Source organism: Strongylocentrotus purpuratus, unplaced genomic scaffold (assembly GCF_000002235.5).
Source record: "Strongylocentrotus purpuratus isolate Spur 01 unplaced genomic scaffold, Spur_5.0 spur5_scaffold_9, whole genome shotgun sequence".
In the NCBI taxonomy this organism is placed as follows: domain Eukaryota; kingdom Metazoa; phylum Echinodermata; class Echinoidea; order Camarodonta; family Strongylocentrotidae; genus Strongylocentrotus; species Strongylocentrotus purpuratus.
In genome coordinates, this window is record NW_022145615.1 from 13,945,651 (window position 1) to 14,006,598 (window position 60,948).

At 38.3% G+C, this 60,948-nt stretch overlaps 2 protein-coding genes across 2 annotated transcripts in view; one reads left to right on the forward strand and one right to left on the reverse strand.

The window, feature by feature from the left end:
• The window catches only part of LOC115920634 (RNA-binding protein 8A-like), a 6,626-nt gene extending 1,757 nt beyond the window's left edge, over positions 1-4,869 (forward strand). The window contains exons 2-6 of the mRNA XM_030976899.1: positions 1-8; positions 249-323; positions 1,286-1,422; positions 2,501-2,646; positions 3,122-4,869. The exon at positions 1-8 is cut by the window's left edge and continues 52 nt beyond it. Coding sequence (XP_030832759.1) covers positions 1-8; positions 249-323; positions 1,286-1,422; positions 2,501-2,646; positions 3,122-3,140 — 385 coding nt within the window. The 3' untranslated portion in view covers positions 3,141-4,869. The remainder of the gene's footprint in view (positions 9-248; positions 324-1,285; positions 1,423-2,500; positions 2,647-3,121) is intronic.
• Positions 4,870-29,414: 24,545 nt separating this feature from the next.
• Positions 29,415-52,280, reverse strand: LOC100891679 (DNA polymerase subunit gamma-1-like). Its single transcript, XM_030977190.1, has 22 exons — positions 51,601-52,280; positions 51,121-51,249; positions 50,660-50,855; positions 49,924-50,085; positions 49,121-49,264; positions 48,231-48,310; positions 47,042-47,224; positions 45,797-46,039; positions 44,611-44,832; positions 44,131-44,245; positions 42,446-42,535; positions 41,912-42,069; positions 40,953-41,124; positions 40,449-40,584; positions 39,967-40,073; positions 39,236-39,375; positions 38,428-38,550; positions 37,897-37,959; positions 37,086-37,200; positions 36,010-36,261; positions 34,649-34,766; positions 29,415-34,188 (listed from the first exon to the last, which is right to left on the reverse strand). Exons 1-22 carry the CDS (start codon positions 52,218-52,220, stop codon positions 34,055-34,057), a joined length of 3,702 nt encoding a protein of 1,233 aa, XP_030833050.1. The 5' UTR covers positions 52,221-52,280; the 3' UTR covers positions 29,415-34,054.
• Positions 52,281-60,948: the final 8,668 nt, after the last annotated feature.

Consider the following 60,948-nt stretch of genomic DNA (forward strand, 5'->3'; position numbering starts at 1 on the left):
CGGTGCTGGTGAGTACAATTAACAATCTGTTGGAAATATAGCATCATTTTCTTCAATGCACATTTTTAAATATTGATAATCTAGATTTAAATATTATTTTCTCTGTATAAAAGTGTTATTGTCAAAATATGAAATGTATACCCTTAAGTACAGCTATGTTCTTTGTTAGTTTTAGAATAAAGTAAATTTCATTGAGTTATGTGAAAATATTGTTGAATTTCACATTATTTTTGTGAACGTATCTACAGAAGGAGGAATCCGTACAGCTGATGAGGAGTTCCAGGGTCTAGAGATTGATACCAGTGAATCAGGACCTCAGAGATGTAAGACAAAATTAAAGCTTCAAAATATTGTGACACATGCACAAACAACTCTCTTGTTTATTACAAAATATTTATTAGATAATATTATTAGTATCTGTCTTTCTCTTTAGGAGCGCTACTTAAAATGTTGAATGGACAGCATATTATTTGAGTTGTACGTTTTGTTACAAAATGACATTTTAGTAATTTTATGTGTGGTACTATATCACTATACAAGTCACATTGACATTAACAATTCAGTCAATTCAAATTGCCTATTGCTCATTACAACTTACAAAAATTCATAACTATCTTATTTTTTGTTCAACTTGTTCAACTCTGATTGTTCTGATTTATTTTACATTAGTTTGCTTTTAGGATTAGATTCCCTTTGTGGCCCTTCTAAAAGGTCCCTTTTCCCCTTAATCCCACCCTCTTCCAACACCACTTCCAGTTAATATTCTGTGAGGTGTATTTTGAGGATCATCTACCAAGTACCAATTATCTTGTGTTCATCAGAAAAGCTTTATTAGGGAAGATTGCATTAGATTGATGTTATACTGGCCAAGTTGTCAAGGTTGCTGGTTCCAAACAATTTTGTGCTAAAAAAAAATTGTGGTGATCACCAAAAAGTTAAACACTGAATTTGCCCTGCTCCAGCCCGCTGCATGAATGATTTTGCAGTGAACCTCATGCCCAGGCTCTGTTGTTGGAACCAATTACCTGGGGCCTGTTACTCAAAACCGTCATAAGTCTAAGTTTGTGGACATCCCATAGAAACGTGTGTTAATTCTATAAAAACATAGGATGTCCACAAAGTTAGACTTTTGACAGTTTCGAGTAACAGGCCCTTGAATGATTAGCTAAAATGACATTATTCCTTTGGTATTATATGTTCAAGTTGAGCCTTTTAGAATCCAAAAAATTATGAAGTGTTTTATGTTTGTTTGTATAAATTTGTTATTGTTTATCATTTGTTGTAGCTGTAGAGGGCTGGATTTTATTTGTGACCGGGGTACATGAGGAGGCTACAGAGGAGGATGTAAGAGATAAGTTTGCTGACTATGGAGAGATAAAGAACACACATGTCAACCTAGACAGGAGAACAGGTTACCTCAAGGTTAGTAAGTTATATTCAGTATTGAAACAAGTCACTAATGATGCTCCCCAGGAAGTGGAAAAATGTGCATACATTGTGTTGCGGGTAAGCCTGAATCCAATGACCGGGGTAATAATATGTGCTGCACCTAGAAACAAGGTATTAAACGCATTATAAATGTGAGCTATTAGTATTTCTAATACTGATGGCCTTAGACCAAAAATAAGGTTCAATAGACATGTTTTTAAAGATTAATGAAGAAATGATGGCTGAACACAAGTTTAAGGTAAAACTTCTCACTAAGACTTTGCCAATAACTTTGATGATTATTGTAAGTGTTTGTCCTTTTTTATTTGGAAGATATTGGAGGTTTGGATTTAGGTTATTTTTTTTGTTTTATTGTAGTTTTGTAGCAATTAGTTTCCTCTATGTTTCTTCAGAGAATTGGAAGAAACATGCTCAAACGTTTTTGCTTTCTCTCTTAGAGATGTTCTAGTGAAAAGTACATTTTGCAAATGATATATCTATTTTAACTGAATTTTCTAATATCTGAAGATATTTGGAGTGTTGAGAAAAATATAGGGTTAGACAAGATGTGGAATCATTTACTACCATCAATTTCATCATTGCATGGCTGTTTCATAAAGAATCTAAAACTATATGTTTTGATTATCTAAACTATATCAGTACAATGAGAATGAGAATGAGAAATTATGTATATTCAAAGTGATTTAGAGAGTATCAGTACAGCATTGTAGAGGTGTCTTGATCTAGTGGATATGTTGCTGGACTGTGAATCACGTGGTTCGCTGTTCGAATCCAGCTGCAGCACTATTAAATGTCCTATGGCAAGATATTAATCTACATTTGCCACTCTCCTCTCAGGTTTGTAAATGGGTACCTGGTAGGCAGAAATTCATTAAATGCTTGAGCGCCTTATCATGGTAACTCAGCTAAAGCCTGGGTAATAATATGATTCCAGGGCTCTTAGGGAGAACAGTATTAATTTGATATTGATGAGGATACCCTGGGTAAGCAAAACATACCGTACTATGTATTATTGTTGTTATTATCATTATTATAAATCGCTTTGTTTTAGGGTTATGTTCTGGTGGAGTTTGAAACCTTCAAGGAAGCACAGAAAGCCATGGATGCATTGAATGGTGAAGATATCTTGGGACAGACAATCAACGTTGACTGGGCCTTTGTCAGAGGACCACACGAAACCGGATCATCAAAGAAAAGGTATGTCCCTTGACGCATCGTGGTTCTTCTTATCTGTGGCTATGTACAGGTCTCAAGAAAATTGCTACATTTTCTTTAAAAGGGGTTGATAGTTGTAGAGTATAATATGCAACATGAAAAGATTGTAAATTGATTCCTAGTTTGACGAAATCAAAATTCCTGGAAGAGACACAAAAATATTGAAGGCATCTATCTCTCAATACATGTGGAACAATATAAGAACATGTTCAAGAATTTGTTTTCTACCAGAACAAAGATTATAAGCAGTCTCTTACATTATTTCTTCATTATCTCTAGAGTCGATAAAATAGGGTATGAAAAATGGCTGTTAGATTATTTTAACTAGTAGTGATTGTTTAATTGTCCAGATATTGTATTGTTTCTCTTAGACTGAACAATAAACCATTGATAACTATTTTGTTCACTTCTCTAATATAATCAAATGTTTCTGTTATTTCCGTCTCTTTGTAAACAGAAGTGGGAGAAGGCGCTAACATCTGTAATGAAGCATAGGAGGAGCTCTTGGAAATTCTTGTGAACCCCTTAACTTGTTTACCTGATGTAAAGAAACAAGTCATTACATCAGCGTTTTTGTAAATGGTTGTGAGCAATCAAAATTTAGTCAAATTCTTTGACAGTTCTAAACATGGTTCTTCTAATAGATTAGAGCAAGTCCAAGATATTCTGGTCATCTACTCCACATGAATCAAGAAAATGAACACAAACTCACATTGCAAGCGTTGTTTTGTTATTTGGCCTGATTCAAGCCCCACTAGGGCTGCTGTAGTAAACAAAAATTGAAGATCTTTGTTAAACATGAGGGACCAATTACTATAGACTTGTTCAAAAGAGTTTAATTACATAATGATCACAAAACACTCACCAACTTATTTATAAAACTGTGTTTCAGTTAACATTGGCACAAGTTCAAAGGACATTTGAATATTTAAAATCAGTCATCCTTAACTTCACTTTCAAGCTTTTAAAAGGAGAGGGAAACCATATGATCCGAGATTCGTTCAGTGGTAATCTTCAATCTTGAGAGATTTAATGAGCATGTATGAGTGAAGTTACGATTAACTGCTACAAATCTCATTCATGCCACAGTCCCAGGTAAAAATGTACAAATATGTCCTATAATGATGTAGACAAACAAGATATATATTCAAAAGCTGTCATATTTTGACCAGATCTGTAGTTTTGAAAATTTTGAATTCCTAAATAACATCTGTTATTTGGAATACATGTCATGTTACCTGTATATAGCTGTATGCTTAGTTAAGTATGTCACAATAATTAGGTTTGCCTTGTGTACATAATTGTTAAGTTTTTTTAAATTCCACTATAGGTTGTATTTTGTTGACTCTCTCATTTTTCATGTTATGTTTTATTCAGGTTAATTATGTTGTTCATGTACTGTAAGTATCAACATTACTAGAAATATGGGTCTGAACAGTTAATGCCTGTGCACAACTTTGAAATCATGACCACCTTGTTTATAACAACAATTTTCCAAATTTGCCTCAGATAAGTTAACTTCAGCACCCACAAAAAACTATTGTCCTGAAAATTTTCATCAATACATATTTTTGAAGCAACATGTACAAACTTTTGTATCTTTTTTATGAGATACAAATTTTGTAATGAAGGGATGATGACCGTTGGGGGACAGTGGCCTTATAACTGGGAGTATCCCATGTTTGAACAAAAAAGGGCCCTTTGGTATTAAGACGTTCTTCCTCTTCTTTACCTGGGATAGGACCTAGCAGTCAATGTCGGTCCACCGGTTGCCTATTTGAAGCAGTAACGTTTGTTTTCTTAGCTGTCATGTGCAATAAGAATCAGCATCAAGGGCACTAAGTTAACTATTCTGGCCATATATGACTTTCCTGGCCATATATGACTTTCCTGTTTGAAAATTGTACAAGTCAATTTGTGAAACATATTCAAACATTTTAATATATTTAGACATTTTTTCCAAACTCTACTGTTGATAGTTGGGATGGATATTGGCCCAAACTCAGTTGAATTCATTTCATTCCTGTTCAGTATTTCAAGGGACTTTAACTGAAGGGTAACATTGATGAAGACAAAAAGTGAAATGCAAACAAAGTGCACATTTCGGTTTGCAATGTTTATGAAGTAAGGTGTTCAAACTATTTTATGTATTACATTCAAAGTAAGAAATAAAAGCAACAAACAATTCCTTTTTTTTGGAAAGTAGAAGTGTTGAACATGTTTTTTTATGCCCTTTTGAGTTTTTACATTCATTATTTCATTTCAGTGTGTGTTACTGAGAGAGAGATTGTTAGTGAAGTTAGTGTACATGATATGTGACATATGCAAGATGCTGGTCTAAATTCTTACAGAATTTCATGTGTATGGGTGATAATTTACAGGAAACAAAAAGTAGGCAAAGAACAGGAATACATGTATTGTCATTGAAGGGTCCAATTTTCAGACTATATTTTCTTGAAACTCAAAATACCTCTTGCATCAAATAACTTATTGATTTTGATACAAAATAGTTGGACCCCTCCCTTCTCCCCAATAAATTTTTCAAAATTACAATAATTCTGACCTGAAGATGATAGGAGCTCTGTAAGGTGAAATATATACTATGCAGAGTCTAGAAAAAGAGAACATTGAAAAAGAGGAATGAGTGAGAGAGAGAGAGAGAGAGAGGAGAAGAAAAAAAGGGGAGAGAAAGAGAGGAGGATACCATTTGGTTTGTGGATGTTTTAGTAACGAGAGAGAAGGGGATGAAGAGTGAAATTCAAAGAGATGTGAAAGCAAGTTAATAATGTTCAATTTGTGTATTCTTGTTGACTGTAATACAAAAATTAAATTTTGTAATGGAATATATCACCATTAATCTTGTTGATCAACATCCATGTAATTTATTTAGGGCATCTGGCCGAGGAATAAATGAATGCAAGATTTCTCCCTTTGTATTTACTACTACAGTGCACCAAGGCATATTGTTCATTGATGGAACTATGATGATGATAAAAGTATTCAAATTGATGAAAATCAGAAGGAAAAAAAAATCTACTTCCAAAATGTATACCATTTACTTCTTCAAATCTCTTTCTGTTCGTCTCATTCACTATACTCTCACTCAACCTGCACCTAACCCATTGTCTTTCTCTCTCTCTCTCTTTCTCCCCACCTTCTTCAGCCCAAGCCCCCTCCCACCTCTGTATTCGCCCATTTTCTATTACAGTTATTTTTCTCAGTCTTCTTGTTTCTTTTCTAAATGTTTTGCTTTAAGGCTTTAAGCAGCAAACTGTCCTTTTCTTCACTCTATTTCAAATATATATTCTTCCTTCCTATTTCTCCCTCACTCTCCTCTTTTCTTTCAAACTTTCAAACAAATAAAATCAAAATTCTCTGACTGTTTTTGTCCAAAGCACATTTTATTCTGTATTTATAACTGGTACAAAATTTAAACTTTCTTAGTTAAGTTTCTTTTATGAAATAAAAATAGAGACTCATCTTAAAACATAATGACAAATAAACCGATATATACAAAATAATCTGTTAAACAATTTTTGACATAGAAGAAGTGTCAAAACATAATGACAAATAATCTGATAAACAATTTTTGACATAGATGAAGTGTCAACCATATGCAGAAATTAACATAAAAGTTGCTTCGATAAACTAAAGTAAGGACTCATCTTAAAATATTATGACATATATATATATAAAATAGTCTAGCATACAAGTTGTGTTTCAGTTCAGTTGCTTTAAAGAAATAAAAATATAGACTCATCTTAACATACTATGACATATACTTTGATATATAAAAAATAATCTTATAAACAATCCATGACATAGATAAAGTGTCAACCATATGCAGAAATTAGCTTTGATTTGCTTTGATAAAATAAAAATAGGGACTCATCTTAAAACATAATGACATATACTTAAAATAATCTAACATACAAGTTGTGACATAAATGAAGTGTCAGCCATATGAAGACATCAGAACAAAATAACTGAACAATTTTTTTGTTGAATAACATGTCCTATGTAATATCTTCCTCATGGCTTTCTATACAACACATACACGAGCTTGACTCTTTAAAGGTCTCATGATACATGAAATAGGGTGATTTGAATGAAACTCTCTAATGCTCCTGTGTGAAAAGTATGCATTTCCTTGTACTGGTATAATTGACCTCAGGACCATCCAATATCATATAATCAATTTGCTCTAAATATGTGTATCATCACCTTTTCTGTTGCTAGATTCTAGGGCAGTTATTCCCCATTTTTTAGTTAACTATTTGTTCTCATCGAAGGGCACTCTCTAATGTTCCTGTGTGAAAAGTATGCATTTCCTTCTATAATTGATGTAGCAGGGCAAAAGAGCGTAACTCGAAATTTTGGCATTTTTGATAAGAACATTTCCTGAGTAAGTTCAATATGCTCTTTCCAAAAGCAAAACAGGGACCAGACACATGTCGTCTTCTATGCAGATAACTGTTCAAGCCAAAATAAAAACTGGCTCTTGTTCTCAGCATTTTCATGAGTCATTAATGATTCAACAACAGCCACTGAAGTCATCACAATGAACTATCTGGAACCCGGCTACACCTTTATGGCTGCAGATTCCACCCATGCTGCAATACAGAATAAACTCAACAGGCAAGCGGCTGTGTATGACTTTGAGGACCTCACACGTCTAGTTGCAACTTCACGTCGGAACATCAAATGTACCACTCTCAGTCACACCGACGTGCGTGTGTATGAGAATAATGCGAAGAAGGTTGCTACAACATTGAGACAACTCAAAGTCGTAGAGTTCAGGAGGGGCTCTACAAGTATGTTCACAAAGCGCTCTTTCTCGGATAACTTCCGGGAAGAGAAGTTCTTGAAAAAGAAGGAGGAAGCTGTCATCATAGCCTTAACCGCTGAAGGCAAGAGCACAACGGACACCATCATCAAAATGGAACAGCAAAGGGGTGTATCATCTCTGAAGAAGAAGGAGATTCTCAAGTTGATGTCTGTAGCGCCTGTGCACAAGAAGGTGTTTGAACGATAATTCTGAAGACTTGGAAACACATACCGAGTATTAACCTGCACGTCATTGGCCAACACCGTAATATTTGCTAAAACAAGTCGTACTATTTATCTCCCGCTCTCCTCTTGTAGCTACGTGTCTTTCTTTAATGCAATAACCTTACTTGCCTCAGCCGACGGAGCTACGAGGGTGGGTCCATATTTCTAACATGATTAACATATAGCGCCAATTTTCTTGATGTGATTCATTGGCAAAGAAGAGCAATTATTAATATTATTCCTAAAAAAGCCAGGATCTTCTATTTCTAAAAAAATTGGAGACCGATTTCTATTTTAAATACAGATTTTTTAATAAAAGACAAAGGAGACGCTCCTGTTGAAGCATGTGATGCAGTCATTAAGCTTTTTAAACCTCGGCTGCATTCTCTAAAACTTAAGAAAAATTCACATTTCCTTTACGGATTTGCTGAGTTCGAAAAGGAAATAATTTATTGCCCAATAAAAATATATTTTAAATACAGATTATAAATGATTTACTAAGAGTCTTGCAACAAGATTAAGAAAAGTGTTAGATGAGAATATTAGCTCTGATCTAGCGACCTGTGTCGGAATTTGTCGACGGCCTTTATTATGGAGGCACAAAGATGTTTCGTGGAGAGGTAGAAATCAACGGAAGTTTGTTCGGCCGTCGGTGTAAATACCATAGAGAAGACAAAAGAGGAGGTTCGAAAGTTTGGATCCTAGGAATGGAGGAGAGGGCCACAAAGCGCATCATCCTCTACCCAGTAGATAAGAGAGATGAGGCTACCCTCATTCCTCTCATCAAGAGGCACGTAGAGAAAGGCACCATGATATACACAGACGGATGGATAGCCTATTCAACATTGAATAAGAGGGGTTATCCACATTTCTCTGTGGAGCACAGAGACACACAGAAAGCTAGCGGTGGGGAAGGAGAAGATGATAGTGCACACAAATGCAATAGAGGGTAGCGGGAAAAAGTTCTGAAAGAGATGAACCTGAAATTTCATAATTTGAAGAAAGATCAGTGTGGGATTTGCGAGTCGTACGACCATGGAACACCAAAGCAAAGGGAAGACCTAGAAGATCGATATCAAGCTCATATCAAAGATAAAGTAATATGAGAAATTAAAACTTATGCAAAGGAGGGTGCCGGTCGAGAAAAGACTTTCAATGCAGCTGTGTTTGATCTACAGCAAGTGATCTACTGCCAAAATCTTCACGCTCTGAGCTGTTTTACAAACGAAGGCTTGCTAATTATAATTTCACAATGTATGAAGATGAGATCTGCTCCTTGTCACATGAAGGGCAGACAAAGAGAGGGTCCTGTGAAATTGCATTGTGCCTTCACCACAACTTGAACAAGCTGGTTGAAAGTGCCATTACGGAAGCAAAGTTGTTTGCCATGCCGTTGGCTGTCCCGGACAAAACAAAAACTCTATCCTTCCAGCTATGATGCGAGCTTTTATCGAGAAGGCAAGATCTGTCCAAACTATCAGGCTGCACTTCTTTGAAGTTGGACATGGCCAGTCAGAGGGTGATGCCATGCATAGCGTTATTGAAAGAACTATGCGGCAAGTTGGGGAGATCATATTGCCAGCCCAGTTGACAAGTATCTGTCGGATGGCTAGAATTCACCCTCGCCCATACAAGGTAAATCCTGTTAAGACAAGGGATGTTAACGACTGGAAGTCATACAGTCAGGAGAAAAGAATTCTTCGGACTCAATCAACCGAAGGATATCAGACTATTGATTGGACTCTGCGGCAAGCTGGAGAGATCATATTGCGGGGATACCGATTGCCCACACCTGCTAACGAAAGGAGACAAAGTCAATGATTTTTCACCCAAAATGCGCCTCGAAATGTCTTCAGGAAATAAAAGCGAATTCCAACTCTAAAGAACAATTACGTGTACATCGTGAGATGTTGCTCTGCTATTTTCCTTGTTAGAACCTACTTTTATTGTGTACGAGACATGTTATACTGTGACTGTAATACTCCACTGGATGTCTGGGGAAATATTCAATTGATTCTTCTGACTTTTATACTGCGAATTCGTTGTTTCTTGCCTTGATCTACCAGCTTTTTTAAAACTGCTTATGGAGTTATACCTTTTCTTCCATCCACAGGTCTGTACGTTCGCAATTTATAGCGACGATAAGTATTTACCACAGTAACCCTCTTCATTCTGCGTATAAGCTGCCTGTTGTTTCGAAGTAACTCACTTTGATGTGCGCGATATATTGGTCTTCATCCGTGAATGGGTTTTTCAATCTTCCCTCCATCGATGCACCATTCAATCTGGACTGGATTACAAACGCACTTTGGTGGATTGGGCCAATTTCCTTTGCGACCTGTGTCGGAATTTGTAGACGGCCTTTATTATGGAGGCACAAAAATGTTTCGTGGAGAGGTGGAAATCAACGGAAGTTTGTTCGGCTGTCGGTGTAAATATCATTGAGGGGACCCAAGAGGGGGTTCAAAAGTGTGGATCTTAGGAATGGTGGAGAGGGCCACAAAACGCATCATCCTCTACCCAGTCGACAAGAGAGATGAGGCTTCCCTCATTCCTCTCATCGAGAGGCACGCGAAGAAAGATACGATATACACCGACGGGTGGAGAGCCTATTCCACTTTGAATGAGAGGGGTTATCCACATTTCTCTGTGGAGCACAGACAGAGACACACAGAGAGCTAGCGACGGGGGAGGAGAAGATAGTGCACACAAACACAATACAGGGTAAATCTTAAAGAAACAAATGGAAACCATGGAACTCAAAAGCAAAGGGAAGACCTAGAAGATCGATATCAAGCTCATATTAAAGAGAAGAAAGCAGTACGAGAGATGAAATCTAATGTAAAGGAGCGTGCCGGTCGAGAGAAGACTCTTAATGCAGCCGTGTTTGATCTACATCAGGTTAGCTACCAAAATCTTCACGTTCTGGGCTGCTTTTAATACAAACGACAGCTTGCTATTCATAATTTCACAATGTATGATTCAGGCACCAAAGATGGGATCTGCTACTTGTTACATGAAGGGCAAACAAAGCGAGAGTCCTGTGAAATTGCATCGCGCCTTCACCAGTACCTGAGCAAGCTGGATAAAAGGGGCATTACGGAAGAAAACTTGTTTCCCATACCGATGGCTGTCCCGGACAAAACGAAAACTCTTTCCTTCCAGCTATGACGCAAGCATTCATAGAGAAGGCGAGATCTGTCCAAGCTATCACGCTACACTTCTTTGAAGTCGGACACGGGCAGTCAGAAGGTGATGCGATGCATAGCCTCATTGAAAGAACTATGCGGCAAGTTGGGGAAATCATATTGCCAGCCCAGTTGACAAGTATCTGTCGGATGGCTAGAATTCACCCTCGCCCATACAAGGTGAAACCTGTTAAGACAGGGGACCGAGAGTCATACAGTCAGAAGAGAGGAATTCTTCAGATTCAAATGTGCTATAAATTTCTAATTTTATTTTTCAAGTAATTCTCTCTCTTGAAAAGAAGAAAAGAAAATGTCCACGTTTTAAATACAATCTCAATCAGGGTACTATTGGATAATTCGTTTTTCTGATTCTGTCACGACACAGAAAAGTCCAAAATTCCTTTGTCATTTCTTAATTAAAAACAAAAAATTAAAATCACGAAGCAAAAAACGTGTTGCGGTTTCGTTTCTGGTGTTAAAAAAAACAAATCAGAAATCAGAGAACACAGAATAGAAAAAAACTCTTTCTGATTTATAATTTGTGTTTTTTACCACCAGAAACAAAATCACAGATCGCAAACGCGGTCTCGGCTCTCTGATTTCTAATTTCGTTTTCATTTCACGAATATTAAAGAGCGCCCTCTACGTTTTAAGAAACGGCGGGTACGTACGTACACGTATTTTCTCGCGAAGAAGGTATACTTTTACATGCACATACGTACAGTACGTAGATATGATAGATATTTTTTAGTCGAAGATATATTATTGGTCGCAGCTAGCTAGCTTGTTATAGTTGACCATAATGGCACTTGAACTACATCTGCAAGATATTCAGAGGTGGGTCAGTGAAGGGCTGAGCTACAAGGATATCAGCAACAAATTGAGGATAGAGAAAGGTGTAATCAGGGGCTCATCGGTAGCAAACGTTAAAAAGGTATGCTTGCAGGCTGAAATAAACCCTGGGCAGGAGCGCCAAAGTGGAGCTGAGGTCACACGTGCAGTTGCAGAGGCCGTGAACGAGGTAAATAAATATTAAAAAAGAGATTTTTTATTTCGAAAATGGAATACTGTTGTAAACTTATACGCTGTATGGGCATGATGGCAATCCCGGGCATTCACGTCGAATAGGGGACCGGCAAAAATAACACGAGAAGGGATAGGGTTACGGCCACGGCCGCCGACTAGGGTTAGGGTAGGGTAGGGTGGAGTGTAACGAAATCAGGGGGCAAGAGAATTGTCGCGAAGATCAGTTTGTACAACGTGCGCATAAAATTAAAAAACCACATGCTGGCATGCCGACGTAGAGGGCGCTCTTTAATATTCGTGAGATGAAAACAAAATCAGAAATCAGAGAGCCGAGATCGCAATGCGATTTGTGATTCTTGAACAAGAAACAAAATCACGAAGCAAAAAACGTGTTGCGATTTCCTTTTCTGTGGTGCGAATCAGTATTCAGAAATCAGAAAGAGTTTTTCTAGTTTTAGTTTTCTGATTTCTGATTCGTGTTTTTCACCACCAGAAACGAAATAGCAACACGTTTTTTGCTTCTTGATTTAAATTTTTTGTTTTTAAATAAGAAATGACAAAGGAATTTTGGACTTTTCTGTGTCGTGACAGAATCAGAAAAACGAATTATCCAATAGTACCCTGATTAATCTCCCGTTTGAAGATTTGCTTGTTCAGGAAATCTGATTCTTCTTTCTTGTTTCTATTCGAGTAAATTATTTAGGTATGCTGACTACAGACAGCTGACAGTACAAATCTTTTGCGACGTTGGGGGAGAAGAACTGTGCCAAGTGGAGGCCCTCTTCGTTCTGCAGGATGGAGGGGAAAGCCTGCATACTAGAGTTGCAGGTTTTAGAGAGATGTTGTTCAGGATCTGTGGAGTAGCTACTCAAGCAGAGCCACCAAAGCCCCCATTGAAAGTCAGTGCTCAGTGGAGGCGGATGTGTGCAGCTTCCGTTGGGAAATCAACAGAAAGAAACGTTACCACAGCATTCTCTAAATCACAGGGGTTGATAGTGAGGAGAGCATGCAGGGTTGGGCATTATTAGACGCTACAAAGACAGTAGTCAACAATTTGTACTTCAGGTGTATTGAAATTCCTGCTTTTTGTTATCCTTATAGGAATGGACTTCAAGAAATCTTTGCCATGATCATTCCTGAAATTGGTGAAGGCAGCAAAAGTCTAGAGCGTAAGCCACACCAGGCATAGCCTATTTGATATGCGTTGGACTTTAAGGCGTACTAATCGCGTTATGGATAACAATTACAGGATAACAATTTCTGCTTTGGTATTTGGTCAAAGGGGATACAAATTTCCAGTTTGGGGAATTTGGTCAAAGGGGATAACAATTTCTGGTTTGGCATTCGGTCAAAGGGGAAAATCCTGCTGTATGCGCTGGTATACGCATTTAGGGGTATTTTTCTAGCCCTCAGGGCCAGACTGGGGGTAAAAAAAAGGGGGTAAAAATTGGCCATTGGCGAGACTACGAACACCTCATACCAATTACCATGCCTTCAACTAGAAATCAAGAGATTTATCTTTTATGGAAAGACATACAGGAAATTATTTGGGATGCTAGGCGGCCAGTGCTAATTCAAAGACATTTTTATAGTAAAAAACCTGAAGCATTGGTCACTGCATTTGAGTGTTTATGAATGGATTGAATCCACTCCTATTTATGGAATTGACGAATTTGTAGGGACAGAGCTAGTGTTCGGCACTTTGAAGCCCTCTTCAGACTTTTTGAAGGTTGGAGAAATTACAGACTTTATGCTTGGAACAATTCTACAGGACGGTGAGAACATTTAGATGGGCGACCTCGGTATTACTAATAGTAAGGTAAGTGCATTAAACTTAACACCCCCGTAATATAATAGATATGTCTAGATCTAGCTGTAGGCTCAATCTTTAAATGACCAATGAAATTTGCGTAATTTCATATATGCAAATTAAATGTCAATGATGAAAAATTTCCTCCAATCAGCTTTTGACAGCCAACAGGTAGGTCAGCTAATATTACAACACATGGCCTTGAAGTGAATTATTCGTGATCCGGCACCCCACAGTCACTAGACCTCACATTCTCTACCCAACATGTCGTGGAGTAGGAAGCTGCACGATCCGGCTACGGGGGATTTTTCGCATTGGCGAATTCCTTTTGAATTCTTTCGACTACTAGATAGAGAGGACGCAAAGCTGTACAAGTGGCTCGCACATAACCGCCTCATCGCTTCGGCAATGAACTGCGAAGTATGCACACGACCTTGCAAAAGTGTTGCAAACAGTTCCAAGAAAGGTGGCAGGATATGGAGATGCAAGGGGTCCGTCACTTGGAGGCATGAAAAGACGTACTCGGTTCACAAACATTCCATTTTCGAAGGGACACACTTTGATGTACGCGAGATATTAGTCTTTATCCGTGAATGGGTTTTGCAATCTTCCCTCCAACGATGCGCCATTCAATCTGGACTCGACTACAAGCGCACTTCAGTGGATTGGGCCAATTTCCTTCGCGACCTGTGTCGGAATTTGTTGACGGCCTTTATTATTGAGGCACAGAGATGTTAATACCATAGAGGAGACCCAAGAGGAGGTTCGAAAGTGTGGATCCAAGGAATGGTGGAGAGGGCCACAAAACGCATCATCCTCTACCCAGTAGATAAGAGAGATGAGGCTACCCTCATTCCTCTTATCAAGAGGCACGTAGAGAAAGGCACCACGATATACACCGACGGATGGAGTGCCTATTCCTCATTGAATGAGCGGGGTTATCGACATTTCTCTGTGGAGCACAGACAGAGACACAGAGAGCTAGTGACAGGGGGAGGAGAACATAGTGCACACAAATGCAAAAGAGGGTAGCTGGAAGAAAAACTGAAAGAAATGAACCCCAGATTCCATAATTTGAAGAAAGATCAGTGTGGGATTTGCGAGTCGTACGACAATGGAACACCAAAGCAAAGAGAAGACCTAGAAGAACAATATCAAGCTCATATTAAAAAGAAAGCAATTAGAGAAATTACATCTAATGTAAAGGAGCGTGCCAGTCGAGAGAAGACTTTCAATGCAGCGTGTTTGATCTACAGCAGGTGATGTACCTGCCAAAACCTTCACGTTCTGAGCTGTTTTACAAACAACGACTTGCTAATTATAATTTCACAATGTATGATTCAGGTACCAAAGATGGGATCTGCTACTTGTTACATGAGGGGCAGACAAAGCGAGATTCCTCTGAAATTGCATCGCGCCTTCACCAGTACCTGAGCAAGCTGGATGAAAGAGGCATTACGGAAGAAAACTTGTTTCCCATACCGATGGCTGTCCCGGACAAAACAAAAACTCTATCCTTCCAGCTATGATGCAAGCATTCATAGAGAAGGCAAGATCTGTCCAAGCTATCACGCTACACTTCTTTGAAGTCGGACATGGCCAGTCAGAAGGTGATGCGATGCATAGCGTCATTGAAAGAACTCTGCGGCAAGTTGGGGAAATCATATTGCCAGCCCAGTATCTGTCGGATGGCTAGAATTCACCCTCGCCTATACAAGGTGAAACCTGTTAAGAAAGGGGATGTTAACGACTGGAAGTCATACAGTCAGGAGAGAAGAATTCTTCGGATTCAAATGTGCTATAAATTTCTAATTATATTTTTCAAGTTATTCTCTCTCTTGAAAAGAAGCAAAGAAAAGGTCCACGTTTTAAATACAATCTCCCATGTGAAGATTTGCTTGTTCAAGAAATCTGATTCTTCTTTCCTGTTTCTATTTGAATAAATTATTTAGGTATGCTGACTACAGACAGCTGGCAGTACAAATCTTTTGCGACGTTGGGGGAGAAGAACTGTGCCAAGTGGAGGCCCTCTTCGTTCTGCAGGATGGAGGGGAAAGCCTGCATACTAGAGTTGCAGGTTTTAGAGAGATGTTGTTCAGGATCTGTTGAGTAGCTACTCAAGCAGAGCCACCAAAGCCCCCATTGAAAGTCAGTGCTCAGTGGAGGCGGATGTGTGCAGCTTCCGTTGGGAAATCAAAAGAAAGAAATGTTACCACAGCATTCTCTAAATCACAGGGGTTGATAGTGAGGAGAGCATGCAGGGGTGGGCATTATTAGACGCTACAAAGACAGTAGTCAACAATTTGTACTTCAGGTGTATTGAAATTCCTGCTTTTTGTTATCCTTATAGGAATGGACTTCAAGAAATCTTTGCCATGATCATTCCTGAAATTGGTGAAGGCAGCAAAAGTCTAGAGCGTAAGCCACACCAGGCATAGCCTATTAGATATGCGTTGGACTTTATGGCAAGCGTACTAATCGCGTTATGGATAACAATTACAGGATAACAATTTCTGCTTTGGTATTCGGTCAAAGGGGATACAAATTTCCAGTTTGGGGAATTTGGTCAAAGGGGATAACAATTTCTGGTTTGGCATTTGGTCAAAGGGGAAAATCCTGCTGTATGCGCTGGTATACGCGTTTAGGGGTATTTTTCTAGCCCTCAGGGCCAGACGGGGGTAAAAAAAGGGGGTAAAAATTTGCCATTGGCGAGACTACGAACACCTCATACCAATTACCATGCCTTCAACTAGAAATCAAGAGATTTATCTTTTATGGAAAGACATACAGGACATTATTTGGGATGCTAGGCGGCCAGTGCTTATTCAAAGACATTTTTATAGTAAAAACCTGAAGCATTGGTCACTGCATTTGAGTGTTTATGAATGGATTGAATCCACTCCTATTTATGGAATTGACGAATTTGTAGGGACAGAGCTAGTGTTCGGCACTTTGAAGCCCTCTTTAGACTTTTTGAAGGTTGGAGAAATTACGGACTTTATGCTTGGAACAATTCTACAGGACGGTGAGAACATTTAGATGGGCGACCTCGGTATTACTAATAGTAAGGTAAGTGCATTAAACTTAACACCCCCGTAATATAATAGATATGTCTAGATCTAGCTGTAGGCTCAATCTTTAAATGACCAATGAGCCATGCGTAATTTCATATATGCAAATTAAATGTCAATGATGAAAACTTTCCTCCAATCAACTTTTGACAGCCAACAGGTAGGTCAGCTAATTTTACAACACATGGCCTTGAAGTGAATTATTCGTGATTCGGCACCCCACAGTCACTAGACCTCACATTCTCTACCCAACATGTCGTGGAGTAGGAAGCTGCACGATCCGACTACGGGGGATTTTTCGCATTGGCAAATTCCTTTTGAATTCTTTCGACTACTAGATAGAGAGGACGCAAAGCTGTACAAGTGGCTCGTACATAACCGCCTCATCGCTTCGGCAATGAACTGCGAAGTATGCACACGACCTTGCAAAAGTGTTGCAAACAGTTCCAAGAAAGGTGGCAGGATATGGAGATGCAAGGGGTCCGTCACTTGGAGGCATGAAAAGACGTACTCGGTTCACAAACATTCCATTTTCGAAGGGACACACTTTGATGTACGCGAGATATCAGTCTTTATCCATGAATGGGTTTTGCAATCTTCCCTCCAACGATGCGCCATTCAATCTGGACTCGACTACAAGCGCACTTCAGTGGATTGGGCCAATTTCCTTCGCGACCTGTGTCGGAATTTGTTGACGGCCTTTATTATTGAGGCACAGAGATGTTAATACCATAGAGGAGACCCAAGAGGAGGTTCGAAAGTGTGGATCCAAGGAATGGTGGAGAGGGCCACAAAACGCATCATCCTCTACCCAGTAGATAAGAAAGATGAGGCTACCCTCATTCCTCTTATCAAGAGGCACCTAGAGAAAGGCACCACGATATACACCAGACGGGTGGAGTGCCTATTCCTCATTGAATGAGCGGGGTTATCGACATTTCTCTGTGGAGCACAGACAGAGACACAGAGAGCTAGTGACAGGGGGAGGAGAAGATAGTGCACACAAATGCAAAAGAGGGTAGCTGGAAGAAAAACTGAAAGAAATGAACCCCAGATTCCATAATTTGAAGAAAGATCAGCGTGGGATTTGCGAGTCGTACTACCATGGAACTCCAAAGCAAAGGGAAGACCTAGAAGACCGATATCAAGCTCATATCAAAGAGGAGAAAGCAGTACGAGAGATGAAATCTAATGCAAAGGAGCATGTCGGTCCAGAGAAGGCTTTCAATGCAGCCATGTTTGATCTACAGCAGGTGATCTACCTGCCAAAATCTTCACGTTCTGAGCTGCTTTTAATACAAACGACAGCTTGGTCATTATAATTTCACAATGTATGATTCAGGCAGCAAAGATGGGATCTGCCACTTGTCACATGAAGGGCAGACAAAGCGGGGTCCTGTGAAATTGCATCGTGCCTTCACCACTGGAATTCCTTACCGTATAATTTAAAAAGTAGTTCAACCCTAACAAAGTTTAAATATTCATGTAAACAGTTCTTGTTTAAACACATGATGTGCACTAAGTAGATTTTTCTGTACAATGTTCTGCCTGCGGTGTGTGTTGGTGTGTCTGTGTGCATGTGAATGAATGAGGGTGGGTGTATGTTTGTTTTGATAAGTTTTACAATATTTGTTATAATAATTTGCTTGTATGTTTATTTTTGTACAGGGCCCCATTCTCACAAACTTTGCTTTCTTGGGGTCCTTCCAATTTTGCTGTTAATTTGTTATGTATTTTACTTTGAATTTTAATGGAAAATAAATGAAATGAAATGAAACTACCTAAGAAACCTGAAAAACCTGGATGAAAGAGGCATTACGGAAGAAAACTTGTTTGCTGTTGGCTGTCCCGGACAAAACAAAAAAACTATCCTTCCAGCTATGATGCAAGGTTTCATGAGAAGGCAAGATCTGTCCAAACTATAAGTTGGACATGGCCAATAAGAGGGTGATGCCATGCATAGCGTTATTGAAAGAACTATGCGGCAAGTTGGGGAGATCATATTGCCAGCCCAGTTGACAAGTATCTGTCGGATGGCTAGAATTCACCCCCGCCCATGCAAGGTGAAACCTGTTATTAAGACAGGGGATGCAATCGACTGGAAGTCCTACAGTTAGAAGAGAGGAATTCTTCGGATTCGATCATCTGAAGGAAATCAGACTATTGATTGGACCAAGTTCAGAGCAGTACAGATCATTAAGAGTGAACCAGATTGTATCCGCTTCAGGAACTCACACTTAGATGATGACCTTGCATGACTGCATCAGGTTAGCAGATATGCGAAGAAGTGCTGATGGCAATGAAATCAACATGGAACCCCAATCTCTCTACAAGGCAGGATTCCAGAAACTGTCGCAGGGGAAGTATGATGATCTACATGCCCTCTGCTCAGGAATCACACCAGTTATCTCGCATCCAGACTATCAAGCCTTCTTTTGACCTTTACCATATAATTATGTCTGTGAGTGCGAGTTTAAAGGGAAAAGGGTCAAACTGGGATGCCGATGAGCTCGGATGTTTGCTGCTACTATGGGCAGACCCGATATTCAGGAGGCTCTGAAATCGAAAGTTCGGAATAAACTGATATTCGCCAGAGTTGGCAAGGCCGGGCTACCTCCGCGGGATGGGAATGCATGCCGCAGGAGCTCGGATGTTTGCTGCTACTATGGGCAGACCCGATATTCAGGAGGCTCTGAAATCGAAAGTTCGGAATAAACTGATATTCGCCAGAGTTGGCAAGGCCGGGCTACCTCCGCGGGATGGGAATGCATGCCGCGACAAGATCAATCGGGTGGGAAAGCAGTATAGGGACATTGGGGATCAGACAAGGAAATCTGGCCAAGGGACAGAGGACGACATTCCTTTTTGGTTCGACATCGTCGAGACAATCATGGGCGACAAGCCAGCAACGTTCAATGAGCATGAAGGAGTAACCAGACCATCTTTGGTTTTGTCGGACATCAACAACCACGACGAGGACCCAATTATTCATCATTTTAGGCACCATCATTTTATTTTATTTTACATACTCCACATGCCAAAAGAATATTTGTAGTGTACTGTCATTTATTGTGTCAAAAGAGAAGGTATTTAATATGTGCATGAACACTTTTTATATCTTCAACAGATTCAATGAAGTTGACATCTATCGACTGAAGCATGCTTTGGGGGTGCCACACACATAGAGAACAGGGTCAAAGTGGATGGCCTTGAATCGCTCTGTTTGACACTACAACGCTATGCATACCCATGCAGGTATGGAGACCTGGTCGAGGACTATGGGAAGCCAGTGCCTCAGCTTTGTCTCATGTTTAAATGGATGACAAACTTTCTTTGTGCAAGACATAATTTTCTTTTTACATCACTGGACCAGAACTGGTGGTCTCCGCATCACCTTCAGATCTATGCAGAGGCAATCCATGGGAAGGGTGCTGCTCTCAGCAATTGTTGGAGTTTCATTGATGGTACGGTTTGTCCCATTTGCAAACCCGGTGAACACCAGAGGGTCATGTATAATGGACACAAGCGAATCCATGCCCTTAAGTACCAATCATTGACAACTCCAAATGGTTTGATTGCGTCTTTGTATGGACCTCTTGGAGGTCGTAGGCATGACGCTTTTCTTTTGCGGGACTCGGGGCTCCTGACAGAACTAGAAGTCAGGTCTGGTGATGAACAAGGGAATATTCTTTGCATTTATGGGGATCCAGCCTACCCATTACGTCCACAACTGCAAGCACCTTTCTCAACAGCTCATATTAACAGGGACCAGTAAGCCTTCAATGCGGCAATGTCTAAGGTCCGCGCATCAGTGTTGAATGGTCATTTGGGGACATTATCAATAACTTTAAGTTAACTGACTTCAAAAAGACACAGAACATGCTAACGAGTGCATGTGGTAAGATGTATATTGTTTCTGTACTTCTCACAAATGCCCACACATGTTTATATAAGAACAATACGTCCCGCTATTTTGCCCTTGATCCTCTTCATTGCAAGAATATTTTCAGTAGTTTAAATTTGTAAAGAGTATGTCACTGCCACTTAACATGTACATTGTAATTTTTATTATTTTTTATTGACAATACATGTAGTTTGCATCAGTAATTTAGCACAAGCAAATGACCTACATGTAATGTGATTGGGGTTATTTATGTATTGCTGTATAGACTAAAGAGCCATTTTTCTAAAATATGAAGATTTAATTGATGTTCATCTCCAAAACTTATTGTTTCACTGAATGAACATAAACTTTACTTTTTCATGTATGTTCAACAGTTCAAGTATCATGAATAATATATGTTCACTTCATAGAAATGTAAGATACCATTCTTATTGTTTTCTTTGAATCTTCGAAGACACCATTATTAATGTTAGCATGAAGTGTGCATCATATTAACACGTTCTGGTACGGTTGTCCATTAGGAAACCCTCATGTATTTCTATTTCGATAGTGGGCGTGTGTAACACGTTGGATTAATGGTATAAAACATCATAGAAAAGTAATGTCAAGGTTATTTAGATAATACAGTCAAAAATGCTGTGTGGAATTATTAGTAAATGCCAAAAATGTCAGTAGCAGGATATATAGCATATATTTCAAGCAAGATTGTTCTCTTGATTCATGAGTACTTTTCTGAAGTCAAGATGAATCTAGTTCTTTTTATGAACGTGAAAATAATCAGTTCTAGTTTTACTTGTTTAAATATTACAATCAGAGGTTGAGTTTTGGTATTGAATATGTGATACAATATTACAAACATGAGTTAAGTTCAATTAGCAAAGGTGAATTTGATACCATGCTTGTATAGACTAATAGAAGGTCTAGTGACTTAGTTTTGTCCCTTTGGTTGTCAAGTATTCAACAAATGTGGTAAACTGATGCTTAGGAAAGAATTTTATAACTTAGTATTCATGAGATGGAGGCCATAGAGAAACGGCAGAGAGTGAGCGACGAGCAGGAGAGGCAGGATCGGGAGAGACATTTGGATAGGAAAAAGGAGATAGTAGCGGCGGAGGCGTGAAGATAGGGAGCAAGCCGAGAGACTCCATAGAGATTTTAAGATGGCCATGATGGATCGTCAAACGGCACTGATGGCCACAATGATGGATTAGCCCATGCTTCCTTTATGCACCACCAGGCACTTCCCCACCAGTGACTCTGAAAAAGATAACATTCAGATGTAGCTGAAAGTGTTGACTTGGGCCATTTAGGTTCTTTGTAAATATAGTAAATAGTACTAGTAGTAGAAGTAATATCCAGTAATATTATAGTATTAATGACTGCTTTGAGAGAAATAGTTGTTTTATTACGCTCAAGGGAAGGTTAGAATTGTGCTATTCTCCGAGGCTTGCCGAGGGGAATAGCCCAATTGTAACCTTCCCGAGAGCGTATGAAAACAACTATTTCTCGAATATTAAAGCAGTCATTAATACTTTTATATGCCGAAAAAAAATAGACTAAAAAATGAAAAATTAAAAATATTTATCAATTTTTTGTCGAAGACGGGATTCGAACCCTTGCGTACAACAAGAGGTGTATCGAAAACCAACGCTTAGACCACGCGGCTATGGCCCGCCGTTAACATGCTTGGCAGTTTTCTCCAATATATACATTAAAATGGATTGAAACCGGCTTCGCGTGTGATGAATGCTTCGCAAAAGCTCCATATACGGACTCTTCTTTTACTTTTGCAATGCATATTGGCACGAACTTAGATCAAGATCTATCGGCAGATGTTGTTTTTTTGTTTTGGAAGTTTATTTTCGTCTTCATGTCAACAATGCAAGATAAAATTGTCGGTAAGATCGATCGAGATTCAATTGTATTGAAATTACCGACCAATCCTTCGCACACATACGGCATCCTCCATCGCTCAAACCATTTTTTAACATGTAAACCTATGGGGTAACCATGGAGGCTGACCAACTTTTTTTAATAACCATGGTTATTAAAAATATTGAAATGTTTTATGCATGGTTACCGAGAATTTTACAGGAACAGTTGAAGTTTATGAATGCAATTCGACCAATCAGATGGCTGGATTTCTTAAGTGAGGTATATAAAGCACAATATCTGCATGCTTTGTACGTATGCCAGTTAGGCGAAGAGTAAGGCAAAGCCGAGCTGGGGCATTGCTGTGGGTACTCCCAAATGCAAAATTAGTAGCAAGGCAAAGCCGAGCGTACAAGAAAAATCTAAATCATGAAAGAAAAAAAAGTCAAAAACCTCTGAAAGTACATGTATTGGTAAGGCTAAGCGGAACATGAGGTTAACAACATGAGCAAGGCTATTAAAGCCGAGCTCTGACTCAAAACTACGACAATCAGACATGAACAAGATGCAAGCATCTATGGATCTATCTACTCCATCGGGACTGCAAAATAAAGTATTCATTGATCTGATGTTGTACTTTTGTAACCGTGGACGTGAGAACCTACGTCAACTTAAGCCTTCGGATTTCACTTCGGAAGTGAACGTTTGTATTCAGAGAGCCTTTACTTTAGTTAATGCATCCTATTACTTGCCTCCTCTCAGAAATATTCTAAATGTACAATGCAATAGAGCCAATCCAATGAGAAAGAGGATGGACACAAGTTTTGCTGATGTGGCTAACCGGCTTTGTATTGAAGATTTGGATACCTGCAAGAGAAGATGGATACTCTCGAGTTGGAGTTTGGGCACTCCAAGGGCAGACACAGAGTGGCTTGAAATTGTCAACATCAAAGATGCATCTCAAAAACAGAAATATGTGTGCCTTCCAAAGGTCATGCTCCTGGTGCTCTATATTGCCCACAGCAACGCTACTGATATCAGACCAAACGTGTTTTCAGAGACAGGACGAATCCATTAGACACATTTAATGATAAGAAAAGCATACCTAAGTATTATAGGTTCACAGGACAGGGGGTAATGAGAGTGATTGATTTGTTAGAGGAGAGGATTACACCATTGACCAAGAGGAGTCATGCTGTTGATGGGAGATTGCAAGTATTTATGGCAATAATCTTCTACGTAACCTACATTGAATACTCATGCGCCAAAGAGACCCTGAAAGGCACCAAAACCCAATAGCCCGGGAAGGCCCATTGCAGCTACCTCTATCACTTCAAAAACTTGTTGAGGCTCAATCAACTCAAACTAAAGAAAGTTTTGAAAAAATTTGGAGAGAAAAATTGGAAAAGTCAAGAATATGAAACTAAACTGGCGGAATTAACTGTGTCACTTACTTTTCAAATGGAACAAACAGAAAAAGAGCAGAATTCAGTTTCCCACATTGTTCTCAGAAGCCCCCATTCACCTATGAACATCGCATCCCATATGAACGACATTTCTCAACTCCTGCATCGTCAGCCACAGAAGTCTGTGTTCATTCTTCTTGTGGACGGTGGACCAGACTACAATGTCAACCACCAAGTGAATGAGGTGTTCTATGGTAGGCTCTTCAGGGATAATAATCTGGATGGTCTCCTTGTAACATCATACTGCCCTGGAGATTCTGCACTAAACCCAAAAGAACACCTCTGGGCTCCGTGCACCAATTCACTTGTAGGAGTTCACCTGCCATCGTCCATTGAAGGAGAGGCCAAACCTACCTACTACCAGCATGCCCTCTCAGACCAGGAGCGGAAACAAAAGGAGCATCAAGTTTTCAACTCTGCAATGGAATTAATTCGTGACAAGCATTGGAACAAACTTCAATTTGCTGGCCATCAGGTGTCTGTTCAGTGTGAGCCCAGTGGAGCCCCACCAGCTCCATATGGGGCAGACTATGAGGAGATGAAATCAAAACTTTCAGGCTCTGCTAGACGACTCAAAGAGTCCGAGGATGTTTACTCTGACTATATGTTCACAATGTCACACATGGACAGACAATGGATTGGGACAATAATCTTCAGCAAATTCACAGCTGGGACTCATGAAATAAAAGACTTTCTCCGGTGACATAGATGCAGGGGATACTAGAAGGGCACCATCCCCGCTATTGACGCTTACAACCATTAGCGAGATATCAATATTACACGAAAGTTGTCAGTTAGTGCTAATATATGTATTTAAACAAAAAACGGGATGTACAAAAAAACTAAAAGAAATTCCTGGCATGAAAGGGAAGGGAAAGAAGGAAGAAAAAGAGGAGGGATTGAAGCTTAATACGGTGCACCAATACATCCACTGCATTGGACGACTTTTGTGACTTCCTGATAATGGAAGTTGGGGGGTCCTCCTCTTGGGATTATACATGATAACATCGTACGACTGAAGAAGCAAGTGCGCATGGTACAAAAAGGGGCTGATGAAAGCCATCAGGTCACATCAGCAATGAGACATGGCAATATGCAAGGTAAATGAAATAAAAACAATAAAGAGGAAGGAGGGATCTCCTAAATGAACTTCTATTGTAGAAGAACTCACATTATTCTGGAGATATTTCTCCAGAATGCGAACAGATCATGCATCATTCGGACCATGATGGTTGGGGATGTAAGCGAAATAACAGTCCTTGGATGTTCCCAAATGATCAAGGTGCATATAACACTCCTTTAAACATCAGGTTTTATTTTGTTTTCTTCAATAGAAACAATGAAGACGGAGGGATCTCCTAAATGGTTCGCTCTAGTAGAAGTTAGGAACCATATAATTGTGGAGATATTTCTCAAGAATGCGAATAGATCCGGAATCATTCGGACCATGACGGTTGGGGATGTAAGCAAAATAACAGTCCTTGGATGTTCCCAAATGATCAAGGTGCATACAACACTTATTTTGAAACATCATTGCCTGCTCAGAGAAAGATTACGTCTGTCAAAGTCTATTATCTGCAGGGAGAATTATTTTGGAACACTCTCCCAGTAGCAATCGCTACGCTCCATTACAGATGTCGACGTCTTCAAAAAAAGCCCCTAAAACTTATCTTTTGGATAAGTGTAATTACCATTGATCATGAAATTGCACTTTGTAAGGCACATTGCGAGGGCCGACAGTCCAGAAATGCACTTATAGAAGAACTTATTATTATTATTACTATGATTAATATAATTATTATTTGTATCACAATCATTTTTATCATTACCTCTCAATTACCATCTCACATCGTTTATGTTTGTTGCAGGTAAAAAAACACAAGACTTTAACTAGTCATGGTGCTGCACATGTTGTCCTAGATAGTGCAACAATGGGGATTCTACAGCATTACTACAGTTTCAGAAAGTTTACCCCATTCTATGTGCGGAGCCTAGACGTCAATGAAGAGCCGTTCTTCTTGAGCGCCCATGGGAAGTGCATATCAAACCCTGGGCAGCTCATAGACAGGCTGTGGACAACCAATGGGTTCACCGGCTCCTTCCAGCCCACAATGCTCTGTAAGACAGTGATGTCAAAAGTGAATAAAGTCTTTATTCTTTTTCTTCATAATGTGAGGCATTTGAATGATTTCAGTTGGCTATTTAAATGCAAAATTATGATTGAGAAGAAGCTGAAACAATTAGTCACTTTGTTTCTTACATCTCATTGCAACTTTGTTGCTGCAATTCTATTGATGAACTAATGAGTTCACATTAATTGAAGTTATTGTTTCTCAATACAGGTGATAGACAAAACGATAGTCCTGGACATAATGCTCAGTACTTGACATACATTTTCCTCGAGCATGATACCCAGAACGTGGTACATGCCATCTTCAAAGACAAGCGCCAATGCGACATGGTGAGCATACTTATGGAGCCGTAGGCATTCAAGGAGGGCCTTGAGGAAGTCAAGCAACTGGGCACTGAAGTGAAGGAGGTGGTGACGGACGACCACTCCCCCATTGCCCAGTTCATGAATAAGATTTTGTTCGTCTTGTTGTTTTGTATAGTTCATATCTCTCTGTTGAATTTGAATCTCGATTGATTATGAATGTAAAGACAAACTTGTATAGTGGGGAAAAAATGCCTTAATATCATTAATTTGCACTTGCATTCGATTTGAATGTGGCCATCATGTTTATGAAGAATGTCATGTCCAAGACAAAAATCTTGGTGAAGCTTCATCTATTGATGAACTAATGAGTTCACATTAATTGAAGTTATTGTTTCTCAATACAGGTGATAGACAAAACGATAGTCCTGGACATAATGCTCAGTACTTGACATACATTTTCCTCGAGCATGATACCCAGAACGTGGTACATGCCATCTTCAAAGACAAGCGCCAATGCGACATGGTGAGCATACTTATGGAGCCGTAGGCATTCAAGGAGGGCCTTGAGGAAGTCAAGCAACTGGGCACTGAAGTGAAGGAGGTGGTGACGGACGACCACTCCCCCATTGCCCAGTTCATGAATAAGATTTTTTTCGTCTTGTTGTTTTGTATAGTTCATATCTCTCTGTTGAATTTGAATCTCGATTGATTATGAATGTAAAGACAAACTTGTATAGTGGGGAAAAAATGCCTTAATATCATTAATTTGCACTTGCATTCGATTTGAATGTGGCCATCATGTTTATGAAGAATGTCATGTCCAAGACAAAAATCTTGGTGAAGCTTCTCCAGAGGGATGATCTGAATATCATGGATGCCCTCAAGGCTTCAAGAGCAACAATTCAACTGCTGAGCAACATTCAATCCAATGATGGAGGGGATTAATGCAGAAATAGATGCTGCATGAATGTTTGCCAAGAAGTATGACATCAATCCCCAAAAGAGTTCAGAAAGCACCAAGCTATGTAGAGTACCTGCTAAAATGCTAGGCTAGAAGACAATCCTGGAACACAAGTCCAATGGTCAATCCACCAGTACTATAGGAAGGAGTGCAAGAGTATACTTGACAAGCTCATAAATCTCTTCAACGATTAGATGGCTCCTACACTAAAGAGGGTAGAACGTATGGTATGCTTGCTTCAACCACTAATTCCAGGAGTACCAAGATCAAATCTTGTACAGGCTTTATGCCGAACATTTCCAACTGAGTTAAATCCTGGAGCAGTGCAGACAGAGTTGGAGATATTTCATAAGCTCTTAGTAGAGTATGATAAGGAACTGAAGAACCTTGATAATGCTGCTACACTCTATTCCCATAAACTAACTGGAAGTGGGGTGCAAACTTGAAGATGTGGCTCAAACCTTGCCATCTGTTTCAGCCAAAACCAAATCAGACATCGTGACAACATTGCTTAAGATAGGAGTAGGTACACCAGCTGACCTTCAGTACGTCAATGAAGAGGACTTCAACTCTGAAAAGCTGAAGCTCGTTCAAGTGAAGAAGCTGATGAAGGAATGGAACAAAGGTACCTTCAACATGTCTTTACTAGATGTAATTGGTTTATTCCAGTATACTTTTTGCCATGTCTGGGCATGCAATGGAAGAGAATACCAAAGCATGTCTTAATTAAAACTTTTTCTTCTTATTGACACAAGCACAGAAAGAAATTACTTCGAGAAACTCTACGAATTTGCTTTCTTATAAAAATAAGCAAAAATAATTTTAAAAAACAGCAATTACCCGAGTATATTCCGACTGACGCTTACATGGTCTATGATATTTAAATTAAAGTTGTTGAAGAGATGCCATAGAGAAAACGGCCATCCCCATCCCTCGGATGAATTTTTTTCTAGTTTTAAGCATAAAATATTTAATGTAAATATTTAAAGGTTTCTAGTAGTTCTAAAGCAAAAATGAGATCCTATACAGATGCTTTTTTGCCAATATTAAATGTGCATAGTTTTAAAATCTGTATTTTCATATCAATTCGGCAAACGTACATATACAATTGAATTACTTCAGAAACCTTTAAGCAATTGAAATACAAATTGTAGCAGCTGACATTAAAAAGGTCTAATTTGAGCGAATATCAACTAATGTCCAGAACAAACCTTAACGAATAACGCATATACCTTTCAGAGTATATATGGGGGGGGGGGGGGGGGGTAATACATTCGCCGCCAATTCCCATTTGCTTTAAATGAGCTGAAACTCACATGAAATGTAGATTATTATATACCTCATCGAATACGAGGTGCACAAATTGTTAGCAGCCGACAATTAAATTTTAAAAAATTTGAGCGAATATCAACCAATGTCCAGAACAATCCTTAACGAATTGCGCATTTAACGTGTTAAGTATATAAAAAGGGGGGGGGGGGGGTTAATACAATCGCCGCCAATTCCCATTTGCTTTAAATGAGCTGAAACTCACATGAATGTAGATTATTATATACCTCATCGAATACGGGAATATAGAGATGATGTCATAATCAAGAAACTGGAATGTGTGAACCATGTTCAGAAGAGGCTTTTCACAAATTTGAAAAATTTGAGACAAAAAAACTATTCCATCAAAGGGAAACATTGTTTGAGTGAAGCCTACATAAAAACCCTCAGTAGATACTACAGGAATACTGTGTATCGGCATCAGGTAAAGATCGAAAGTGTTACAACTGAAAATGTTACAAGCCTCCAGAGGGGTCTCCTGGCAGGGCTTCACCACAATGCCAACAACGACGACTCTGAGATCCAGCATCAGTATTGCCCAGATGATCAGTGGTGTAAATGGAAGAATGACAATAAGAATGGCACAAATACATACCAGGACACCAACAAGTTGCCAGCAGACTACATGTATCTGCCACACATGCTTCCAATATATACTCGACTCTCGATCCTAAGCTACTGGAAGATTCTTGTTCTAGATCAAATATTTGTTTAATTCTTTGAATAGCCTACGGCAAACACTGAATAACAATATTTGTATATCATTATAAAATTTAGGGTGGGTGCAACGATTCATATTATTCTCTGCACTATTGTTATTTGTCTGCTTAAAGTCATCTATTAACAGTAGCCAACAAGTAACTGAAGTACTGGACCAAACACGTGGTGAACCATTCTTGGTTCTGTGCACAATCGTGTGGTGGTGATGTGAATCTATTCTTGGGTGCATGCAACATCCGCGCTGAAATAGCTCTATGAATATCATACAAACACATACACACATGTACACACATATTTACTCTCGTAATACTCACACACAGCGCTAGAACCTAGAGATGGCGCGATGATCATATTTATGCAAAACTTGATCCACGCAAAACTTTGCGTGACTCATCTCGTGTCGCAATATCTAGGTTGGCTATTCCCAGGCTCAACTTTTTGGGTATTATCGAAAATGCAAAAATAAATTTTACAAATTCAGACTGACAGACAACTTAGTAATAGTAGAGGTAGAAGTGGAAATAGTAGTAATAGTGGTAGTGGTGATGTAGTATGTATGTATTAGTTATTACTGTCCATGCATTATCTGTCTCTTAGATAGGACATAAAATGGAGGTCCCTGGTATTGAAGAGTATCACCCTATTCAATAAATCAACAAGCAATTATTTAGATGTTAGTTGGATTTAATAGTCAAGGTGGACACTCATTAGCATTTTTGTTAATGTTGATTTAATATGGAGTTTTACCACCTCTGTGTCTTTATGGTATAAGCTCTAAATATGTATTTTTGATAATGTATTGTAAACTTGCCTTTTATGGAGTAAATTTGTTCCCCTTATATACAGGCATCTCAAACTACAATAACGATGCATGACCTGAGGCACCTGGAGGATCTTGTGGATGAGTGGACTGCAATTATAAAGAAATCATTTGTGTGTCTGTGTGATCCATTGGCAATGATTGGCCAACAATACTCACCATGGATAATCTGAGGCAGCTGGAGGAGCGCATGGATGAGTGGGCCGTAATTTTAATCAACATCAACCAGTTTTACTGAGCTCAACAAAACCAGGAAACAACAGGAAAAAAAGAATATGTGCCAAAAGAGAAAGAGAGTGGGAAAATTTCCAAAGCAGACGAAAGTCAACTTACAATTTCCACGCCTGGGAATAATTTGTACTTGCTATCGTCCATTCTACGGATGGCGTAAGCAGCAACATAAAGGCGAATGAGTATAAACAAATCATGCACTTTTTACAAAGTGGTTGGTAAGGAGCCTTTAACAGATTTGTGAATGTTGTTAACATATTCATGATCATTCCCCTGAAAGTGGCGAATTCTACGAGGAGCAGCGTGTCTATCTCGAAAGTAATGGGGTGCTTATCGATCCTTTCTTCACCTCGCCACATATTCAATTGCGACGAGACAGGATAGCCTCTCATTGGGAAAGTGTGTCGCATCATCGCAACGAAGGGGAGTCGCACTGTTAGTGCAGTAGGCTCAAGCAACAAGTCGCAAGTAACTGTGTTAGCGATGATAGCTGCATCTGGTGACGTTCTTCCACCTACTATTGTTCTTGCCGGCCAGAAATTTAAGGAGAACCCACTGGAAGGTGGCCCAGCTGGTGCTTTCTTAGGTCGCAGTGAGACAGGCTGGATGAACAGCGAAGTATTCTATGAATACATTGCCAACAGTTTCTTGCCATTAGTTGAGCAGCAGAACATCCCAAAGCCTGTACTGCTGCTGGTGGACGGGCACAGTAGCCATGTGAGCTACCAGGTTGGCAAGCTGTGTAACGAATCCGGCGTAGAGCTGTACCCCCTCCCAGCCCATGCAAGCCAACGAGCGTCTCTATCGCCAGGACCACCTAGGAAAGTATGTGACAAATTACACATTTGCGAGCATTTGAGAGGAAGGAGCTAGTCCAAGCGGGTTTCCGAGCTGCTAGGATGAGAAGCTGGCTCGTGCTTCTGTATACAGGGACGAGGAGGTCTCTGATGTTACGATCAACGTCCCCGCCTCCGGTCTATAGGGTGATGCCGCTCCGTCATCCTCGTCTTCTTGAGGTCTTTCTCCTGAGAAGCATCTTCGCTATCCTCAGATAACGAAGGCGAAGACAGTGAGGCAAAAGAGGGAAGATCAGCCCAAGTGTATTAGTAGTGATGCATACCTAAAATACCTAAGGGAGAAGCAGGAAGCAAAGGATCAAGAGGAGCGAGAGATGAAGAATAATGTGAAGAAAGGTGGTAAGAGGAAGGAGAAGACCAAGAACACCGAAGAGGATTCTACTGCTACGATTGATGTCAACACCTGTCCAGAGTGCAGAGGAACATATGACAACGACCCAGAGGATTGGGTAGGGTGCTGCAATTGTGAGCGATGGCTGCACATCGTCTACTCACATGGATTGGAGGGTCTATCAGACGAAGAGATCGTGGCACTAGATTTCAAATGTCATTTATGTTAGAGTTACACAGAGAAAACACTGTTTAAAGCTTTTGGGGGGTAAAACTTGTATCACCTGTTTGAACTTTAAACAAGTTGTTTACAATAGGAACTGTACATCTGGCTGTTCAGTTCATATTTCTACAACCTATCTATTTTTTAAACAGCATTTCATCTGTGTATACTATCCAAAGATGAAATGCTGTTTAGGAGTTGGGGAGATGAAGCACCAGCGCAACAGCCACAGGTAGGTGCAGTGAGAATGCCAATGCCATTCAGACACGAACCTCCGCCAAGACTGGATGAGGGTGACGTGAATGATGGGGATGCACCTCATGATGAACATCCAAAACATCTTCTTAATATTGACTGGTAAGTTCCTAGTGAATGTTGTACTTGTAGAACATAATCTTAATCAAAATGAGTATCAAAGTTTGATACCCACTCTGTTGACTGATTGTTTTTACCTGTCAGGGTCTATGAATACGATGCTAAAGCCTAGGCTAAGCCTATGACAGTTTTGTCCAATATTTTACCCACTACCTGTGGAAATCCTGCAACTTAAAAAAACTCCAAAAAGTTCCACGTAAATTCAAACAGTCTATACATAAGGGATCCGACAAAGAAAACACCATCTACTATAAAGCACAAGGAATGTGAGACATGCTTGCGGAAGCTAAAGTGATGTCACTTCGGGCAATGAAATTTACGGATGATATGAAATCGATAACAAAGGAAAATTAAATAATGATTTGGTGCAATTAGATGTAATGACATAAAGGAGATGTTGCATAAAATGCGGCATGAAAGTACTTCCACTTCTGAAAAGAAACTTCTTGCCGGGTGGAACAAGAAGGAGGTTTGGTGGATTAAGGCAATCCGCCCAAACACTGATCCTGAAGAAAAACAAAGCAGGAACTCTTAAACAGAGGAGCACAAAGTTGAAAGTATTCTAGATCTCCAGACAAATGTATGATTAGCAAGAGACCACCTATGTACTACAACTTGATCTACCAGTATGGCTATGGATGGCGATGGTGACTCCCCATGCACATGTCTTCGTCAGAGGGGAGCGAGTATTCCCAATTGTTATGGTCTGTGGTTTGTGATGTAGGGGCAGGGATGAGAGACAAAATTGACCTAAATTAGTACGATCTAAGATTGCCGTTGGGTTGCACTTACAGTACCTTAACTTTGATCCTATACTTTCTTGCAGTTAATTTGCATCTGTCTGTTAAAATTTAAAAAATAGCTACTAACACTACTCATCCTTCCCAAATGAGTGACCAAGGTATCCAAACTCAGAGTTTGATCAGACCGTGTAAATTTGCACTTTGGCATAATTTTGAAATACTAATACAACATGTTTTAGCAAAGTGTATGGTTATTTTTCTTTATCAGGATAAGTACATGGTCCATTTTCAAACTTTATCTTACATTTCCTTCACAGTAACGTCCCAAGTTTCATTCAAATTGTTGTATGGAGTTTGAGACATTTAAAGAGTCTTGATACATGTATGTAGAAACAAACTTAATGCATGAAACCAACATCTGAACAGAGATGTCTACATGTTGATACCACACAAAGACATTTGTGAGATGCTTCAGGGTCTAGTCATTACGATACGTGGGTTTCAAATATCCTACAAATCAGAGAAGCTGAAAGGCGAAAGTCTGAATCAAGAGAGTTATGAATGTTGAGATCCACATATGCAAATCTCAAATTGGCAATTTTGTCAGTTGATTGTGACGTATTGACGGATAACTCTCTTGTTTATCGTGAACAAAAATATCACTAATTACTGGTTTTCTCCCAAGTGCATTCACCCTTGAAGCACTACTTGAAATATATTGTAGAGAGTATATCATTACAGGTCCTCCGACAGAAAAGACCATCCTGAATCATACATTTTTGAAAATTTGAAATAATGCCTGTAACTTTCAAAAATTCCTAACTTTCTAATTTTGGTCTGAATTCATTCAAACTTTCACCAGTACGCTTCTCTGATTTGTCTACTCTCTTCTAAAGTAGTTCAAGTATTTGCATGTAGTTGACAATATTTTGGCACTTCAAGAAGCTCCTATATATTTGTGTTACTCATTCAGAATTAGCCTACTGCCTCCACTGCTTGTGGTCTACCATTACTACGTGATTCTTGATTCTTGTTGCTGGGTGATGCTGTTCTTGTCAGCGATCCGTTCTTTGTCAGATTCAGGATCTCATAGATGTCCAAAGCCTCTCCTGTCAAACACATATAAAGAAGAAATACAGTGAGATAAGAGTTGAGCCAGGTTGCAGAAAAAAATCTGTCAGTGGCTTACAGAATATCTAACATTTATTTACAAATTGCTTAGTATAAAAGCATAACAAAATAAAAGAAACAGATTAGAGAATTTTCAGGTTTGTTTTTAAAGTATTCAGATCAGTCTTAATTTTGGAACTTATGATCCTGTGATTTCGATTGTTTCTATACTCTGTTTTTCGTCTGTGCAGAAAATATCACAATTGCCACTTCTCACTACAGGGACATTTCTTAAATTTATTTTCAACAAATGAAAATAATGAAGACATTCTTTCATATTCTTCTTTTTCCCTCACTCATTCTCTCTCTCTCTCTCTCTCTCTCTCTCTCTCTCTCTCTCTCTCAATCTCTCTCTTTCTCTCCCTCTTTCTCTCTCTCTCTGTGTCTCTGTCATCTTACCTTTTGGTATACCATATCCCCTATGCAGCCCATGAGGGTTAGATGGTGTTTGACAATCCATGGTGACTTCCTTTCTTAGCACAGTATCAATGTCCACAGCACTGAAGAAGGCTACAGACTGTAACAAGATCAAAGCAACAGAGTAATAGTTAAAGGCACTGTTTAACAATGTTAAATCTGAGATGCGTGGCCCTACATGTTATCAGTGCCTGTGATATAGTGTAATATTGAAACCCTCAAAAAATTGTGCTTCAAAATATCATGAAATGCCTTAAAAAAGTAAAAATCTTTTAATGACCGGTTTTACCATACTCATTTTATACCAATAGACTGTAGTGTTATGAAAACCATTAGGAAAATGCAAAATGAAATTTCCATTTTCAATCATAATTATCTTGAAAATCAGACAGGCGATCGGCTTGTACTAGTCATGGGATTCCTGAATGACCTGAAGGTTTATAATTATGATTGCAGCATGAGCTAAATCAAGGATATTGTTTAAGGATCTGAGACAAAGCTACCGGATCTCTTTAAAAGAGAAATTTCACAGGAAATGTAATTGTGTAATATGTTTCAGTGATAATAACATAGTTGGATGTACATGTATATAATAATTCCCCCCCCCCCCCCCCTAGGATACAAATCCGGCACTGAAAATCATTACTACCCTGGCTTAAGCAGGGCTTCCATCAGGTGCTATAGCATTCACGAATTTGTTTTCTTTATTGTACCCATTTATTTTACCTGTGTTGATAGTCTTCATACCCTGCCAAAGGATACAACTGCTGTAGCAGGGATTCAAATCCTCTACTATATGGTCGGTATTCCTATGGCTTATCCACTGGACCACACTGTTTTGTATGAGCCCACATCATCATTATAGACGGTATTAAATTCAATGGTCTACAAACTTCCACTCAAGTGTTAGCACGACACTTGCTTCATGTTTCCAATGTTCAACTCGACAAAAACTTCAGACTGGGATCTTTTTTTCCCTTTGTAAATCACAACTTTAGTCCTCACATCAAGTTGAACAGAATGAATAAAATACGAGCCAAAGTGATACTATGAGGGTTTTACCTCTCTGCACTTGAGTTACAGGATGCCTTACCTATGGATAACTGCAGGTACATTTGTACTCTGTCAGTAATTTAGGCAGATATACATGTACATATATGAAACATATTAAGATATACAGTAGGCTTGCGGGTGCACCATGTGAGAGAGAGAGAGAGAGGATTGAGGAGTCCTGAAGAGGACTCTCGGTAATCTTTCTTGAGGGTAAGATATGTCTGGTGAAAAATCTATCCCAACAAACATAATGAATAAAGATTAACTGAATTATGAATGAGATAAGTTACCTGTGGAAGATCATTCATGCCCATGTTATATGCAAAGACAGCTCTAGTTAGGAGGTTGGTGATCTGAAGAGCTAGAGCGGCCCGATATCTATCCTCGCTCTTGACTAGATAACGCACTTCATCGTGGATGCTGATACAGAATCGTCCATCAATGTTGTACATCTCAAACAGCCAACGCATACATACCAGCATCAGATGGAGGTAGTCTACTGCAGAACTCTGAACCACCCAGTTCACTCGACTCGTTAGAAACTGCCAAGAGATCACAATAAAGAAAATACGTTATTCAGGTCCCTCGTACAATATGCCATATACATTTAACTCTAAATAACTCCAATCTGTTGGGAACACAACAAAATATTTCCACTTTAATAGTTCAGCTTTCCAAATGCGACTTCAGGTTGTGCAGAGTTAACTGTACTTGGTGTAAAAAGGCATTACTCCATTTATCTGTCAGGTTCAAGTTTTGCGGTTCAAGTTTTGCAGTTCAGGTATCTTTAAGATCAGGTGTATTAGGAAGCAGCCTCCTACACTGTATCATTGTATGTCATTAGGAAGGTGAGCAGATGAATGCCTTTAGGATAATACACATACAGACTCCTAAACACTACATGGACCTTACAGTGGGGTACAGCTAAGAGGTTAGAGATAGAGTATTGGAAACTAGTTATTCCAAGTTAAGAGAAAAAAATGTGCAATGGTGCACTTGGGTAGTGGGAAAATCAGTCATATTCCTTTGACAAAAGTGCCAAGTAATGTTCCCTTGAGCTCACCTAAAATTTGTGGGTTTTTTTTTTTATTGCATTCCAGTAAAATGAACAATCGCTAACAATCACCTGTATATCCCTGGCCTTTTTCTGACAACTCTCAAAGACACAATTATGATTTTAATAAATAGGTGACATTTACAGTGAAGATAACTGCTCCATGCTTTAATTCTTCAAAAGATAGAGGGTTAGAGCTGCAACTGCAGTTAGGGTTAGGGTTCAGGTTAGGTATCTTATTTTGCCCAGGGTTGAAGTAAGGAATTTGATCAGTAAAGGACATAGACCATGGAGTAATCGTCAGGTACATACCTCATTATTGACTGTATCAGGTTGAAGAGCTCTGCTGATACTGCATTGTAAGACTGGTGTCCTAGGATTCTCAGACTGCGCTATATCCTCCAGCCCATTGAACATAGCCGACTCACTAAACAAGAGAGAAAAAGATCCACCGTAACATACAGAGTGTTCAAGAAAGAGGGAATCCAAACTTGAAAGGATGACCTTATTTGGCATGTCCATTGTATTTTTATCATGGATATAAATGAATGTCAGAAATAAATCATACAAGTATACTGGGATCAGTTAAGTTAAAAACCTGTCCATACTTGGATTAATATTTCACTAGGTTAAGATGAACTGATGGTTCAGTACCATAATGATGACGAAGACACATGCTCCCCAAGTTACAAATATGCAGAGCAAAATATGTTGGTGAAGTATATTTCCATCGACCATTCTCTTGTCATTAGAAATCATGTATGATTTGATTTTTAAAATCACCAGGGGAGAGCCAGTTATTAGTTAATAAGGAAATAGACTTTCATGAAAAGATGCATCCGGAATGCTGAGAAGCAATGTTTCTTAATTAAAATGTCTTTGACACGTATCTGAATGAAGTTGGGCTAACATTAAGCCTCATCAAGATGGTATATGTATTTACCAGCTCCATATCCTTACAATGTGATTATACCTTTCTGTGATAAAATTATGATTTTTAACAATTTTGCATTCAGGATGCGTCTTTTTGTGCCACTACATTTCACTGAGGTTCCTAAGGCTGTGTTAAATCAAAAAAGAGTCAATGCTCTTTTGGCTCTGAGCAGATAATATCTCCACTTACCTTCCACCTTCCCATTTTCTGCCATCTGTGATCTCGATATTTTGTGGACTGGAATAGATAGGCCTGAATATGATCAAAGTAAGAGCAAAGGAGAAATACAATTTTAAAATAATGACTGCATAACAGATGGAAGGAGACATTAGAAGACTATATCTGGCCTCATCCAAGCGGATGCTAAAGACCGGAAGGAAAATGAAATGTCAATAAAGCATGAGAAAAACAGAATGATACCAAACGACGACGACGACGGCGGCGGTGACGACGACGACGTTGACGATGATAATGATGATGATGATGATGATGTGATAACATAAACAATGGTGGAATGACCCAGAGAGATATACAACATATCCAAACACTCATATTTTGGAAGAGATCTAGATATTTTACAAACACAACACTGTAAAGAACAATAAGAAATATAATCCAACAGTACTGAGAGAGGGGAGAGCCCGAATAGAGTCTAAGAGTGCTGTGGCAAAAACATCTGACCCTAAACTAAAGAAATGGGGATAGTACTTTTTCACTCACTCTTTGATTTGTGCTTTCTTGGACAATATCTTGAGTTCTTCCAATGTGACCCAACCATCGCTCTCCTCTGCATCCAAGTCAAGCTGCTCAGCTAAGCTCTGACCAGTAGCTGAAAGGCGATACCTGCACCAGAGACATCAATATATAACGTCTTATCAATAATCAGAAGGGAAAAGATGCTGAAAGAATACAATTATTTTGTTTAATGACAACAGACAGAAAAACAGACAGAAAAACAGACAGAAGAACTTTCATTTAACCATACTATTTCATTATTAAACAGATACTAGATTGCTCTGACCATGCATTTATCTACTATGAATGATCTATTGATAACAATTGATATTAGGTGCTTATACCATATACATGAAGCAAATGCCAAAAATATGCAATATTGAGACTATCTATAGGGATATAGGAAAACTATTTAAAATTACATATGTGACATAGCAAAATATTCCAATCCAGAAAAAGAAATGTAAAATAATATTCTTTTTTTTTAGAGTTCTAATCACATTTATGTGACGGATACTACATGTTTGGTGAGGGGGAAGGAGAGGGATAAATCAGAAAGATTTGTAAATTATTCCATTGCCTCAAATATATCCTACTTCTCGATCTATCGCTCCTGTATTAAAACTATTTGAATGAGAGAATTCAGTAGTGAACAAGCTAAAAGAATAGCTCGACACTTCATAAACAAACAATTTAACCCTAATCCATTTGTTAGAATTTGTTCAATGCCCAAAGATAATGGAAATTTAATCATCTTTATAACATCCAATAAGGAATGCAGGATTGAACTCACAATCGTCTTCCTTTCGTTGCTATGTAGATATCTCTTGCTTTCTGACGAGCCTCATCCTGAGTGAGTCTGTGATTGAATTGGATTAAGAGCCTCATGGCAAACTTCTCTCCTGCTCCATAGATACGACCATAGTTGATCACCTGTACAAAATACAACAATGTAAGATGCTGAAACAGCTAATTTGTACATCAAGACTATTACACACACAAAAACACTGATAGCAGTAACATTTGCAGTATTCGCAGTACAGGGCACCCGTAGCAAGTGCAATGGAAAGGCCATACTCTGTGATGCCTTATGGGATGCAGTTTATCAAAATCCTTCTATTGTTGATTTAAAAAAGATAAAACTCTATACTATAAAACATATTTCAGAAACACTTCTCTTTATACAGCTTTCAAACTTTGGTACTTGAAATTGAATCACTTGTAAAGAGATCTCACACCCTATTATACAGTGGACAGATCTGTTCCTTCATTAGCATTTCTTCGTCACATCATACAATTCTAACATGAACACAGCCTTACCTTAGCATCGTCTCTGCTGATGCCTACAGTGGATGCTGTCATGCTATGCATATCTGTTCCTTCATTCTTCTTGCTTTGTAACATCATACTATTCTAATATGAACACAGCCTTACCTTCTCTGATGCCTACAGTACTATGCATGTTTATTCCTTTATTCTTCTCGTTTGTAAAATCTTACAATTCTAAAATGAACACAGCCTTACCTTAGCATCGTCTCTGCTGATGCCTACAGTGGAAGCTGTCATGCTATGCATATCTGTTCCTTCATTCTTTTTGCCTTGTAACATCATCCAACTAAATGCTGTACAACCTGTGTAGAAACAGAGAGACAACATGCTTTGAAGATATATTCTGCATTATTATTCAGAGAAAGACACTAGAACCCAAATATTTCTGGCACTTCCAATCAACTTTGTCCTACTTGAGGCTGCAAAAATTTTCAAACATTGGATGAAAAGATGAAAGAAAGGGACCGAAACAATGGACTGATACAAAAAAGCACATGTAAAGGTTGATCAAATATATACTTTCTCCAATATATTTAAAAATATTTATTTGATCCCCTTAAATCTACTGAATATCTATAAAGTTGAAGGAAAAAGTAAATACCCGGTAGGTCTTTATCACCAAAGAATTAAGAACTAAAATGAAAAAATATTTTGATATTAAGGATGTCACTTATTACCATGGAAACCTGCAAAGTTTTTATCTCCAACGAGTGCTGCAATCCAGAGTTCTTGAGAATCCACGTCTGCTCCAACGAAATGATATCCAGGAGGGCATTGGATCATGGACTTCAGCTCACTCCCTACTCGATCAGTCTAGTATGAGAGTAGATTAGAGAAAGACAACCGCTTGATTACTCTACTTAAATTCTAAGTAATGATAGGATATTTAATGTCAAGAAGGTAATCAGGTCAACTGCACGATAGCAAACATTTTAAAAATGAATTTCTTTCAGCAAAGATCAATTTAGATAATAAAACTGAATGATACTAGTCTAAAAGTAGGCTCAAATATAAATAAACTGAGAGTAAATAGCCTCTGAGAGGCTTTAAACAGAATTCTTAATAGAAATTCAAACAACTCAGCATAATAATAGTTTCCATACAATGTCCAAATACAACTCGTGATGATTGGACAAGTTAATTTGAAGACCTATAATTCTCTGCATGAATATTGAACTCACTCTGGCATTACTAGCAGTCAGCCATGTTGGTTCTACAGCTCTCCTTGTGACTGTTCCCGCAGTGATGACCCTTGGTATGATTGCTCCATAGAAACCATCTTCATCATAATCAGGATTTCTTCTGACTGACAATGGTAGATCACCTCCCTCAAGGTGCACAACCATCTGAGAACTACAAACAGTAAACAGAGGGAATTATTCTTTTTAATTTCAATGTATCTGGGGAGAAGATCAGTATCCTCAAGAAGCGGTTACTTTTGTCCAGTCAGGGTCAGATGACTAACCCCAATAATTTAAAATTAAAAAAATTCATAAAGAGAAGGTTGAGTTCCGGGAAATGTGAAAAATAATCTGTGAGAGTTTTTTAATCTTGTTATGTTTGTGAAGAAGTTTGTGTAGAAATGGAGTGCTATTTTCAAATGCTCTCATAGTTGAAAAGAAATAGCTAAAGTGTTTCAGCTAAACTTTATGCCACATGTTTGCATAGTCATAAACACACATTTTTGTGTACAGTGCAAGTAAATTTCAGCAAGAACACGTCAACTTCTTATCCTTTTGGAAGTTCAAAACCTCACAGTAAACGTCAATTTGTGCTATCGGTGGTGTCTCCAAACAAATTCAAAAAGTTTTTGATTAGCAATATCTTATAAAGCATTTAACCATCCTCATTGAAATTTTGAAGGTGATTTGTTTTTATAATCCTCTAAACTCTGTGTGAATTTCACAAGGATGCACGCTAACACTACAAGAATCTGATCATTTTTGTAAAAATGTATCAATTTGCAAATGTCACAAAGAGAGCGTGTTGATTAGCATCGTGAACATACAGAGGGTGTCTTACTGAGCCTTACGAGTCATAGACTTGGGCATTGTTTGTGCATACACATGTGTAGCTGGTGTTATACAAAGATAGGGGTGTCAGAACGTAGGAAGAAAGCATGTTGTGACATTTCTGGTACCTGATTCTCTTCTGAGCATTCCTCCAGAAAGAGATAAACTTATTAATCTCCAGGATCCTGTTGGCCTGAGCCCCGCCTCCAGATCCAAGGGTTCCGTCTTCAACCTTGTTCAAGAAGTCCTTGGCAAGGGGATTACCAACATTAGAATCAGCTCCATCCTACATTGTATTAAAAGCATTGGTAACAATTGTTCAGATATGCTGCAGGTAACTGGGGAGGGTTTCTTTTGTTTAATGATGCAAGTGTAATTAGCTTGACATTTCTGTATCTTATAACACAGCTCAGTGAATACACATCTGACAATTGTTACAGTGAATACACATCTGACATCTGACAATTGTTATTGTGATTAGCTGCCGGAAAGTAAACGTAAAGTCAGCCTTTGCTTTCTGTATTGTTATTTTAAGATGTTTTGATCATGTAAAATACCCCTCCTTATTAAAGTCATATATATTTCAAGATAACCTTGTTGATACCACAGACAGGTAATAGTCAATGGCATTAAAAGCTTGTGAAAATGAATATGGTTCATACCTTGTGAGGTAGTTTGTAGAACCAGCATCCTGGAATGTTGACATCTTTGACAGGAAGTCTACCACTGTGACTAGGGGCTGATCTTGAGGTCTAAAATAGGAACAGAGAATTTTATTTGGAGAAATTTCTCTTCCATAGCAATTTACATAATTCTAGCAATGAAATGGCTTATACACTCAGTTTAATATTAATTGGGTGATACATGATTTCAAACATAGAAAAGATGAGTATTATTAGGTATCACAGAAGAGCTGCATTGAGTGGGGACACAGAGCTCAACCACGCGAATTCTCTCTTTATCAAGGAAGATTTTCATATCATGGAAAAAATCAATATCATAAAATTATATGTCTCTCTAAAGCTCAGGATTCTGTCTTTCATGTCATGTCATTTTCATCAAAATCCATCAATTACTTACGACACAGTTGCTTGTGATTTAACCTCTAATTCGTACCGTGTCACTTCGTTTGTCCCCATTTCTATTTGATCGCCGATTTGCATCGCTAGTTTTAGCTCAATACGCTTGAACGCCATTTGTCTTTGAGTTTTAAAAATCCACTGGTTGGAAAGAGCACATCTTAAGCTTTATTTTCATATAAAAAATGATGGGGGTATGTTTCAAAAAGATCGGTTACCACAACATGACCACGAGGTCATATAAAGTATTTACTTCATATGTCACGCATCTTACTCAGCATCATGCAGAGTTTGCTGCAGTAGGGGAAAACATACATGTACAGGTACCAAACACTGCAAATGAATTAGAACAATTAAATCCACAACCCCCTGAAACAGGAGAAGAAGACGCACCTGTTTTACAAACTGATGATGCAACACCCTTCAATGTGCGACGATGAATAGCTTTGTTTATTTTGTCCATTCAAGTACTTTGTTTCCTTTGCATTTGGACATTCAGTAATAAAGAGGTGTTTTTATCTGTAAAATTTGTGTAAATCTATCCCTTTATTTTGGAGAAAGGTACCGGTATATTGGTTTTGCAGTTATGCTTATATTGAATTCGCAATTTGTGAATTTTCAGCAATTTATTGGTTTGAGAATTCAAGGTCTTACTCGGCATGCAAACATTACATAAATATAGGACTTCCATTCTTACAGTGACAAACATACAAACTCACAATTTTAGCTCACACCTATATGGTAGCATGCAGGGAAATATCTTATCATTATTTGAATGTCAAATCGCAATTTACTCACATTTGGTTAAATAACTCACTAATTTAGATTACTCATTTGCCATATAATCACATGTGATGAGCCTAATAACCTGACTGAATGAGTAATTGAAGAATTACTCACTAGTTGAGATGAAGCGATTTACTCACAACATTAGGTTAAATAACTCACTAATATAAAATACTCATTTGCCATGTCACTATCATGTCAAATTAACAAAACTCATTCCTGTGCATTATCAATTTAAATTTAATGAGTTAATGCATTCAGTTAAGTGTGTCACCATTGTGTCAAAGTTTATTTCCCTATTTGAGTAAGATTACCCAAATATTTTTTGTGTGCTTCTGGAACTAAATATCCCTCTGTGCCCTTATGCTTTTTTTTTTTCTGATTTGATTACATAAAATATGTACACAACATTCCTGAACATAATTTATACACTATGTTGTGGTGTATATTAGAAATGAATTGAAGTCATTATCTACATGTACCTTTGTAGAGATTACCTTGGCTGAGCTTTCATTGGTCCTGCTATCACTCGGAACATCATCAGATTGAGTAGATGATTGCTTTTCTTGTCTAGAAGACATCATGTCTTGAAGGCTCCTTACAGTCAAACAGGAAGAGGGAGGATGATGATGATGATGATGATGATTCTATGTTACATTTGATGTTAATCACTGAAATTTGATGCTTCAAATGACCCTGAACATTCATTCAAAGATATATTACTTTTGAATTCAGGTTCACTCATTTAACCTCAATCTAAGATGGAGAAGTGTCCCTTTCTCACATGCACAAAGAGAATATTTATATCAAGCTCACTTTAACAATGAAAAAAAGAAAGAAAGAAAGAATCCATTAATATATCAATCCATCAAACAAACGATCGATCCAATCAATCAATCAATAAACAACATGGAAAATGTCCTTTTCTCAATGTACACACAGAATACTTCTATCAAACTCACTTCAAAGGGAAGGAGGGACCAGGCTCAGTCCTCTGTTGATATCTACTATCAGGTTTGCCTGGTACAAGGTAGCCCCATCCATGCTTAATGGTGTAGTGTAATGGGTAGCCATCCCATGTAAGACGCAGGAGCTTGGGTGTAATCCTGGTCTGTGAGCTGATTAAAGAAGGCCCAGGGGACCAATCCACGTGGGACTTCTTGGGGCACAGCTCTCGAAACCAACTGCAATAAAAAACAGCAATGAAAAGAAACATGTGAACATGAAGGACATGGCCTCATTTCACAAAACTTGTCATCAGTGAGAAATTACATTTTCTGTATAAGCTAGTGATATCCTTGCTTCTGATTGGTTATCAGCAGATTTGTCACTGCTTTCTGTCATTTGTCATTGAAAAAAGGTTTTGTGAAACGGATCCCTGGTATATAACATTCAAATAATCAAAGAGGCAACTCTGACATAGGACTGTTCCTTCACACTGAAGCAGAGATATATTTTCCAAAAAAATGATTTGATCAGATTCTTTGATATTTCTGTGTTAAGTGAAGCAAATTACCAGACTAAATCTTCCCTTAAACACACTCTATAGCAGTCATTTCCTTATATTTACAATAAAGGGCACATATTTATTCATTTTCTCTTTATCTTCAGCTTACTCTGCACATTGACAGGACCACAGAAGATAAATGCCACTTGCTCAAGCAGTAATTATATTAAGCTCATCCACCGAAGAATTATTAATCAGACTACTTTAGACTCATTAAGATATTTCAAAGGAACTTTGTTCTCGGAGCTAGAAAGATGGCATCTCGTTATCCCCATTCACAGGGATTCCTCATGATTATAATATCATCATTTTAAAGCCAAAACGTCACATACTAATGTTTGAGGATATCTATAATAGGTTGCTAAAAAAAAAGTTTGAAAAAGAATCCAGTATTTAAAACAGACATCAACCACATAAAATGTCTGTTGATTGGACCAGTGAGCAACATGATCTTGATCAAGAGTTTATAAAAGTTACACAACGTTAACTTGTATCTTCCAAATGACTACCGGTACCTTCTTAGCATATCAAAAGTTTGTTGTTTCTATCGGGGTCAAAAAAGAATAAAGAAGGGTAAACATATCTATTCTTCTGAATAAGAAAATTTCTTTAAAATATTTGTTAAAGCTCTTCCAACTTACACAGGGTATCCTGTCATATGCTGGTTCACTTTAGGGATTCTTGCTGCTGTGCTAAGCACATCTTCAACACAAGTCTCTTCCTTTACTTCTTCATTTTCTTCCTCTTCACTCTCAACTTTTTCCTTCGAACATTCCTCATCCTTTTTCTTTTTCTTTGCTCTCTCGGAAAGAGGGATAGTCTTCCGGAGTCGGTAGTCATCCACAGACCAGTCTAATTCCCATAGCCACGGGTCCTCACGATACCTGCATCATAAGAATTCAAAAAGTTACATATGTACGTAAAGCTCTTCATACTTGCATCTTTGGCACTTCACAGTTATCAAATGATATTGTCATTAGTTTTCAAGCATGTATACAACATAGGGCTACAAGGAGTAGTTGAATGCTCGAGTACCCGCACGGTTGACAACTACTCGAGTACGATTTGTCGTACTCGAATATTCGGCCGCAAAAAAAAAAATCCTGGTCACCTGGCACTGTCCACGCCAACGCTTAGCCGTGCCAGGAAGAGCGGCGGTCGCTGGCATGGTACCGTCGGTAAAAATGTTTTCCCAACTCGAGCACTGTCAAACTCACCACTCAGAAACTGGGACCAAATGTCCGGATTTCTGTTTGGACTCAGAGGAAAATGGATTATTCTGCCATCTTTGGTTTTTAAAACAGCATTGTTTACTCTTATTATTATTATTAAAATCGGCACCTTCAACTGCAACTCGAAGTAAAATTGCATGCGTTTTTCGGCGACAGACCTGGGATACTGTTCCAGTGGTATGGTGGTGGCAAAAAAAAAATTCAACAAAATTATAAAAAAACATGGCGTCCGAATATTCAAGTATTCGCTTGTAAGCCTGGGAGTGTACTCGGGTACCTCATTACACTGTTGTGCACTGCCTTAAGTATTGTGTACGATTAAATGCAAGATTACTGAAAATCACAATAACTCTTGGTGATCCCAAAAGTGTTACATTCTATCCCGGATGCAGAGTGGGAAATGAAGAAGAATGCCTTCAGTGTCTTCCTGAAGACATAAGTGCAAATATGTGTGTTGACCTTTTCATTCGCAGTGCAAATTTTGTAAGTGTTCGTGTTATAGTCAAAGTTGATGTTTATACAGAAGTACACACCTGAAAAAATAATAGAAAAACCCAGAAAGTAACAGTATCTTTAATACACGCCGATTGACAATGCAAATAAGAGACTACAGTGTGAGAGTGTCTACTTTATTTCAAGCAATACTGTACTTACTTGTCTTGGTGGTGCATGTTACAAGCATCATTGGCAATGTGCATCAAAGATTGTTTCATCTCCTGCTGCAGGTTGTCAAAGGTCTCCTGAGCGTCTCTCAAGTATCGCTCCCAGTTCTGGTTGATCGGCAGGTAAGCCTGTCCCATCTCTAGCATGGCTGCAAAGGTCACAGGGTGGGGGAACCTGCAGAATGTGTCATTACAAGAAAGGACATTAATGGGACAGTGGATTGCACTCTTACACAGTCGCAAATGATATATCCATCTTATTTCAAGCATTAGCTACAAAGATACTATCGATACTATCATTTTCTCTTTTTTTCAGAGGTGACTGGCTATATACATGAGAAGGAAAACAGTGATATTATCAAATATCATGACATTGTTATATGCTCAGGGGTGATAGTGAGCACTAAAAAAAAAAAAAAGGGGGGGGGGTTTTTTCCCCCTCAACCCCCGCCCCCCTTTAGTAAAAAAAAAGAGAAGAGGAATCACGGGGAAAAAAATGGCATCTAACAACATTCCCCCCTTTCGAGTAGGAAAATTGGGAAAAAATAGGGCAAAATAAGGAAGATTAGAGAAAAAAAACAGGGAAATCAGTAAAATCAGGATACAAGAAGGAAGAAGAAGTAAAAATCTGGTTAAACATTTTTTTTTTTTTTTTTTAATGATTTTTTTTTTTTTTTTAATTGGGAAGAAGAAAAAAAATCAGGAAAAAATCAGGAAAAAAAAAAAAAAAAATCAGGAAAACAATTTAAATCAGGTTTTTATCAGGCCTGTATGCTAGACATCATGAGGGTTTATCAATTTCATAAATCTTACTAAATCTTACAAAAAACAAAAATCTGAATACCTGTCTTAGAGTAACTAAGACAGGTATTCAGATTTTTGTTTTTTGAACTCAATTCACATGAAAATCAAGAGCACAGTTTTAGCATATCTGCAAACTACAACAATCATTGCTGATTCAAAATCTGTAAAAACAAAATGCTGAATTACAGTAGAAGTAGATTGCATTGAATCATTTAAATCTTTACACACACATAAAATCAACAACAACAAACAAAAAACAAAAAGAAAACAGAGGACCGTCGAACTGTTTAGATCAAGCTCACATTCAAACCAACATGAAACAAATCTTAGTGACTCATAGCTGTAAAATCCTGTACATGGTGGCATACATTAGTTACCTGTCACTGAACATAGGAAGAAGCTTACTGATGACCTTATGTGTTGCAGCTACATCTTGAGCACAGTATGTCATTAGAGACTAAGATCAAAGACAAATAAACATTAAGTAAATTTTTTTTAAAGTCATTTACATTTGCAGCTTTCAATTAAAGCCAGTGTCATGATACATTATAATATGATTGCAGGGCCTCAAGGGAAAACAAAATCAATACTGATGAGGCACCCTGGGTAAAAAAAGACATATTCTTAGTAGTAGTATTATATCTGTACCTGTAAAAGTTCTGAGTATATCTACAATGTATATCTTATTCAGTCTGAGCTTTGAAAAATTTGTTTCTCCGAGGGAAGGGGGTTATTGTTGATATCATTGATCTGACATTGGCTTCAGCGACATTTGCCTGGTGCTGTATTTTGTCCAGGTTTAAATTACAAGTAAGGGTTAAGGATCTGGATTAAGTTATGGGTATCATGTTTGGTCTTGGGTTGAAGTCAGGAATTCATTCATGTAGGAGTTGAGCACAGAATACTTGTTGCTGGAGCATGCATTATATAAATACCCTACCCTCTGTATCTCACCTACAATAATACTTATACAGATATAACAATGTTTTTAAATAAAGATATTGTAGCTCCATGTTTTGGCAGAAAATGGTTCATTTGTTATGAATAACGTTTAGCTAGCTAAATGCACATTTTGTGCATACATTGAAAATTTTTCTCAATGAAAACAGGCCAATCACTGTACAAATAATGGTTAAAATGTTGTGCAATCTACTGATATTCAACACATGCCTTCTGAAAGACACCAATCGATTAGAAATCACATGAGTATAAAGGATCTTAAACCAGTTCAAGCTCAGAGATATAATACAAGGCCTAGTATAATCACCTGAAAGTCAGCTCTGATATCAGCCATACTCCCATGCACAAAGGTATCTCTCTTGGTCTTATCAAGTGTGCTGCCATCATCACTATACAGGCTGTACACATCAGCCAGATTGTTGGGACTACTCTCTGCTAACCATGCAGTAGCCTGTATATCAACAAATATGGGTGTCTGTCAAATTCACCGTCTCTGATTACTACATTCCTTGAAATAAATATAAATGGGTATTTGCAATTCTTATGTTACAAAGTATTGAAGAAAAAAAAATTATTTTAATTATCTAAATGATTACAATTGATCTTTATCAATGAGTAATACTAAACATAACAATTCCATTAAAACAACTACAGCTATAAACTTAATATCCTTAAGTTTGGTTTCCTCAAACTTCTTCACATAAAAGTAAACCGCATTTGAAAGAAAAGAAGAAAAATACAGAAAACATTAGTATTCTACCATTCAGGATTTATTAAAAAAAACAATGTGTTTCATGCTTCAATAAGTACATAACGTACAGTTTGATTTGAGGATTGACATGTCCACTGACAAGGGAGAAATGTCAATGAATTTTTCCAATTAAATTCAATATAATATTTGCTGTTTAACATTTCGAATGCATGAAGTCACGTTCTTCTTTTTAGTTATGTCAAAGTCTAAATGTCAATGTACATTTTATAACCTAATTTCATGTTTTATTTTATTTTACTGTAAATATGACAATATTAGTCTCCAGACTTTTGTCATGTTATTTTTTTTTCTTCTGACTAAAACCGAAATTGAATTGAAATGAATTGAGCTGTACTTACAGGAGCACCAAAGGATTTCTTGTTATGCTTTTTCTGGATCCAGGGTGCAGCAGTGGCACCCCCTCCTCGTGCATTGACCTGCCAAAGCGCCCTCTGGAGGGTGGTCTGCCCCGAGACACACATGTGAAGGCTCAAGGTGTCTAGGAAACGAGTCTTTGTACCCTGTCATCACATGCAAATCATAAAGAGTTATTGTGCATTGTGTTCTCTCCTTTAGAGTGAAGCAACATCAATACAAATGAGCAAAGAGTAGAATACATGTGTATACCCTGTATCATGACTAAATAAGTCTTTTCTACCTTTCAAATGATTTTTTTCAATTTTTTTTTTTAACCCTTTGATCCTCAATTCTAATCCGTTCAATATTCCATGATTGCACATAGGCTATTTGAGCAAGATTTTGCAAAAGTATATTTCAGTCAGAAGTTGCCACGATGACAAATAGCAGGATGGATGGACAGACTAATTAAAAAGTGATGCTTCTGGCTACAGTGCAGAGAAACATAGTGAGTATTGGCAAGGAACAGAAAGAGGGACAGATAGAGGGTGGAGGGGGAGAGAGGGAGAGGGGGGAGGGGGAGAGAGGGAGAGGGGGGAGGGGGAGAGAGGGAGAGGGGGAGGGGGAGAGAGGGAGAGAGAGAGAGAGAGAGAGAGAAAGAGAGAAAGAGAGAGAGAGAGAGAGAGAGAGAGAGAGAGAAAGAGAGAGCTGCTTAAAAGAGCATGACATGTTTCTAACCTGCAACAGGTACTGTTCTTTGACAAAGCTCCGGTCAAAGCTGACATTATGTCCAACGATCAGTCTCTCTGTCCATTTCTTGTTGGGTGGTTTGGTAGAGCCTTTCTTAGTCTCTAAAGGAATGAGGTCTGGCAGTGCCAGCTTCTGAGACAGTGTAAGATGATCTTCAATCAGTCGATGACTACACCATGAATACCTGGAACAAAGCAAGGTAGTTTAAACATAATATCAACATATGGGTCGGTAAACTTTGGTGGGAACAAAACTAACCATGGGTTAATGTTGGCAGAGGTTAATTAATGCAATATATCATACCATTAATCGTTAATATTTGTTGATTTAGTACGAGTGTTCAAACAAGATATATTGTATTTTCAAACAATTCCTAAAATGTAAGCAGACCATATTGCCTTTAAACTATAGCAATTCATTCATTCATTGTTCACTTTTTCCGTCTTTACCATGCATTTGTTGAAACTGCTACAGCCAAAGTAGGGAAATTCCCTTCAGCCATGCAGCACTCCATGTCAAACACAAGACTTTGGTCTTCAGGAAAATCAACAGGAACAGGGCTCTCGTTTTCAACATACCTATTCAAGACAAAAGAGGGAGAAAACAGTTCATATTTTTCTTTCACAAGTGTAATAACATGATGTACAAGTTGTAAATCTAAAAGCATTTATTCTTTAACAGTAATGGAGATTAAAAACATGACTGCATCAAAAACCAATATCCACTATAGCTCATTTTGAAACATTCCGTCTGCTGAAAGTGTTTAAATTAAAGGAACTATATAGATCAACACCACAATGGCAAAGTCTATATATTGTTGTCTCACATGTTAAGATGGGTGCACCAGATGAGAGAAATCAAACATGGGCACAAATGGTCACTGTCTGGTCCCTGTTTTAAGTATAAATCTTTAAATGAGAGTATCTTACTTCATCCATCCCTCTTTGAAAACCCAGTCTTCAGGCATAGGAGGAGGGAGGGTTTCTGCCAGTTCATGAGCCATGTCTAGATATGAAGCACTCTGTTTATTGGCAAGAATCTGGAAATGTTCATCGATGCTACTCCCAAAGAGTCTTGGCAGTTTGAAATCAACATCAGGTAAGATGGAACCTTCTTTGCCCCATAGTCTGTGATTCTCAAGATGTTCCTTGGTTTTCTCTAGGAGTTCATCGTTTTTAGTTTCTGTAGCCTGTTTGACCTTTGACCTGCTCGAAGCTTTCCTGTTGAATATCCGTTGATGAAGATTCTTTGAGAGCATCTGAATGTTGATTGCATTCATCCTTAACTGAGGAGAAGTATCTAATGTTGAATCTACTGATACTGATGATGACGAATGTGATTCCTCTGGTTTGCCAACGCTGCTGTCATCTTTGGATAAATGATTCTGGTCAGATGTTGAGAATGGTGATGATGAAGTTGTGGATTCATGTTGCCATGGTAGTGTTTTCCTAAACCTCGCCGAAGGATAGAGAGGTCTGCCATGGATCAATCTGCAGTAACTGCACAAATGAACCACAGACTTCCTACATCCTTTTCCAACACCAAACATCTTGAACAGGAAGAGTGCTCTGAGAAGGAGTATTGCTGATCAAGTGTTCCACAAATTTTTCAGCCCTGCTGAACAAAAGCAAAAAGAAAATATTAAAAACTCACAAAAGTTCACATTTTAATACACTTTTTCACACAAGTCATGCAAAACACTGGTAAACTCAAAACATTGAAAACACTGAAATTGAAATGAGAATGTCCACTTATAAATGAGCCTGTCCTCCAATGGACCTCGATACACAAGGAATATTTTACATTAATTTTCATCTACTGGTATATGTTTGAGAAAAAACATACAGGTATTCATTTTACAATGCATATACTATGGACAAATTCAAAATATGCTGAGAGCCATTTTCTTCCTTAGATTCCACTTTTGTTGATCTGATCTGCATCAAAATTGGACTGAAAGCTTCAGTTTTTTATATTGACGGTTGTTCTGCCGAGACAGCGTCTAGCTCCATTGACCTCCTCAATGCAGTTAGTGTGTGATTGCTGAGCTCATCACATTCAATAGCTTAAAAACAATGGACAGATTACAGATTAGCTGAGAGTAAGTTCTTTAATATATTTTCATGTTTTACAATGATTTTTGATGTTTTGATGCTTTCTTGAACCAATTAATAGTATTGTGCACGATGAGATCAGCAATCAAACAGTAACCACTAACTGCATTACATAACCTATGATCACAAATTCAATGTACTGCAGTCTCCGACTCTGTATAGAGGCGGTCAAAAGAGCCAGACAAAGTCTCGGCAGAACCATCAATATTAATAGAGACTGAAGCTTCCTATCTATATTCAAGGCTATATGCCAAATAATAATGCAAACACATCTCTGAAAAACATAAAAAACATATGCATATATGCAGATTTTACGGCTGTATCTTTTGATAGAAAAATCTGTGAGTCTTGAAATTTGAAATATGTTATTATTATTACATTATTTATTCTTATATTTAAAAACAAGGGAAACGCTCTTGGCGGTCTCGCTTGCATTACGCAATTCGACATGATGAAAAATTGAGGTTGGGACATTATTTATAGGCAGGGTGGCCCATTAGCAGGCCCCCAAAATTGAAATCCTCTGTACATAATCAGCATTTTGAAGTGAATATTTACAAAGAATTATCTGGAAAATTACTTAATATTATTTTTACGAAGACTGATAACTTTCATGAAATATGAACAAATAACAAAAAATTATTTATTAAATCTCATATCAAGTTGTGAAAACAAAATCCAAGTCTACTGACCTAAAATGACCTTAGACTTTGACTTTGTGATCTGGAATTTGTGTCATATGATTTGTGATACTTGATAACCCTCGGGTACAAGTTTCATGGAATTTGAACAAACACTTTTGAAAATAGGCTAAACATTAAAAATCTTGATATTGATGCCACAACAAAGTCTAAGTTTGTTGACCTAAAATGACCTTTGACCTTAACTTAGTAACCTGAAATACTACTCAAATGACTGGGGATACTTGATAACCCTATAGTCCAAGTTTCATTGACTAAGAACTTAAACTTTCAAAATTATATCAAAAATTCAAAAACTTAACCTTTGATACCACAACAAAGTCTAAGTTTGTTGACCTGAAATGACGATTGACCTTAACTTAGTGACCTGAAATACTACATGATTGGGGATACTTGATAACCCTATAGTTTAAGTTATATTGACTAAGACCTTTTCCTTTCAAAATTTTATCGAAAAAATTCAAAAAGTTTTTGATGTCGAAGCCATCGCCGTCGCCACCGCCACCACCGCCACCACTGCCACCACTGCCACCACCGCCACCGGAAAAGCGGCGCCTATGTCTCGCTTTTTTGCTACGCAGGCGAGACAAAAATGGTGAATAACGATCCCAAATTGAAGATTGAAAAATCGTCCAGACACCCTATCCTTATCTGCAGTGCGCGGAAGCTTTGATGTTTCTTTGACATGTAACTTTGTAGTCTGATTACCTTGTTAATTACTATAATCATTTTTTGTTTATCTGTATTATATTTGTGAAATATAGACCTATGTGAAATGTGAAACCAATATTTATAGGGTGTCTAATCGCGCATCCGATGTTGTGTGCTAAAATTCTTTCCTTAGAGATTGCATGCATCCCTAAGCAGTCTACGTGCATTGCGCGACCGTGCAAAATTGGTTAATTTTTTTTTTTCAAATCGAGATTCAAACCTTTATTCTTTGTGATCCTGAAGGTGATACTCAATATATGAGGCGTCATATGAAAGAGCAGGTGAATCCCCATATTTCCAAAGGGGCTGCATCTCGGAATTCTAAAAATATCTTGGTCAAAACAGTGATTTAAACATTGTGTCCTGGCTAACTCCAAGGTTTGACACTTTTGAGATATGCAGCACCGATCGATTAAAGTAGTCCCAGTCCTAAGGAATATATTTATGCGCTTTTTTTTCCGCTAGCCCCCAGGGATCACAAAGCAGGGCATAAATTAATTCAAGGACCCTTTGATTGGCATCAATGCCCCTCTCATTGGCCTTGGAGATTTTTTGTGCCCCTTCCAATTCTTCCTATTTGTGCTGTAATATTTAAGTGCTGTAAGTGGCCTTGCCCTAAAAGTATTAAAATTTAAGGATTACAGTTTAAAAATACCCTTCCCCCTATTTGTTGGATCAGCTAATTAGGGAGACGTGCGCTCCGCTCAGTCCAAACCATGGTTACATCGTGTAATATCTCCGCGTACGAACAAAACCCGAAAGTCAATTACACATTATAGTGAATGAAAGTATGGCTAGCAGCGTTGTCTCCGCGATATTTCCATTGACTATAACGTGTATTCACTTCCGGGTGTTAATGTGCGAACAGCTAGCCACACTAGTCAATGGCAAATATCGCAGAGACAACGTGGCTCGAGCTGCAAGTTGCGCATTCAGCCGAGCAACATGCGTACGCTTGCATATCGCGCGATACAGGTGTTTTGCTAAATTCAGCAAAACAACATAGCTCTGCATGTACGTCTTTTTCATCGATTCTGACCAAAATGATATGAATATTGCAGCGTTTTGGAGGGGCTGTATCTTTTGATAGAAACATCGGTGAGACTTGAAATTTAAAGTGACTCGGTAACATTGTTGAAGGTTGATGAAAAAAATTGCTTAATTTTTGTATAAAATGTTACTTACTATATTCCTTCTACTATACTAACTAGGCCTGAGTCATGTCGGGATTTTCATAAACCGGGTCCCGACGGCCTTGCACCGGTCGGGACCCGGTGTCCCGAAATCAGCTCGCAGGATTTGTCACTTGCCTCTATAAAAAGCGCATATCATCAGTATGTCCCTTAAAAGTGACATTTTTATCAGTCAAATAAATCAACACATGCATACCTCGGCACAGATTGGTATATTCTTCCATTTGACATTATATTCATCCATGATTGGCGATGTTTAGTGCCATTATCGTGCCTCTAAAAGTAAAAAAACTCGAGCAAAAATATAAAGACTACAATCGAGCCGCCATTTTGATTCATGCAGGTTGAATAAATCTGGTCAAAAAATATGAATGTTAGAATAATAAAACGGCTTTCTAAAAAATTCTTCTGTACAATATACCGATCATATAATATTTTAAAGACAAAAATAAATATTTATCTCTTATTTTAAACATCGCATGCTTTTTTTTTAAAGCTGAAAATTACTTGGTAATCACAAGAAGTTTCGATACGAATAGCTGTTGCAAGGCAAGTTCAGACTAGTCTCGGAAAAATGCGCAGTGCTCCTCGTTATCTGTAATGCGTGCCAGAACGAACCCAAACAAAGACGTGATCGTAACGAGAAAAAAATCATTAAAAACTACGAGAGCACAATTGGAAAGATATACTGCTCAAAATTACCATAATCAGATACATAACTTGGACAATGAATTCAATAATCGCCCAAGACATGCCACAGAAATTGTGATAATCGAGGAGTAACTGGGTACATTTTTATCGCAAGGGGCCTGCTGCAAATACTCGAATCCTTTGTTATACTGCTTTTTACCGTAGAGGGCGGTATTTGCCTCGTGTTCAATTTAAACACGTTTAGATATATTGCAGCAGGCCCTTTCGATAATGATTGTACCTATAGTAACTCATTAAATATCACTATTTATGTGGCTTTTCTTGGACAACTATTGTATTCTTCCTCCAAGTTATGTATCTGCTTACGATAATTTTGAGTAGTTGTCTTTCCAATTGTGCTCTCGTAGTTTTTAATGATTTTTTCTCGTTACGATCACGTCTTTGTTTGGGTTCGTTCTGGCACGCATTATAGCTAACAAGGAGCACTGCGCATTTTTCCGAGACTAGTCTGAACTTGCATTGCAACAGCTATCCGTATCGAAACTTCTTGTGATTACCAAGTCATTTTCAGCTTTTAAAAGAAGCATGCGGTGTTGAAAATCAAAGAAAAAATATATATTTTGTCTTTTAAAAATTATTCGATCGGTACGTTGTAAAGAAGTACTTTTTAGAAAGTCGTTTTATTATTCAAACATTAATGTTTCTTTCAACCTGATTTATTAATTCTGCCGAGAGACCTGGCCAGTACAGTAGCTAGCTAGCAGCTGGCAACAACAACCCCATGGGGCGAACTGCTTTGCAACCCATATTTATATCAGCAGTTCGGATTGATTCTGGATGAGCTAGAATACGATTGGTAACAATTAAATACTTAAGTTTTAGGGTGGATCGATTTTAGTGGTGTGCAAAACTGCAATTTCTTACATATTTCATTATTTTTTTCGGAGCGCCGGTTCTCAAAAAACGAAACCGGGACCCGACGGCAACGGTCGGGTCCCGGTGTGATCGACCGTACCGACTCAAGCCTAATACTAACCCTCTGACATGCAAAAAATCCTGAACAAATTCTCAAACCACAAAGATATCTCTATGGTTTTCTTTGAAGGCGTCGATGTGAGGCACCCTCTAACAGTGATTAACAGTAAATTCTCCCAACCATTTTTGAATTTTCCCAACCGTTTTTCCGTGAGAAAAATACATAAAACAGGCTATAAAAATCTGTCAACACTTAACTGTCTGGAATGGAATGTAGAGCCATTTTATTGCTTTGTGATGATTTACATTCGCCTAAAATGTAATTAAATTGTCCTTGTCTTGATGCTAAACAGGCTTTGACAAGTAGCAGAATAGAAGTAGAATAATATAGTTGGGAGAATTAAGGAATCGATCAGATCATTTTTTCCCAATTTGTACCATAAATAATGATCCGTTTTCACTCAAATTTTCAGATTATCTTTAATTGTACATCTAGCATTGAAGTCACTACCTTAGCACCACTATCTCTCATCTGAACAATGTTACAAAGTCCCTTCAAAATGTAGACTATTATTCTGATTAGTCTAGATCTAAATTTTTTTATACAAATATCAAACAAAAATGGTGAAAAACGATCCCAAATTGAAAATTGAAAAATCGTTCAGACACCCGAGATACCAAATAGATCTAGACCTAGGTCTAGATCTAATGTTAGATCTAGATTTTTTCTGACTCAACTCAACTCCACTCAAATTTTTAGAGAAAGAAGATGATTCATTGTAATTTGTAGGGTCTACCGTTCTCGACTCTTAATCCTTTTCTGCCTAATCCTAGATTCTAGATCTACGTCCTCTTCCTTTCTTTCTCTTTTCTTTTCTTTTTTTCGGCCGTCTTTTTTTTTTGGGGGGGGGGCGACTGCGCCCACCACCCCCCCCCCCCCCTGGCTACACCCCTGCACTCTCTCACTCTCATACCCCATTCACAGTGGTTTTGAAATTTGTAGCGGCGTTGTAGTGGAGCGGCGACACCGCCATAACACCGCTTCAAATGCATTCACAGTAGAAAAGTTATCCCGCTGCAGCAGCGGGATAAATATCATGTACCCATTCACGCTGCAGCGGGTGATTTTTATTACCTCCGTAACAAACACGTGTAGATCTATGCATGGGTCAAAATCGAAATCCATGTTGAAAAAGATTTTCAACATGGATTTCGATTTTGACCCATAAATTCCTAAAAAGGGACTATTAAACTGATTACTTCAGTCAAGTTGGTAAGTGGAACTGATTTATTATAGCCTAGAATCTAGATCTAGGCCTAATTTACAATATAACATGCACGAGCCTGACGAGGTAAAATGACATTTTGGGGGATTTTGGGGGCAAAACGCTACGACCTGAAATGGCCGTGGCGTTATCAAGGGAATGTGTATAGACGGTTTCTGTCTCTAAAGAGAGAGCCGGCCGACCCTACCCCAATAAGAGGCTAACGAACGAAAGAGACGGAAAATTCGGTCTAGCGCTGGCTGTGATACTGGAATGCGCAGGACCAGAGGCCCGAGACTCCGGGGCGCAGAACTCCGAGCGTTCGGCGAGAGGCGCCATGCGTCACGCACGCCGAGCGAGGCGACGGATTGTATTTTCCAGGGTCTGGGTGATAATCATAACGAAGGAAAGCCGCTGTCATAAGTTTTCATACAAATAACAAATTTTGGAAAAAGTACTTTTTACTGTAATCTTACCCATGAATCACCGTCGGAATAGACACTAGACCTAGACTACTTCAATTTGTAATGAATTCACTGATAATGATATCGTCACCATTGGTTGAATAGACTAATTATGTCGGCACATAGCTGTCGTCTGCATGCACCCTATACATATCACATGTGTGATTTTTAAACACTTTTCAGAGAGCGCGCGCGATCAATGGTATCTTCGAGATAGCAAAATAGAAAATATTAACTTCTTTTTGGTATGACAGAGGAACATTGATTTTTTGTTTAGATTTTTTTTTAATCAACTAAAAATAAATTAATAATATTCTGCAGTATAGAAATCAGGTGGAAATTGTTTCATACATTCTTTAAGTAAACAAAAAAGCCTCTCTAATTTTCTCTTTTTTCGATGGAATCAGTGCTCCTCTTGAGGTAAAATTGGCCCTTAGATGACGTACACAACCTTCTTTCATACCCGCTTTCATACCTTTTATTATAACACGGATGCCCTTTCTGAAATCAGATATAAAAGCAAGTTTTGTTTCTTCCGTTATTACCAAACTAAGCAAAATAGATTTTCTCCGATGCATTTCATGCTATTCAAATATATATAAATTCAGACCATCATCCATGCCTGGGGGGCGGGGGGAGGGGGGAGGGAGGGGTTCTTATGATACGTGTTAATTATAGATGCCAGAACATGCATATTGACAGTAAAGATTAATCAAAGAGGGCCCTGGGAATGTTACAATGCAACTTGATGAAGCCGCTGGATGAAGTGGTGATAGTCACCGCCGAAGGCGAACATGTAGTTTCTTCATTATTGGAGGGCTCAGTTAAGTAAGCAGATTGAGTTTTAAAATGAATTTCATTATTTCTATGGACTATTTATTTCGTTAACAAATCTTTTCGGTGGTCATGCAACATCTAATCATTATTCCTTCATAGTATTTGCTTAGATCTAACTTTGTGAATAAAGGGTTGGGAATAATGTCAGAGGTAAACAAAAGTTACCTCTCAAATTTGTACCTGTTACATTTTACCCTAAAAGTTTTTACCTCTGTCATTTCCCCCCTACATAATCTTGTTATGCAGGAGCTCTATGCTAAAAATCAACTTGACCCGGAAAACAAAAAATGAATAAAAACGAGCACCTGACTAGCCCCCCCCCCCCCCGAATTCAAGTGGGTGTAATGGTCTCAATATTCATTTTTTTTGCGAGCGAGCAAAAAAATACTGACTTATCAGGTCGCAGTGTGAAAATTCACAACTCATGAAAAGGATAAAAAAAAAAAGAGAACCTTGATGAGTTTTAAGCACAATCTAATGAAGAAATACTGAAAAGGTCTTTTTTTAAATGCGAGTGAACGTAGCGAGCGGGCTCTAGGGGAAAATGAAAGCAAAGGGGGTTCTAAGTCGTTTCAGGGTGCATGTTATTATTAAAAGGGAAGAGGACAATTATTGAAAAAGAAAAGTTTCACGTGTCTAGTAAAAAGGTCAATTATGAGAGGTGAAAATGGGGCACTTCTCGCACCCAAAATGAGGCACTCAATAGAGATGAAAGGGGCACTTATGAGAATGGAAAAGGGGTGCTTATTATGAGGGAAAAGGGATACCTGTCAGGTGGTGATAGTGGTAAATTATTGGGGGGAAGGGGCATTTATGAGAAGGAAAAGGGGCACTTTTTAGAAAGGAAAAGGGACATGTATCAAAATAAAAGAGGAACTTATCAGAAGTGAACGGGGGCACTCATCAAAGAAAACATAGATAAAAGCTTTTAATAGAGTACCAATAAGAAGAAAAAAACGTGGCTTATCATATAGCAGAAAAAATAACTTATAAACTGGTAATTTTTATTCAATTTCAAGTTGAACTCAATGTTTTGACTCAATAAGACATAAAATATATATCACAAGGGGGTGAAAACCTTCAGTGGGCAATCCCACATAAAGTGAGGAAATACGACAAATCTGTATTGATTTAAACAAAAATTGTATCTCACCTCTTTTATTAAATAAGTTTTAGAATTTGGAAACAAGCTTGTTCTCTCTCTCTCTCTCTCCCCCCTCTCTCTCTCTCTCCTTCTTTCTATCTCTCTCTCTCTCTGTATATTTTTTCCCTCTCTATCTCTCACTCCAAGTCTCACTTTCCGCCTTTTTTTTCGTAAACCTATCTCTTTTTATGAAAAGATAACTATAATTACGAACTTACACCA

Coding starts and splice junctions, on each gene's coding strand:
- LOC100891679 (XM_030977190.1), bottom strand. CDS start 52,220: ATGTTTGGTGTTGGAAAAGGATGTAGGAAGTCTGTGGTTCATTTGTGC. Junction 47,225..48,230: donor CTTCCTATGTTCAGTGACAG/GTAACTAATGTA, acceptor CACATTCTGCAG/GTTCCCCCACCCTGTGACCT. Junction 34,189..34,648: donor GGGATATGGTATACCAAAAG/GTAAGATGACAG, acceptor TGTGTTTGACAG/GAGAGGCTTTGGACATCTAT.